Source organism: Schistocerca piceifrons, chromosome 1 (genome assembly GCF_021461385.2).
Source record: "Schistocerca piceifrons isolate TAMUIC-IGC-003096 chromosome 1, iqSchPice1.1, whole genome shotgun sequence".
NCBI classification, from domain to species: domain Eukaryota; kingdom Metazoa; phylum Arthropoda; class Insecta; order Orthoptera; family Acrididae; genus Schistocerca; species Schistocerca piceifrons.
This window is the reverse complement of record NC_060138.1, coordinates 1026815516-1026887604: the sequence shown is the minus strand read 5'-3', so window position 1 is coordinate 1026887604 and position 72089 is coordinate 1026815516.

The window sequence follows — 72089 nt, the reverse complement described above, 5'->3', positions numbered from 1 at the left end:
GAGTCAGGCGCTGTTTAGTGGGCGGCAGGATCTGGAGTCACGTGAAGTGATGCTCGGTAGAAAAAGTTCATGTGCTGCACCGGTATCTCGCTACAGTTTCAGTGTTATTGTGTTATTTTCTTGTAAACCGTGGCATAAAGGTTTACGCGGATGACAATGACATAGTGATAATATACGTCAGGTATTGAGCACACCGGCCGTAAATCGGTCACACGCAGGAGGGATCATGTTATTAACGATTCTGCTCCTAGTAAAGGCGTCGTTTTGGCAAGAAAGAGAGGCCAGAAGATTGTTGAAGTGTGCAATGTCCAGTTCAAACCCGTCTGTAATAATTAAATCTCGTAGACCTACCAATCTTCTATGTTTCGCGCGGTATTCCAAATAGCCCCCGAATTTTTCGTGGGATAAAGGCAGGAGGATTTCTGGGGCCAGTCGACGTGCGATACTGTCCTTAGTGCTGGTCACGTTATGTAAACAGCTCCGTGAACATGGTAGTTCTTATCCTGTAAAAAAAAAAAAAAAAAAAAAAAAAAAAAAAAAAAAAAAAAAAAAAAAAAAAAGAATCCACAGCAGACACCATTTTTTCCGAAGTGTTCCGGCAGTTTTTATTCCTGGCTTGGAAGGCTTGGAAGGCATGTCAACTCAGTAATAACGATGGCAGCTTGAACTAACAACAGCAAACGAACAGATGTGCATCGGGCACTCAGTTGTGAGTAGGCAGTGTTGAGTAGTAGGCGTGCGACCGCTGTGTGTCAAATTTGTTGTTTCGCGAATCACATAGGAGCAGGATCTTTATGTTAAAAATATTCTTATGTCTAGAGCGCCCTGAATGTTTCTTAGAACAGGAAAGAGTGAGCAACATTTGTCCCGCACACCTTGAATCCCGCACAAAGACAAAGACACGCGGACCCCTGCCACGACTGGATTGAAATGCATCACGCGGACTGTTCCTTTCTGGAAATAGAACATCTCCGGTGACGAAATTTGACGGTATCAACATAAACCCACCACAAGAAATTAACATGAAGGGTCAACGCTTTGTCGATATAACCGACATTCAAGTCAACGTGATTTGCCAATTGATCAACATCCCAAAGTAGGACTTTTCTGACACTTTCACATTAGTGTAATCAAATTACGATCTGACGTGGACAAAATTGCTTCACAAGCGACTCAAGTGGTATTCAGCTCAACAAAAATGATCGTTTAACATATCCAGAATCAGACAAAATCGGACCATGCGAAAACACCTAAGAATCAGATTCAAAGTGAAGGCAATTTTTCAAAATTATTTTATTTGATAGTAAAAAGTTAAATGTTTTGAATGTGTTATTTTAATGGATGAATGGCTGTAATATTTAAAGAATATTTTCCTGCTTCATGTAAAACTTACTAAAAATGGCTGCTGCTGGACAATACTGTAGCATTAAAAGAATAAAAAAGAACTCGAAGACGGTCAAGAGGAAGTCACTCTAACGCGGAAGGGTGCCGATGGCATAAACTCTGCCAGTGAACTCCTTGTAAGTAACGTCTTCGTGAATGCTGGAAACAGAGTGCATGTGTCATGCCAAAAACACGTATCGATAAGAAAATCATTGAAAAATGCAATAAACAAAAATCTACAGATAATATATGCATTCGAAAGAGAAGTGTCAGTTTTCTGAAGGACCATTTTCCAACCCAGTAGACTGCGTGTTTTGTGAAACTATTATGGATTCTTCTTCAAAATACTAACCGAAATCAGATCAAAAAGTACGAACGTCTGTCTTTGTTGAAATCATCAAAAACGCTGTGAGAAACGCTGCTATAAATGGTCTAATGTGGTACAGTTTATTTCAGATCTGCATGCTGCCGACTGCGTTTACACTACATTCGTAGTGGGAAAAATATTACTCAAATATTACTCCGAGAAGCAGAAACAAGAGAGACCAATGAAGAACAAGAAGTAAATTTTCTAAAGACGATGCTGAATCTAATAACGTGTACTTGTCGTAGATCTTATTTAAAAAATAGCAGAGCAGCTGGAAGAAAGTGCTTGCAAAGCAACGGATTGGAGGCACATGAAAAAAGAGCTTGAAGAACGTTATGGTGAAAATGTTGCAGTACCGGGTGAAAGTGGAAAAGCTGACATCGTAACGTTAAAAAAGGTAGGTAATGAAATTCTCAGATCTTACCATGTGCAATAAAAGGACTGTGATTCTGAATCACGAATGAAGAGCGATGTGAAAAAGCAAAGAATGTTGCATAGAACAGATGATCTCAGTAAGGTAAAGAGAAAGGATGTCATCGCTGATGTGCTTACGCTTGTTCTGTTCCAAAATATGTGAGGGGGAAGATTTCTCAACTAAAGTTGGTGCAATTGGACGGTACAGTTTGCAGGCTATACGCCCAAGAGTTTTAATATGGCCACTGCTGATAGGTGCAGTTGTTCAGATGCGTGACATATTCAGGCCACGGTATATTATTGACGTTCTGCATCATCGGGGTTTTTGTTCTTCCTACACAGAAGTCACGAAATCAGAAAGGATTGCTGCAATATCAAGCAGCAGTTTTCGGGAAGATGTGACAGACAATGATGCATTACTGTTAACAGCAGTGTTTATCACTTTCTTGTTCAGTCTCTTTGGGAAATGCAAAACCAGTGGATGTGAGAAAAATGTTGTAATTAAAAAAAAATTGTAGTGATTCAGATGCCTAACTTGCTTTTATTACCCTAAATATTACAAAAATCTTCAAACTAAGTAATCAATAGGTCGAAAGACAGACGAAGTTTTTAATTTGGTTTTTCGGTACTTTCCGTGGTCCAGTTTTGGCTGATTTTCTCTCTATATGTTGAAAAACAATACTACTTCAATTGATTGTGAATCGATTTGCCCAAGTTTATGACTACTCGATTTTCTTAATCTGAGTGGACTATGTGGTTGCATGAACGTTTTGCGCGTTGTTCTGTAGTTGTTGGGACTATACAAAGCATCTGACACTTTAAAAACACCATCTTAACTTTTCTCTGTTTTTTGTTAATCCAGTCTCTAAACTTTCTGGACTGACTCAGTTATTCATAATGGACTTGCAAAAGAACGGCCAACATTTTGCTATCGAAATTGTTCTGAATAGCCTGAATGTCAAGACAACATACACCCTTAAAACATCGCAGAACTCTTAGCGCTCTGATCTCCACCCTCTATGCACCGCTAGTGAAACGCCTCATTGTGTGGTCATTACACTAGACGTCTCAAATTATTAGGAAAGAGCCAACATTGTGACTCGTCGAATAACGCTCCATGCTTCCAGTCTGTTAGAGTCCAGCTTCTGTCGTTTTTGGCGCATTGACACCTGCATCTTTAGGTACCGCTGTCAACAATGGTATTTCGCAAAGTACCAGTCTTCAGACGTTCTTTGCATGTATTTCCCTTCGCAGTGTTCACTCGGAAACAGGTTTTCATAGGCCAGCATGCACTGACACAAGCAGTTCTTGTCGGATTTGGAATGCATTTTCGTTCACTAGGCATGGTAATCGGCGTAAGTCCCTGTCGGTTAGGTCCTTTAACACCGCTGAGTATACGCCGTGTTACATGACTGTGACAACATGTGCTAGCTTCCACAAGCTTCCAGAGCAGCCATTTACATAACAAGATAGGCTCTTGCGGAATGCTGTAGAAAATAAGTGGCTCCCCTTACTTTTTGTTATGCTATAGCATCACATGCGTAGCTATTGCGAAGGAATGAAAAGGAGGAAGATCACGATTTAACGCTCGACGAAGAGGAGGTAATTAGAGAGGAAACACGAGTTCGGTTTGGATAAGAATATGAAAGTGAATAGGCAGTATGCTCTCCAATGGAACCTTCGCGGCATTTACTTTAAACGATTTAGGGGAAATCCTTCCACCCCCACCCCAAATGCGAGACCAGGGCCTTCACTGTGCTACCTAGGACACTTGCATAATCAAAGTTTTACAGTTCATCTGAGAATTGAGAACAGGTTCGTAGTAGTCAGGTATTCTTCAGCAAAGATGACCGGCTTATAAAACATATTTGGGGTCCGGTACACGAGCACGTAAGATGTCGGGATGTCATTCACTCTGCAGTCTCTTGGGGATTTTTTTTACCCAGATTCCCTTGCCATGAGATATTACCGTTTCGTGGAGATAAAATGTTTATCCCTCACTGAAGACGACACACGAGACACATAGTCTTCTTTAAGTATCAAGATTTTATTCCCGAACTTTCCAAACAAACAATAATCTGTAGATTTTGCTGAAGGTATTGTAAATTCATGGTTCGTTTCTGAAACGATTCATCAGTGCTACATGCGGAACACCCTCTTATACTTTCAGCATCGGTTCATATACTCTAAGCCGTCTCTTCATCTTACCTTCACGAAGATGTCCAGTGTTCTAAAAATATGTGCATCACACCAAAATAAATTTATAAAATTTTATTCAAAAATCCAAAATTTGTACTAGAGCTTTGCTATTCGCGGAGGTTATAGAGACGTTCTTCCCGTTTGTATACAAATTTAATTCGACCTGCTTCCACAAGTCGCGTTGTCGTATGTAAGATCCCACGAACATAGATATTAGTATCCGACACCCAGGTCGATAGCAAACAGGAGTCGATTGTCGAGCGCTGCAGGAGGCAGTGAGATTAGTGTCGGGTGAAAGCAGTACTGGAAAGACGGGTAAAAATAAAAAATGGCGGTCGAGCTGACTACGGTGTCAATGGCGGATGTGCCGCTTGAGGAGTAACTTGTAAATTCACCGGAGTGTGGCAAATGAGCGCGTCCCCTTAGCGTCGTGGGGTTGACCGTCATCAATACCGATTCGCGAGTGATAAGTGCCGAATTACGTGTTTCGTGTCAACCGAGTCGGCCAGCAACAGCCATGGATTGCAGTGAGGATCGTTGTGAATGTTTACCATCATCACTGCGTGTGACGACGTACTTAAAATCGGCAACCAATAAAAGATATAACCGTAATTAAACGAGTAGGGCGAAGGTAGCAACTGCCTCAGGACGTGTGTGTTAATAGAAAATACATATCAGTTTGTATATCGCTACCTTTGTGGTCTTTAATAACAGAAAAACTTTCAATCATTAACTATTCCGTCTCAGAACAGCCGCAATCTGTTGAAATACCCCCGAAACCACAGCAGAAAAACCGACGGCTTTCATCCATGAAGCACACGGTCATATATTCATAATAATTAACTGTTTGGCGGCTTCGGTAAATCACACAAAACCCAATAAAGGATATAACGGGGGTGCTTCACGTAGCACTCTTTTAGATAGGCTACTGCACTTGAAGTTCGACTGAAACAACGTTCTGTTAGGAGTTCCTGTGTTGTGAAAACTAAATACTGAGAAATACTCACAAAATATTGAAACAGGTACAAGGGGATGACGCTGTTGATGTTAGTACAGTTAGTCGTTTGGTAATAAGATTAATTGGTAGAAGTGGACACGCCAGTATTCGGGGTCTTCAACGCAGCGGCAGACCGAGCGCTGCGCAGACACTAGTCAATGTGCAGCGAGCGTGTTCAAAATATAATTTTGACTGACAAACGCATAACGGTGAAAGAACTTTCAATCTAAGTGGGAGTACGAGAAGCGAGTGTGTGGAGCATATTAAGCTAGCTGAATTTGAAAAAGGTGTGTACGAGACAGGTTCTGAGAATGTTGATGGATGCCTTCATGGAAATGCTGATGGCAGTGTGTAGCGAACTTCTGGAACAGAACGAGAACTCTAGAGATGACTAACAAGTACTATGACGAAAGATGAAGCTTGGTTGCATCGCTTTGAAATGAAGACGATACGACAATTAATGGAATGTCATCATGCAAACTCTCGAAAGAACAAGAGATTCAAAACTGCGCATTCAGCAGGAAAAGTGATGGCTAGTGTGTTCTTCGATTCTGAAGCACTGCTTCTTGAACTCACCTACAATAACCAGTTTTGGCTAAACTAGGCTACTTCAGTTCTGGTTTGAAAGTGATGACTGCTTCAACCGGCCGGCAGATGGTGCGTATCGTCACGGTTCACAGTGAGCTCAGTTGTAACGACGCGTTCCAGCTCTAGCCGTTGGTAGCAATCGTAAACATAGTCGCAGACATAATGAAAAACTTTATGTCCAAAGTAATGAAAGCGTCCTCTTTATTGTAAATTAGACCACATCCAGTTACTGCAATTAAAATGATACCCTGCTTTTTCTTCATAAAATTACGAAAATGAAAAAGGCGCCTATCATAGCACAAAAAAGGCTAATATGTCCTGGTGAGAGTTTGGGATGTAAAAAGAAGGAACTAGCTTTCTGACTTACCTGTCAGCTTCAAAGACATTTTAAATGAAACGTCGTGACATATTCTTTGCGCCGGCCGGAGTGACCGAGCGGCTCTAGGCGCTGCAGTCTGGAACCGCGCGACCACTACGGTCGCAGATTCGAATCCTGCCTCGGGCATGGATGTGTGTGATGTCCTTAGGTTAGTTAGGTTTAAGTAGTTCTAAGTTCTAGGGAACTGATGACCTCAGAAGTTAAGTCCCATAGTCCTCAGAGCCATTTGAACCATTTTTACTTGTTGGTATTAGTGCCCACGTCCGATAATATAATGCTTCTGGTTTTTTGGCGCAGGATCAGGGACATTAGCACATTAACTGCAAGATCCAGGGGCAGCAACATTGGGCAAAGACTTTTGAAACGATACCTCACAGGCGACTTCCAATCAAATTGCATGCCTATGGACTATCGTCTCAGTTGTGTTACTGGTTTCCCGATTTCCTGTCAGGGATGTCACAGTTCGTAGAAACAGACGGAAAGTCATCGACTGAAACATAAGTAATATCTTGTCTTCCCCAAGGAAGTGTTACAGGCTCTCTACAGTTCCTGATTTACAATAACTATTTAGGAGACAATCTGAGTAGCTCTCTCAGATCGTTTACTGACGACGCTGACATTTACCGCCTCATAAAGTCATCAAATGAACAAAACAAATTGCAAAATGATTTAGACGAGATATCTTATTGTTGAAATCTGGCAACTGACTCTAAATAATGAAAATTGGGAAGTCATCCACATGAGTACTGAAAGGAACCCTCTAAATTTAGGTTACACGATAAATCACACAAATCTAAAGGCTGCAAATTCTACAAAATACTTAGGGATCAAAATTACGTATAACTTAAGCGGGAACGATCACACAGATAATGTTGTGGGAAAAGCAAACCAAGGACTGCGATTTATTGGCAGAACACTTAGAATATTCAACAGATCTACTAAAGAAACTGCCTGTACTAAGCTTGTGTGTCCTCTTCTGGAGCACTCTGTGTGGCGTGTGATCAGATAGGATTGACGGACGACAGCGAAAAACTTCAAAGAAGCGCAGCTAGTTTTGTACTATAGCAAAGTAGGGGAGAGAGTACACCGATATGGTGTTTTCCTTTGCAACAGGATCTTCTCATGAAATCTCACTCATCAACTTTCTCCGCAGAGAAGGAGAAGGCGGAATGATCATCGTAATAAAGAGAAATCAGAGCTAGCACAGAAGGACTGAAGTTTTCGTTTTACCCTCGCGCTGTTCGAAAATGCAACTGAAGAGAAACGGCTTGAAGGTAACCCTCTGACAGGAACTTATTTGTGAATTGCAGAACAATCATGTAGATGTAGATACAGATATATAAATATGATCATTGAGATGGGATGTACTTAATTCATGGAGGTGAAGAGGACTGCTGAAAAGAGGAAGCTGTGGTTCCAGACACAAGGCTTAGCCTTCTGAAAGAAGAAGACACTTCTCAACCAGGTGGGCTTGGATGAGAGATATGAGCACGTTATTCCACACTGTTTAACTCGGTGCCAGGCTTTATCAGTCATAGTAGCTGATGTGTGCTGGCGTGCCCGTCTCTCAGCAGCCCATAACGTGTCATAGATTATGAGAACATGTTGGCATGGCAAGATTCGAACATCCTCTTCATTGAGGTAGGTAAGAAAAGCACTGGCAACGTGCGGACTGATGTTACATTGTTGAGATAACGTCATGGAGATTTCGAAGATAGTGCACAGCCATCGGCTCTAACACGTCTTAAATGTAGCTCCTACTGTCCAAATTATCGGCTTTGTGAACCAGAGGCGATCGAGTTGGCACACCGTACCAACACACCATGTGCTGGGCTCATGTGACTTGTGGAACTCTCACAGTCAAAGTCTGCATTTTGACGACGATATGTAGTCATGTCAGATAGTCTTATATTCTGACAGAATATAACTCTTGCAGTGTTACTTGAAAATGGCCATAAGGCCGAAATTAAAATATTTTGACTGATGACCTCAGATGTTAAGTCCCATAATGCTCAGAGCCATTTGAGCCAATAAATATTTTATACAGTCAACGGCGACTATGATGTCTTTTAAGTAAAAAGAATGCGATCTGTAAAAGTTCGTTCTATTCAGAGAAACGAATACGTCAACCCCTATGCTGTACACAGAACTGAGTCTCTTCTGAAACGACGGAGTGGTGCCACTCCTGGATTCTGTGCCGACGGTGGGAACATCACTGTCTGTGGGCCTCCGTGTGGTGCCACGTGAAGGTAAGCCGCAGCCATGGTCGTCCTTCTGACATTCCGTGGTACTCCAGACGCCACCACACTGCCGGTGTGGATGTTTGGCTTCATGGAAACAAGTCCGTTTCATAACTTGAGTAAAGTGGTGTGGCTGTACGGTCCTGCACAGAGGCTAGTCCTGTGTGTTCGCTGAGACAGAGCGTGGTATTGAGTGACGCCCTCTTGGACACACACTCCATATTCTCTTGACAATCAAGGATCCAGACAAACACGCGAAAACATATCGTAGACTGATAAACGGCAATCTAGATGGACCAAGAGCCTGCCGCTGTCAAACTCCGACAGATGCTGCTAGATATTTTTTTTTCTTACGCTGGGTATAAGGGACAGTCAAATGAAAACCGAACGACCGCCGTAACGGGACCATGGAATGGTTCTATTCAAAAGTAATCACCACATGCGTGAAGACATTTACCCCACTGACTGTACCCACTCTTGCACTTCCTTATCCGACTGAAACCAACGTCCACCTATGTCTTTTTGCAGATCGCCAAAGATGTGAAAATGAGACAGTCGAAGATTCAGGCTGTACAGATGACGTTTCAGTGTTTCCCAACGAAATCGATGAAGCATAACTTTCGCCCGATTGGCAGTGTAGAGGCGCGCGTTATCGTGCAACAGGATGAATCCGTCCGACAGCAGTCAAAGGGGAAACACCAAAGCGATCAGTGCTAACATCTCACATCTCCGCCGAAAAAGAAATCCAAAGCTGTTCACGCAAGTTCGGGTAACGTCATGGTGACCTTTTTTTCGACTGTAGGGACCATCTGCTCGTTGAGTTCCTCGAACGTGGAACCGCAATCTATGCGCAGCGCTATGAAGACACATTGCAGAAACTGCCACGAGCCAGGAATTCGAAACGACCAGGAATGCTGTCGGACGGAATCAGCCTAACGTACGATAATGCGCTCCCCCATACTGCCAATCGGACGTACATTACGCCTCTGCGATTTGTTTTCGAAACACTGTAAAATCTCCCGTGCAACAACGATCTTTCAACGTGTGGTTTTCACATCTTTGGCGACCTGAAGAAAGACGTGCGTGGACATTGGTTTCAGTTGGACGAGGAAGTGCAATAGTGGATGAGGTTAATTCGTCAATGGCAACCACGTTCTACGAAACGGGAACTGATCGTCTAGTCTCCCACTGGGATAAATGTCTTAAAGCGTATTGTTATTACTTTTCAATGGAACCATTCCACAGTCCCGTTGTGACTGGTGTTCGGTTTTCATTTGACTGGCCCTTATATATAACACGATTTTCTCACAAACAACCAATATTCCAATGCGATATCTACCCGTAAATCAGGAGAGCGCTGCTTAACCTTCTCTTTTACGTTGAATGAAGGTGGATTTTTCCTGCAACCACATTGTGGCATCGATGTGCACCAACGTGCATCATACCTCATGAAATGACACTATAATTTTCCATGCTTCCACCGTAAAATGGCAGTGAGGCTGTGACAATAAGCAGTCTCTGATGTTCTACCAGCACAAGTAATGCTGTGGGCAATGATTTCTGCATTAAATAATAATGAGATTTTCAAGGCTTTTAACTTGTCCCTAACTTATTGGTGGGTTCCACGCTACACTGTGTCCTGCCTTTCCGTTGTTTCATTCCCTTTTCGTTGTTACAGTCCGCATTACTGATTGAAATCGGAGGTAACATCCAATTCCAGACACAAATGTAAGCGTTATATTCTCAAAGCTCTTAAAGTCAGCGTGTGCTCGGCTTTAGAAACTAAATCGTACAGCCCCCTATGATATGATACCGTCAGCCACAATGATGTCTCGTTTCTGGTCCACCCTAAGGCCACTTTACGGTGGATTGAGTGTTGCTAGAAGGGGAGTGCCCTACCATAATTTAGGCAGAAACGTGCAGGTATTCCCCAGGACCATTTTCATTGCCCTCGTGAACGATGGACAATAACTTACATTAGTGAATGACCACTAGGAAACAGAAAGGAGAAATAACTTTGTGAAATGGAATTCAATGTTTCGGCCCTCTTCTATGTCTTCATTTAGGAACTTTTCATAACACCGAACTTTCTTCAGATATTCCGTCAGAGTGATGGATAGATTTTACTTCCGAATGCATTGAACATTTCTCGAATTGCTCTCTTTATGTTTATTTCGGCTTTAATCGATTTTCTGAAATTTATTATCAAAAATTTACGTTCAGTTAAATCAGCAATGGAACACAGTTTGCTTTCTCAAGAATTTTATGACAGGACTATGGAACTAAAGTGTGACTATCATCTCCATTCCCATTTGGTGTTTCTCTTCAAATGTAGTTCCTCATCGTTTCTTTCCTAAATTTATACCAAGTCAGGTATCTCTTTAAATAATTTATTCTTTATCTCTCCCGTTAGCATTTCGATATAGTCCTTTCAGTTCGAAGTCAAAATTTTTGGATGTTTCATACACCAATTTAATTATAAACTACTCTCTTCAGGATCATATAGAAAACGTTTCCATCGTTTCCATTTTCGTGCATAACACTCATACGGTTAGAAACATTAAACTCACCTACCATTCCACAGTATTTCCATTGAAGAATTATTGCGAGTAGCAGTTTTCGAACGTAATATTCTTTACATCACATCATTCGTGCAATAGCCTTAAGAGTAGTTATACAGATGACGCTAACGAGAAGAGTAAGCGTTTGACGTCATGCGTCGTCATATACGCTCCTGGAAACATTAATGAAGTCTTAGACACGGAACCACACGGTGTGGTATGAATCGCCATTGAATCAAGCTGTGACGTCATGTGTACATAAACACTTAAGTGTTGATTAAGTGTGTGTGTGTGTGTGTGTATGTGTGTGTGTGTGTGTGTGTGTGTGTGTGTTTGTGTGTGTGAGCGAGCGAAACAGAGGGATGGACAGAGACAGAGAGAGATCGTAGGAGAAGAGGGGGCAGGTGTTTGAGGTACGGGACCAGTGAGTCAACTGAGATACGTCGGAGTTTTTTCATAGTTGAGTATTGACGACACCGCAGTGTAAGTTTGAACTATGGACATTGTCAAAGAGCACTTAACGCAGTAACGTTTCGAGTAATACGTGTACTTGGCGTGAACATGGTCCTGCAAGTAGCGTGAACAGTGTTCACTGCATTCGCATCAGCATTTGACTTACATAGTAAAGACTCTGACACTAAAAGTATAATACTAATCGTAATAACTCGCGGGTAACTCTCTTTTTACAGACACACACTATACATCGTTTAGCTCAATAAAAAAACCATACGTTTGTTTATCAACAATTCTTCTGATACCAGTCACGATTTTCTTGATTTACTTTTCACACGACTCGTTTCGGGAAATGATTCCCATCTTTTTTTGTATACAAAAAAACGCACTTGAAAATTTTCCTTTTATAATGGATCAAATCAAACATAAAAACTAATGTTCAGAAATTCTATTTTTGGAGCGGCAATAATAATATTCCAGATGCTCGTAGTATTACTAAGTAGCAGCAAAGTTTTCTCCTGTACCCTTGTTTTTCATAACTGGCTGTGGAGTCGCCTCAGCTAGTTACCTGACAGAGCGCCAGGCTGTTCCTCTTAATGTTGAGTACCAACACTCGTCCTAATTAACGGAGAGAAATCAAGCTAGAAAGATCACAAATAGGTGTAATGAACACCTTACGTAAGAAATACTTGCAGGGTCGGTTTTGTTTCATCAGTGTCCTTTTCTGTCTATAGGTATGTAACTTTAACCTTTTTCTTGTTAGCCACATTCCGTTAACTTCATTAACATCGCACCGCCAGTTTGTTTTCTGTTGAGAAAGAACGACATAACAGTAAGCCGAGGGTCGTAGCGTCGAGTCCCTATACGGAAACTTTTTTATTTCCAATCTTTAAGTCACTTAAAACAAACTGAAACAATGATTAGTATACTGCATTTACTAATTTTTTCATAAAGGGCATGAAAAGGAAATGCAAAAGAAAAGTTTCGAAGAAAGGATTGTACTTTCAGCGTCCACGAGGACTCCGCAAATAACTTTCCAAGAAGGAATTGTACTTAAAGAGTAAAAGACTTCGTATTCCTTTAGTTCCACTCTGAGCTTCGAGTAGCCTTAGGCTGCTGCACGCGAACCAAAGGTTCCCGATTCAGGTGGGGGCAACGACCGCTACAATTCACAACGATAGCTACGATTAACAAACTTAATCGTTTGCTAGCTCTGGACTGTTTTGGATAACTTTTATGAAAATTTTAATAAATATAATAGACTGAGCATTATTTAGGTCTATTCGCAGTATAAGTAACGTATAAACTGAAAATAAAAATAGGTTTCCACATATGGACACGGCCTAGCGATCCTCTGATTATCGTTCTGAACTCTGTCCGCTGCGCCAATCAATGTCTGAAAACTACGCTAACATTAACGTCTACTGCCTTGCCCGTCACGCGCCAGAAGTGCTCTTTTTCTTTTTAAACATTTTCCCATATTGATCTACCCACTCTGTCACTTTCATTTCTGGCCAAGCCGTGAATAATTCAATTTTATAATTTGGGCGAAATTTATGATGAAAGAGAGGCGGCTCGACGTCCTTATAACCAAGTCTCTGAGGACCCATACTGCAAATATGCTCCTGAAGACTAATAACATGTTACAAGTTTTCCACATGGCCGTGGTTGATGTGAAAGTAGGCTCCAGCACTTACGCCCATCGATGTCCGTACACATTTAGAAATTCCAGGCCTGTTCAGAATGCACTGAAAACTATCAACAATTAGTTCCCGGATTTCATCGACGTTATCAACAGAGTTGGAATACGTCAAAGCTTTTAAACACACACCTACACACACACACACACACACACACACACACACACACATATATATATATTTAAGTGTAGCAAAGGTCAACTGAGACGAGGAAGCTGCTTAGCATCTACTGACTATATTAGAACGAACCACTGAAAAATTCGCAAAAGAAGTAGAGAAACATGAAAATTAAGGGTTGGTGATGACACCCTGTTCTCTCTAAATTTTTCCAACGATTACGTCATTTTAGTCAAGGAGAAAGAGGATGTGTATTATATGTTCAGAAGGCTTTAAACGGAATATGAGCAGTGGGACATGAAAATAAACTTCACGAAGTCTGAATACTTGGTTCCTGGAGGCACAGGAAGAGATTTTCTTATGAGTGATGGATCTACAGTATAGTCGATCGTATAAATATATATGGACATTCATTTCTGACAAGGATGGAAGCAACAAGGAAGCAAAGCACATAACAGGAAAGGGAAAGGTGGCAATTTTGAATAAAAATACGCAAGAAATTCGAAAAGCAGAATAAACGAAATTATAGTTGAAAGCGTTGTTCTCTATGACGCTGAACTGTGGGGAGTCTCCAGGGTCAAAGAAAAGAAATGAAAGGCAATGGAGAAGAAGTTGTGAATTAACAGGGAGAGACAAACAAGGAAATGTAGTGCTGCGAATAAGAAGATCGGGCCTACATTTGAACGACGGAGTAACTTGTGCGATGCAGGACAGAGCCATGTAAGAAGAGGATTGGCAAAATAGAAGGAAATTTAAACCTGGATGCGAGAGACGCCGCATGGTATAGAAATCTCACAGAAAGAGACGTATCATATCATACGGTAGATTAATATGGGCGTGCATTTTTCGTTTTGCATTGTGTGAAGTAGGTAATCATACAAAATTAATTACCATCGGCTTAATCTACCTTTCAATACAGTCGAGAACAAACTGTTGGTTAACATATCGGGGAAGAATAATGAAATGGCGGATTCCTAATACATAGAACAACAATATTATGAAAAGGAAAGTTGCTACTCACCATATATCGGAGATTCAGAGTAGCAGATAGGCACAACACGTCTATCTTCGACTCAGAATCTCCGCTATATGGTGAGTAGAAACTTTCCTTTTCATAATATTGTTACATTCCATCATGGACATTCCATTGTTTCATTAATACGTAAACCAGTTTGTTAATGTCAGTCTCAAGCTAAACTTAGAATATTCCAGCAGCCGAGCGCTTTCTGGTACTATGTATTTCACCTACGGTTGGCTACCGCTATTACAACGAGTGAAAATGCTCAGTTTTACAGGTAATGAATTGATGTACGACCATAATGCAAGCATACCATGGAGAATGTTAGCCCCTAGGCCTTTGCCCCCCCACCCCACCCCCACCCCCACAGGAGACGTCGCGCAAATATCGTCCAACACTACCTCTCGCCTTGACAATGTGACCAATTCGTCGAGAAACAAGAGTCCACTAGTTCCTTCAGGTATTCATATCCAGCTGAAGCCGATTATTGATGATTACATCACGCAGAGCTACCAAATTGTGGGAATCGTGATTGGTACACTTCACCAACTGTTCCAAATAGACCCATACATTTTCTGTGGGATTAAGATCAGGTGTGGTGCTACGATAATATGCCTGAATGTTCATCGATCTGGAACGTATGCTTGAAGTTCTATTGACACGTCTGTTGTCTTCTTGGAAGAGGGGAGAATCCGCAGCAAACTAATCGTGAAGATGTTGAAGAAAAGGTAAGAGTTACACTGGTGGTTGAAATGAGTATTCTGGGTCATGTTCACTGTAATCTGAATGAGTGGGCCCACGTCACGATACGACAAACACGCCCACAACGCCACGTGAACACGTATGGTGTGAACTGCATTCTCAACACATTGCGGTTTCATCAGCGGATATTCAGTGCTCTCAACGTCGTTCTGCATATGAAAAGGAGGCTAAATAGTGATTCACCGGACCGCATTACACACCTCTGTCGTCAGCTTCTGCCTAGTTTCTGCATTGTTTGACCCGCTGAAGATGTGTAGCTTCATCTACTGGTAGGAGCAATGGACTATTCGAGCTACCCGACTTTAAACGTCCATTGAACGGAGTTTCCTCCCCAGTGTTTGCTCGGGTGGCAAGGACCTGTACTCAAAGACAGCAGCAATTCCCCTCGCGTTCGAAACAAAATGTATTTGACAAAGGTTGACCGGTCTCCGATCCCTCTGTGTTAGGATCTCATTACAGTCGATGTTCCTACGCCGTGTTACATGGTTTTGAATGGTGCACGCGTAGCAGACACCGTTTGACAGTCTGCGTGATGCACCAACAAACTGAGCATCTTATTTCAGAGTGTGGGGCATGGTAACGTACAAACACGATAGCTTCTTTCTACCACTTGGTTCAAATGGCTCTGAGCAGTATGGGACTTAACTTCTAAAGTCCTCAGTCCCCTAGAACTTAGAACTACTTAAACCTAACTAACCTAAGGACATCACACACATCCATGCCCGAGGCAGGATTCGAACCTGCGACTGTAGCGGTCGCGCGGTTCCAGACTGTAGCGCCTAGAACCTCTCGGCCACCCAGGCCGGCTTTCTGCCACTGTCACGACTGTACGTCGACCCATCTTACTGCTCTCTTTCTATTCAACATACCACTATATTGCCACTATGTATGTCAACAGTGGAAGGTCAGTTGACTGCATGGTACCAATTCTACAAGTTCTACAGCGCTACAAGTGGTGAGTGTGCTCCCTGACTACAGCGTTATTTATAAGTAACTCTGTTGTTTCATAAGACGATTCAGCGATAACAAGACATACGTACCGAAATAAGAGACGAATCAGTGGATAAAGAATCTCTGCAGGTTTCTATTTGTAATATACGTGTTTGGCGTAGACGCTCTAAGAGAAGAGCTAGGAGTGTCAAAACATCTTCCATCGAATTAGATCGAGCCTTTAATTTGCAACGTAATGAATATATACTGTTGAAAAAAGTGCAACACTCTCAGTAAATGTGTCCAATGGCATCAGTGTGTAATATATGTATACACAGGGCTTGTCGTGTTAGTGGTTAATTTGTTACGGTCATCGGCGATCAGGTGACGTTCAGGAGGCCTGTTCTGTACCGTCCGTTTTGGTTCTGCAGGCTGTAACTCTGCAGAGGTTTGAGGTTTCATTCTAGGATACTACCATGCCCAACTGAGGAGTAGGTATTCCTGTTGAACAGCTTATGCTGTTTAAACGAGGTTGAATTGTGCGCCAGCGGGAAGCTGGATTGATATCGGGGAATTGCGGCGCGCATGGGGGGCACGTGTACTGGTGGAATGTTGGTTTGTTGCTGTTTTCAACAGCGGACGTTCGACTATTCCCACAACCATACACCAGGTGCTGTACGTCCGCATAGTACAAACGAACGTCAATAAAGATGCAATGTGCGAGTTTGGGTGGCCGACCGAACGTTTTCCAGGGACGAAATCAGGAAGCACTGGGAACTGTCTGCTTGCAGTAGAATCACGTGCATCTAGCCAGGCTACCACCGACACCAAGATACCGCAAGCCATGGCTACTTTGAAAGAGTTGGCTGTAGCGAGACATGGTGCTTTGTTGTCGTCAATCAAGAGAGTTTGTTCTTTCTGTATGCCAGTAATAGACGTACATGCGTATGGCGTAGACCTGGTGATCTGCTGTTCCACAGAGAATTCACTCACGACACAGAGGTCTCATCCCAGGCTTCACGGTGTGGGGGCCATCAGCTACAAGTCGCTGTCACATTTGATGTTTCTGCACGATAAAATAACCAGTGACCGGTACAATGCACAGGCTGTTATTCTCGTGCTACTGCCATTTCCTCGACGTGCTTTTTCAGCATGACAATAGAAATCTATGTACATCTGCTGCGACGTGACGTGCTCTTCGTGGTGTACAACAACTGCTCTGGCCAGTAAGATCACCAGATCTGTCGCCAGTTGAACATGTAGGTTACTGGACATGCTTAAGATTGTTTGCACGCGAGAATGCACGCCACCGTTGCCATCAGGGAGAGGTACATTGTGTATAAGATACGACTCATTATTGTGACTTGCATGTTTCATTTGCTCTGAATATGGTACACCCACAAAGATGAAACTGTCACCTCAGTTGTTAACTAAATGATCTTGCGATTTTTTCCGACAGTGTATTTTCAAAGCGCGTTGTTGTCGCACCTTCTCAGACAATACTATTCAGTGACTTCAATGATCTGCATGCACGTATTGACATATGCCACGTAACAGACGCCGTACATACTGGGTACCTGTAGTGTGAATTAAAAACATGGGGAGCTGATCTACCCAACGATGTCTGTCTTCTGTATGTCTGTAGTGTTCTTGCAGTCTTCTGAAACCTTGGAGATACACTATGTGATCCAAAGTATCCGGACACCCTCAAAAACATACGTTTTTCATATTAGGTGTATTGTGCTGCCAACTACTGCCAGGTACTCCGTATCTGCGACCTCAGTAGTCATTAGACAACGTGAGAGAGCAGAATGGGGCGCTACTTCGAACGTGGTCAGGTGATTTGGTGTCACTTGTGCCTTACGTCTTACGCCTCTACAGAGATTGACACACTCCTACACACCGCTAGGTCCACTGTTTCCAATTGATAGTGAAGTGAAAACGTGAAGGGACACGTACAGCAGAAAAGCGTACAGGCCGACCTTGTCTGTTGACTGACAGAGACTGCCGACAGTTGAAGGCAGGCACCTATCCAACCATCACACGGGAATTCCAGACTGCATCAGGATACACTGCAGGTACTATGACAGTTAGGCGGGAGGTTAGAAAACTTGGATTTCATGGTCGTCGGCTACTCATAAGCCGCACATGACGCCGGTAAATGCCAAAAAACGCCTCGATTGGTGTAAGGAGCGTAGACATTGGATGATTGAACAGTGGAAAAACGGTATGTGGAGTGACGAATCACGGTACACAATGTGGAGATCCGATGGCAGGGCGTGGGTATGGCGAATACCCGGTGACCGTCATCTGCCAGCGTATGTAGTGCCAACAGTAAAATTTGGAGGCGTTGGTGTTATGGTGTGGTCGTGTTTTTCATGGAGGGGGCTTACACCCCTTGTTGTTTTGATTGGCTCTATCAGAGCACGGGTCTACATTGATGTTTCAAGCATCTTCTTGCTTCCCACTGTTGAAGAGCAATTCGGGGATGGCGACTGAATGATTCAACACGATCGAGCACCTGTCCACAACGCACAGCCAGTGGCGGAGTGGTTAAACGACAATGACATCCCTCTAATGGACTGGCCTGCATAGAGTCCTGACCTGAATCCAATAGAACACCTTTGGGATGTTTTGGAACACCGAATTCGTGCCAGGCCTCACCGAACGACGTTATACCTCTTCTCAGTGCAGCACTCCGTGAAGAATGGGCTGCCATTCCCCAAGAAACCTTCCAGCACCTCATTGAACGTATGCCTGCGAGAGTGGAAGCTGTCATCAAGACTAAGGGTAGGCCAACGCCATACTGAATTCCAGCATTAGCGATGGAGGGCGCCACGAACTTTTCAGCCAAGTGTCCGGGTACTTTTGATCACATAATATACTTGTCAACAACCCCGTATATCGTTTAGTGAGCCTATCACGTGACCGCAAAAATAAGTAAGGCTCTTGAAATAAGTCATGTCGGGCCAAAAACTGTTTGTCAGAGACTTGCAGCAGAGGTACTTTATTGTACGACTGAACTGAAATGTTCAGTTTGGGAAACTGACCTCACCTTTCTTGGGTCTCGATGCTGTAGTTTCATGCTGTGTAAATTTCACCACTTTGGTACGGCACGTACTGGCAAGAGCTTTTGAGCGTCCTTGCAGAGTGCATGCAGTTGGGCAGACAGAGCGGCGCTGAGTGGAGCGCCTGAGTCAGCGCGTCGCCTCCCTCAATTGCCCGTGGGCGACACATCCTCATTGCGGCGTTGTCGGCCACCGCGCGTCGCCGCTTTCTCACGACCGTGAGCTGGGGGGCGGCGCGCTGCCGCCGCGCGTCTCATCTGCAAGGGGGAAACCAACACGCACAACCAAGGTCGCAAAATATCTTTGGTACCACACTGTACACCAAAACTCCAACCTCCTGCTACATACGTGATAAACGATAAGAACGTCGAATAGAGCAATGAGTAAAACAAAGCGTTGCTCTCAGCTTTTACTGGGCGTCCACTATAGAGTATTTTGATAGCGTGGAAGCGAGTAGTGAGCACTACAGTTATTCTGACGTTCTAATGGAAGTCGAGGTAGCGCTAACAACGCACGACACAAGAGAAGAACTCGGCTGTACACAATATTACGGGACAAGCTGGCAGTTTCGGGAAACTGCGCTGTAAAGCTTCAATGAAATCTGAAGATATTTCACGTACAGTTATTATGATTTCTTAATTCAGGTAAGGCATTGTTTCCAAATATTTCTAGAATGACGACATATTTTTAAAATCGCAAATTATATCCAAAATTTTATTTTTAAAAAGGTGCCATTGTGTAATTATTATTGTTTACTTGAAAACTGATTGCACTTAGTACGAGCTACTACTATTTGCTGGATGAGTTAAAGGAAAGTCACTGCTCAAAGTCTCAAAAGTACAAATTTAAAAGATCCACACTGTTTCAGTTTACGATACTAAGTTTTGCATTTCCGGTACCAATTTTTGGAATACGAAACTGTAACAACCTCAAAAATTAACCTAGGATTCAGAACAATTTAAAATTGATTTTACTGTCGCGTTGTTACAGCATGTAAATAGTGTTAGGATTTCCTTTAACATCTTTGACATCATACTGTCACGATAAATCACATAAACAATGGAAGGGCATTACTCGCTGACAGTGTGTCACAAACTCCTTGATCTCATCCGGCAGTGACGTCAGTCAATGTCGCTAATGCCCAAGTCACACTGTATGTAAAGTTACAATTCATAGTCATCGGTACAATGGCGTTATCTAATTTATGCATGTTTAGTGTCATATAACAATGTTGGCAACCAGTTTGTACCTTGAATTAGGAAACATTTATATTGAGAGCGCGTGTGTTACACTCCACTGTCGTTTTTGGGGGCTAGGAGAAAGTCAAAACACGATAAAACGATGTGGCAATTTATTCTAATGATAACTGTTGTGCGAGCCGGAGTGGCCGGGCGGTTCTAGGCGCTACAGTGTGGAACCGAGCGAACGCTACGGTCTCATCCTGCCGCGGTCATGGATGTGTGGCATGTCCTTAGGTTCGTTAGGTCTAAGTAGTTCGCAGTTCTAGGGGACTGATGACCTCAGAAATTAAGTCCCATGGTGTTCAGAGCCATTTTTGACAACCGTTGTATGCTACATGGTCTAGATGGTCATGGGCTATAGTTAGGCATGCTCTTCACTCATCAGTACAGATATGAAAGAATAACAATTACTATAATCTGCAACCTTATTTTGACTTGAGTTTAACGTAGTTCTTTGCACTTGGTCCCGAACTTATAATATACTAACGTAAGTCAGAAAGACGCTGCGACATAAATTAATAAAGTTCCATTATAGATTCCTCAAGGATTAAGACACTGGTTACTCAAAAACAATGGCATTACTTTCAGCAACCTTTGTACAGATGTACCTCCTCCATCCACCCTACGATTGTATGACAAAACCTACTTGTGTGCAACAAGCATGCACCACACAATGTAATGGAGAAATAAGATAACACTGTTGAAGACCTCGGCTGTAAACAGTGGTAAGGCGCAGTCGATGAGAAATGGCATTATCGCATATGACACACTGTGCGAGCTGTGTTGTTGTTGTTGTGGTCTTCAGTCCTGAGACTGGTTTGATGCAGCTCTCCATGCTACTCTATCCTGTGCAAGCCTCTTCATCTCCCAGTACCTACTGCAGCCTACATCCTTCTGAATCTGCTTAGTGTATTCATCTCTTGGTCTCCCTCTACGATTTTTACCCTCCACGCTGCCCTCCAATACAAAATTGGTGATTCCTTGATGCCTCAGAACATGTCCTACCAACCGATCCCTTCTTCTGGTCAAGTTGTGCCACAAACTTCTCTTCTCCCCAATCCTATTCAATACTTCCTCATTAGTTATGTGATCTACCCATCTAATCTTCAGCATTCTTCTGTAGCACCACATTTCGAAAGTTTCTATTCTCTTCTTGTCCAAACTATTTATCGTCCATGTTTCACTTCCATACATGGCTACACTCCATACAAATACTTTCAGAAATGACTTCCTGACACTTGAATCTATACTCGATGTTAACAAATTTCTCTTCTTCAGAAACGCTTTCCTTGCCATTGCCAGTCTACATTTTATATCCTCTCTACTTCGACCATCATCAGTTATTTTGCTCCCCAAATAGCAAAACTCCTTTACTACTTTAAGTGTCTCATTTCCTAATCTGATTCCCTCAGCATTACCCGACTTAATTCGACTACATTCCATTATCCTCGTTTTGCTTTTGTTGATGTGCATCTTATATCTTCCTTTCAAGACACTATCCGTTCCGTTCAACTGCTCTTCCAAGTCCTTTGCTGTCTCTGACAGAATTACAATGTCATCGGCGGACCTCAAAGTTTTAATTTCTTCTCCATGGATTTTAATACCTACTCCGAATTTTTCTTTTGTTTCCTTTACTGCTTGCTCAATATACAGATTGAATAACATCGGGGAGAGGCTACGACCCTGTCTTACTCCTTTCCCAACCACTGCTTCCCTTTCATGTCCCTCGACTCTTATAACTGCCATCTGGTTTCTGTACTAATTGTAAATAGCCTTTCGCTCCCTATATTTTACCCTTGCCACCTTTAGAATTTGAAATAGAGTATTCCAGTCAACATTGTCAAAAGTTTTCTCTAAGTCTACAAATGCTAGAAACGTAGGTTTGCCTTTCCTTAATCTTTCTTCTAAGATAAGTCGTAAGGTCAGTATTGCCTCACGTGTTCCAGTGTTTCTACGGAATCCAAACTGATCTTTCCCGAGGTCGGCTTCTACTAGTTTTTCCATTCGTCTGTAAAGAATTCGTGTTAGTATTTTGCAGCTGTGGCTTATTCAACTGATTGTTCGGTAATTTTCACATCTGTCAACACCTGCTTTCTTTGGGATGGGAATTATTATATTGTTCTTGAAGTCTGAGGGTATTTCGCCTGTTTCATACATCTTGTTCACCAGATTGTAGAGTTGTGCTTTAGTCATATTAATTGATAGTTGCATGATACACACCAATAAATGGCACTGTATCTCTAATTTAAGCTTTTCACTAACGGCAAATTTGTCATGATGTGCCGTAATCTGGGCACTAGCAGTAATAACATGTACGGTGTTCTTGTTAGTAAAATAATTTGTGCAAATCCCAGGATGATGTGGATAACAATGACTCATTGTCAGATAAAGATACTGACCATGGTCCTGAACGCAACTGCGTTTCTAAAGCTGTTGCTGATCCGTTAAAGGTGAATAATTGTGGAAGTAAGTAAACAATACTGAGGTGTGAGAAGGGCAACATCTTAATATTGTTTACTTACTTCCATAATTATTCGTATTCTCACACCCGTAGACGAGATTCTGGATGCCTACGCAGCACACGCGCCCGTCAGGATCGTCGTACTGTAAGGGCAGCAGTGGCAGGTTGTACGGCTACCACAGCACAGATGAGAGAGCTTGTGACACCACACGTGTCAACACAAACTGTTCCGAATCGGTTATCAGTTGTGGCACTACGGGCTCGCTCGTCTCTAGCTCGTCTTCCACTCTCGCCGTATCATCGACGTGCACGACTCGACTGGTGTCGTCACAGCATCACTTGGAAGACGGAATGACGCGCCGTGGTCTTCAGCGACTGAAAGCAGATTCTGCCTGTACGCAAGAGATGGTCGTCTGCGGTCTTTGGTGCGATGAGCTAGAAGTCACGTCATCTTTGGTGTCTCCGGATGGGACGTTAACCAGCACTCAGTAATGTGCAGAATGTTGTTAGACCCATTATGTTACCGTTCTTGCAGCCGGAAGGCGAAGTGATGTTCCAACAGGATAATGATCGCCCACAGACTGCCCGTGAAACTCAACGTGCTCTGGAAGAAGTGCGGCAACTTCCGTGGACAAAAAGATCTCAGGACTTGTCTCTAATCGAGCACGTGTGCGATATGATGGGACGAGAAGTGATTCGTGCGTCTTGTCAGCTAACAACTCTAATAGAACTACGTGAACAGGTGGAGCAGGCATGGTATAACTTATCGCAGGATAGTATTCACCAATTGTACGATAGACAGGATGCCAATGTCGGCGCCTGCATTGCCGCCCGTGGAGCCTACACCACGTAGTACGTGGCTGTTTCAGCTAGTTCAGTAGGTATTTAAACCGCCTGTGCCATTGATCTGTAAGTGTAATCGTTTCATGTACTCCGTATGCACTGTTAAAGCAATAAATCTTGAATGAATTGGAAACCTCCAAAAAGGTGTTCTACTTTTTTCCGCTAGTGTATATGATTAAATTGTCACTACTGTTGAAGACACATTTAAATCCGACTGGAAAAAGGTTGCACTTCGTTACTTCAAAAGTTAAGACCAGTAAGCAAGAGAGAGGTGACAAATAGAAGTGAGGCAAAAATTTTCTCAACGTTAAACCATAGTCCTCGTTTTCATTTTTTAACGATACTGAGAGGTTTGTGCTCCTTCTCTCATAATAGACTAGCCGTCGATCGCAGCAGTTTATTTCCGTTAGTACCTCTTCAGACTCAATGTAATAGACAATTCTTCGATTCTGATGTTGCTGGAACACTTTTTGCGTTTCGAAATAGGGTTGTGAGGTCTGGAACGATTACTACCAGTTGTCAGACTTCTTTGATATCAGATAATAGCGAATGACTGCTATAGTATTCGGAATTTTCGTAACTGCTCAGGAAGTGTAGATAGGAAACATATTCGAATCATTTGCCTCACCCACTCTGGCTCTGTGTTCTAGAACTACAGACGTTCGAGTTATATAGCGTTTTATGGATTGGGTTACACTGATAAACATTACTGTTGGTGGTTACTTAAAACATGTTCGTAGTTTACAGGCCTGAAGAAAAGCACTAATTGACGATGACACGGATATATGGAAGTAGTTTCAGCCATCAAAAGGCTTTGTCATTAGCCGAGTAGGTAAACCTCAATTCCTATAATTTAGTCTGCAAACGCGGCTACTGTGAGAGTTTTAATACTAAACAATGGTGGAATGAGTGTTTATAAACACAATAACTCTCAAAATAATCAGAATATGTGGAAGTCTGTTTCTCAGTAAAGAAGTACCTGTTAGATGGATTTAGCAACATGTTTCAATGTTCGTAAATTTATCACACAGAGCTTCAGCGTGGAATGAAGCATAGAACTGAACGTCCAGTCAACATGAAGTCAGCACAGAGCGTGAACATGTTCTGGCTGGAAACCAAAGGGAAAAGGATCATTCCGGCATTAACTACGAGTACATCGACCTGTCGGAGATTGGAGACCTCTGCGAAATGGATGCTAATCGCTACGCCACATTACTTCAGACAATACTTCAGATGACGTCAAGCCACAAAGATGTTTGAGGAGGTAAAACGTTGTGCTAAATATTATTCCTGTAAGTATTTGTCAAGTTACAAATGCTATTAGCTATTTAAGAAACAGAATACGCATGGAATGTTAACATTTTGTAAGTAGAGAAGCTGGCCTTCTCAGGGAAAAGCTATTGTCAAAGAGTATAATAAATTATAAATGCATTATCGCTGGGCGTGCGAGCACGCCAAAAAAGTAGCGGTTCGGAGTCGCGATGAGACTTGTGTGTATTCGCCGGTGTGGCTATGCAGAAGTGCGGAGATAAAAAGTCTGTTTCCGAAGTGCGGAGCAGTGGAAATTGATATGGTTGTTTTGGCGGATGTTTAGTAGCGGCAAACTATGTTTATGGCATTCATTGGGCAAAGTACAAATGCAGCAAGAGTAATTCACATAACATCAAGAGTACTGTAGGCCCTTGTTATTGGCTATGGTATGGCAAGAAGATCAACCTGTGCTCTATTTTACCGCTAAATGAAGCCGCTCAACAAACCAACGGCATCATAAACTGAAGTAACATCTAGACGTTTATAACTGGAAGTGTAATAGACTGACCAGCGTAGTTGGAATTTTATTGCTTAAGTAACACTGTTTTGGTGCATATTGTCATGCAAATAATTTTCCTGAGTCGTTATCCAAGTAGTATCCATCCTCTTCCGAGATAATCAGAAAATGATGTGAACATTAATTTATTAGACAATTCTTCGATTCTGATGTTGCTGGAACACTTTTTGCGTTTCGAAATAGGGTTGTGGGGTCTGGGACGATTACTACCAGTTGTCAATGATGAAAAACCCAGACTTCTATTGATGGTACGAATGGAGCGGTCTAAAGTTATGGTGATTCTCGTGTACGACTGTGATGGTGTTATCCTGACGTACTACGTTCCTCCACGGCAGACCGTCAATGCACAGTATTACTGTTCGTTTTTGGAACACCACCTGAGACCAGCTTTGCGAAAGAAGCGGCGACGCTTTCTGCGCAACCCACCCATCATTTTGCAAGACTATGCCCGGTTCGATGGGACTGGGAAGTACTGTACCATCCACCATACTCCTCGGGCTTATGTCCCTGTGACTTTGATTTGATTCCGAAGATTAAGGAACCACTTCGTGGCATTCGCTTCAGAACTCTTCCAGAGATTCGACAGCCAGTAGACCGCTCCATTCGCACCATCAACAGGACAGGCTCTGCTAATGGTACACTACGCCTCCCACACCGCTGGCAACGGGTTCTGCACATCGCTGGTGACTACTTTGAAGGACAGTAACAGGTGCAAACATGTTACCCTTTGTACCGGTTGCGAATAAATAGTTGCCACTATTTAAGTTCCACCCCTCGTACTTTTCTACGATTTCTTACAATGCCACTTATATCACGAGAGCCACAGTTACAAAGAGTGCTCATAACGTTTTAATTATCATCTTGTAAAAAAAGTTACCGTAGGTGATCTTTTTCTTGTTTGCAGACACACGCCTGCAATGTTGGTCATATTGAAATACCCATGCCACAACGCCGTAGAACCTCGCAAGTGGAGAAAAAACAAAATAGTGCACCCACTGATAAAATGGATTACGCACGAAGGGGAGTGATAAACATTTAACCATCAAAATGGTGGATCCATACTCCACTTCCGAATTGCTTGGGCTTTTTTTTTTTTTTTTTTTGGGCTCCTACAGAGACACGTTAAGGCGGTGCGCCGTGACGATATCTGTGCCTGAGGGGCTACAGAACTGTATCTGTTAAGAAACAAAAAATTAATTATGTATCTTTTGTGTTTTCGAGATGGTAACCAAAATCTTATGACTATTTCGTATATACCTCATTACATCAAGGACTATGCCATTTGTTTTGGCTCCTCTAACGGTGTGTTGTGGTCATGTGTCACTGAGATTTCACTGTGCATCGCTTATTCAAGCGTCGTCTGTTGACTATGAAATGAACGACTATCTATTAAGAATGCAAGATGGAAGGCTGTTCTACTAACGTATATTTAACTTAACATCAAAACTGGTGATCACGAAATAGATGAAGTTAAGGAAATCTACTACGTAGGGAGCAAAGTACCGCAAGACGGACGGAGCAAGGAGAATACAAAATAGCACTGGCAAAAAGTGCATTCCTGGTCAAGAGAAGTCTGCTAGTATCAAACACAAAAATGGCTCTGAGCACTATGGGACTCAACTGCTGAGGTCATTACTCCCCTAGAACTTAGAAATAGTTAAACCTAACTAACCTAAGGACATCACAAACATCCATGCCCGAGACAGGATTCGAACCTGCGACCGTAGCGATCTTGCGGTTCCAGACTGCAGCGCCTTTAACCGCACGGCCACTTCGGCCGGCTATCAAACACAGGCCTTAATTTGAGATGAGATGCTATAAAAGAGTGTTCAAAATAACGTTAACTGGTGAGGTAAGGAATGAGGAGGTTCTCTGCAGAATCGGCGAGGCCGGCCGGGGTGGCCGAGCGGTTCTAGGCGCTACAGTCTGGAACCGCGCGAGCGCTACGGTCGCAGGTTCTAATCCTGCCTCGGGCATGGATGTGTATGATGTCCTTAGGTTAGTTAGGTTTAAGTAGTTCTAAGTTCTAGGGGACTGATGACCTTAGAAGTTAAGTCCCACAGTGCTCAGAGCCATTTATGAACCAGAGTCGGCGAGGAAAGGAATATATGAAAAACACTGACAAGAAGAAGGGACATTATGATAGAACATCCGTTAAGACATCAGGGTCCAACTTCCATGGTATTACAGGGAGCTGTAGAGGGTGGCAACTACCAGAAAAGAATTGAGGACGTGTTACTGTCAGATGAAAAGGTTGGCACACGAGAGGAATTTGTGGCACAAATACAGACCAATACTGATGAGCGAAAAAATATTTAATTGTCAAGTTAACGGTATGCCACAACTGTATGAGAGAGCCAGAGAGACTGAATCACATGCGTAGAAGTCAAGGGAGCGTGGAGCGGGAATGGCAGCTGTGCTGCTGTGAATGGAGCCCCATACTGATCTGCTCTCCACAATTTTAAGTCGAGGCGCGCCAGTTCGATTTACCTTCGCGCAATATCCTCTTTGCCTCGTATAAAGAGACTGGTCAATTCCTTGGTTGCGACAGAGGGTATGATGGAAAAGACAGGATGCTTCATAGGGCTCAGTTGGTGAATGGCCGACCAGAGAAACAAGGCTGGATTGCCTTCGTCGAGACGGCGCGCGTTCTGGTGCATTCCTAGTGATAGTTGTGCACTTGCTATGGACTTAAAATGACGAATGGATGGAGCACGCCTGTATCGCTGTAGTGGTTTGAAGCGCATTGTGGCGAGAGGGTTTGCTGACCTGGGGCACAGCGGACGGAAACTTCTACCAGACGTGTTGTTTGGAGCCATGGCTGTTGCGATACGGCAGTCGTGAACGTCAAATGGATGCGACTTGATTTGTCCGCTTGTGGCAGACACTTCCTTTGTTTAATGGTGAGCACTAATAAATTTCGTTTGGAAATTGTTATTCTTGTTGGGAAACTCACCAGCCTTACCGCTCCGTAAGGTTTAAAAGGAGGGAGTCCCGGAACGAGTTGAGTGTAGTTATCCGGGCTGTGATAAAAATTTTCCTGGTTCTTGTACTTGTGAAGCAATTAAAGTGTGCCGCGCGACGGCAAGTTCGGTGACTGAGGTTGTCACTGTGGTTAAATAATAACGTAATTACACTCCTGGAAATGGAAAAAAGAACACATTGACACCGGTGTGTCAGACCCACCATACTTGCTCCGGACACTGCGAGAGGGCTGTACAAGCAATGATCACACGCACGGCACAGCGGACACACCAGGAACCGAGGTGTTGGCCGTCGAATGGCGCTAGCTGCGCAGCATTTGTGCACCGCCGCCGTCAGTGTCAGCCAGTTTGCCGTGGCATACGGAGCTCCATCGCAGTCTTTAACACTGGTAGCATGCCGCGACAGCGTGGACGTGAACCGTATGTGCAGTTGACGGACTTTGAGCGAGGGCGTATAGTGGGCATGCGGGAGGCCGGGTGGACGTACCGCCAAATTGCTCAACACGTGGGGCGTGAGGTCTCCACAGTACATCGATGTTGTCGCCAGTGGTCGGCGGAAGGTGCACGTGCCCGTCGACCTGGGACCGGACCGCAGCGACGCACGGATGCACGCCAAGACCGTAGGATCCTACGCAGTGCCGTAGGGGACCGCACCGCCACTTCCCAGCAAATTAGGGACACTGTTGCTCCTGGGGTATCGGCGAGGACCATTCGCAACCGTCTCCATGAAGCTGGGCTACGGTCCCGCACACCGTTAGGCCGTCTTCCGCTCACGCCCCAACATCGTGCAGCCCGCCTCCAGTGGTGTCGCGACAGGCGTGAATGGAGGAACGAATGGAGACGTGTCGTCTTCAGCGATGAGAGTCGCTTCTGCCTTGGTGCCAATGATGGTCGTATGCGTGTTTGGCGCCGTGCAGGTGAGCGCCACAATCAGGACTGCATACGACCGAGGCACACAGGGCCAACACCCGGCATCATGGTGTGGGGAGCGATCTCCTACACTGGCCGTACACCACTGGTGATCGTCGACGGGACACTGAATAGTGCACGGTACATCCAAACCGTCATCGAACCCATCGTTCTACCATTCCTAGACCGGCAAGGGAACTTGCTGTTCCAACAGGACAATGCACGTCCGCATGTATCCCGTGCCACCCAACGTGCTCTAGAAGGTGTAAGTCAACTACCCTGGCCAGCAAGATCTCCGGATCTGTCCCCCATTGAGCATGTTTGGGACTGGATGAAGCGTCGTCTCACGCGGTCTGCACGTCCAGCACGAACGCTGGTCCAACTGAGGCGCCAGGTGGAAATGGCATGGCAAGCCGTTCCACAGGACTACATTCAGCATCTCTACGATCGTCTCCATGGGAGAATAGCAGCCTGCATTGCTGCGAAAGGTGGATATACACTGTACTAGTGCCGACATTGTGCATGCTCTGTTGCCTGTGTCTATGTGCCTGTGGTTCTGTCAGTGTGATCATGTGATGTATCTGACCCCAGGAATGTGTCAATAAAGTTTCCCCTTCCTGGGACAATGAATTCACGGTGTTCTTATTTCAATTTCCAGGAGTGTATGTGAGACACTGGTCGGAGCTGTTGATACATTTTAATGGCCATTTTGACTCGGTTCTTTAATAAGCACGATAGTTACTAAAGTTCAAGAAGTAAAATTTTGTTCATTCGTGGAAATCTGAGCGTTTTTTCTTAACTGTGTTCATTTGTTCTGAGCCCCTGCTTCTGTTTCTTTCGTGTGTTTCAGATTACTTAATAATTGTACCTTGAAATCCTATCGTTTCTACTGATGGCTGACGAGCGCCATTCATGTCATCATGTCATGGCTTACAGGCCCCTTCTTACCATTATGTGCAAGCCCTGTTGCAACTGGGCGTGATGCTTGACTTTGTTTGACTGTAATTCTTGAGACGACAATCAACCTTAATGATATGTAAAATTTAATAATTCCTTAAGTGTCTCAGGATGTAATTCATGTAATAGAATGCTGTGTTTTATTTGGTTCTTAACTAGGTTAGTGTCTTGCAAATTTACTTTGGTCCCTAGAAAATTTTCTCACTGTAGGAATTCTTTGGCTTGCACCCGCAGTAATTTTCTGGAGTTTAAAGTTAATTGAACGTTTCAAGGTGTAAAGGAGAAGTTGCTATTGAATTTCCTTCTGTAACGTTGCTTGTTTAAGTAAATTGCAGAAGTGATCAATTTAAGATGTAATTAAGATTCCGTTTATTCTCTGAGAAATTTTATCTGTAATAAATATGCTTTAAAGCATTATGCGATTATAAGGTAACTCCACCACCTAGCTCCTGCAGTTACAGTGGCTTCGATTGTATGTGTGGTGAGGCAGCAATTGATACTTAGCTAGGGAAAAGTGTTTAGATTGTGAATATTTTTCTGTTCGTAAATATTCAGATTGTAAATGGAGGCGTTAATGGTTCAGAGGTGAATGATGGGAATTTAATATTTAAATAAGTCGCAGCTACAGTGCGAATTGGCAACTAGAAGCATGCCTACAAAAGGAAGCAGGGTTGAATTGGGCCACAGGTGGCCTGGACCAGTGAATCGACCCTTAACAGTAACAACGGCCATTAATGGCGATTTAATTGATGCTTGATCTGTTTCTGAGAGGTTACTCTCCAATGCGCGGACGTATGTCGAATTACTGCAGTTTAGCATCCCCAATCGCAGTAAAGTTTTCCGGGATCAGGCTCAAGTGTCTCATCTGGTTTACGGAATATAATATTTATAAAAGGTTATTATGGATTTTAATTCAAAAGCATATCTGGAAAAATTGCAAGATTGTAGTGTTCACTTCTGACAGCAAACTAATTTACTAAGTTGAGGAGAAAGTATAGAAAGCAAGTGGGTTCACTTCCTCTGCAGAATAGTCATCGAGATGGGAGAAATTGTTTGGGAATGAATAGCAATGAGGGGTGGAAAATGTTCGGGAAACTCCCAGATCCATTGTATTCGATGACGAGAAAGACTTAAAATTTAGCCATTGATACTAATGATCAAATTATCCATGTTTTGAGGAAATCAATTAGCTAATCAGTATTATTGTAATGTGCAAGGCGAAATTGGCTAATCAATATTGTTATAGAGTGCAAGGGGAGAATACAACGCACCAATTTGGGCACTGTGTTTAGAATGGGTGGAGTCAGAGATAGTCACATTCTAGCAGGAAGACCGATCTGATATTTTGTTCGTTACCAGACCTTAGTTTTCGTGATTTAGGTAAAACTGTCAAAGAGTGAAACTATTAGTTCAATGACGAGAAATATATCAATACGCAGGTACAGGTAGGTCACTGAATGGATCTGGAGATCCCCAACCAGGGATAACAAGAAGCGGAAGCACTGAGCAACTTGTCCGATCACTTGGTGCAAGATCTTAGGCAGGCAAGAGACAGAGTCGGCAAAGCTGACTCGAGAATTATAGAACTCAGGCAAATAATGTGCACGGGCCATCGAAGGAAGCCAAGAAGATTAAAGCCGTATACCGTGTGTTTTTCAAAAATGGTTAAAATGGCTCTGAGCACTATGGGACTTAACTTCTAAGGTCATCAGTCCCCTAGAACTTAGAACTACTTAAACATAACTAACCCAAGGACATCACACACATCCATGCCCGAGGCAGGATTAGAACAAGCGACTGTAGCGGTCTCGCGGTTCCAGACTGTAGCGCCTAGAACCGCTCGGCCACCGCGGCCGGCCGTGTGTTTTTACCGTTTGTGTGTTCTTGTCTTAATCATGAATCACTTTGTTTGTTAATTGATTCTACGAGCAATGTGTCACTGTTAGATTTTAAATGGTGCAAAAGGTTGCAGTATGCGTGTAAATTTCACCACTTAACTAACGATACTGTGGTTTTCCGATATGTATGTGGTGAAAGGTTGTCCGTAGCTGGCAAGCTGAGAATTACGTTTGGCATCCAGGGTCTTACGTGGCTTATGGATTTTATCATCGTGAAGAGGTTGTCAACGCCGGGCTGGTTAGGGTGTGATTTTTTGAAGAAGAGAGGGTGCATCGAGTTTTTCATTTAGGTTTCAGCTTGGGAAAAGATTTAGATTGTGTAAGCATGGGTCATCTGGACAAATAAATAGTGCGAGAGGTTTTTCAAGGTTCGGCACCAAGAGTAGCAGCAAGTAGAGAGGTTGTTGAAAGTGTTGGACGATTTTCCTGATGTTCTGACGGTCAGGTTGGCATAACAAATAAGTTAGAATGTGAAATACAGCTGACTGATGACGCTCCTGCACGGCAGTCACCGTAGAGATTATCGAACCCCAAAATGCGGGAATTAAGAAAAATTATCAGCAGTTGGCCGAAGGAGGCTTCATGCCATTTTTCTTTTTTCCCTACGCGTCTCCGATTTTCCTGGGTAAGAAGCCCTGGAGGTGAGGTTTATCGATCTGTTGTACACTACCGTTTACTAAATAAAAAGATCGTAATTATATCGTTTCCCCTCACCTGAACTGTGTAATGGTTTCTATTGGTCCACTGGGGAGAAATATTTTACCATCCTGGATCTAAATTAGGCATTCCTTCAGGTGCCCCTGGCGGAGGCATGGAAGACGGTGGAACTTTCAATACGGAGTGGAACCTGTTCGAATGCAATCGAGATCCTTCCTAGTCGATGTGTTGTTTAGATTGTTGAATTCTGTCCTGGATGATTTCAGATGTAATTGTGTTTATAATTATGTGGACGACGTTGTTAGTTTCAGTTGTTGCTTTGACTAGCATCTGAATCATGGTCAACAAGTCTTGAAGTGTTTTCGTCACGCAGATTTGACTGTGAAGCCCGCGGAAGTGCATTTCGCTAGTAGGGAGGTATCCTACCTGGGCCGGATTATGCCAGCTGAGGTATCAAGATAGGTCCGGGAGCGTACCAAGACAATCCATTCTTTTCCGTCACCTAAGGATAAAAAGGCAATAGCACGGTTCATTGGTGTGGTTAATTTTTCAGGGTTCCACACCTGAATCGGTAAAAACGTAAGCCTTATACAATCATACTCTTTTTTCAGGCAATTTTCAGCAGTCGTTATGTGTTTCAAAATACTGATGAAACTGAACAGCATTAACCGGTTTCGGTAATAAAAAAACTCCGTCTGGGCAGGCCATGAAGGCCCAACAGTACTGACCGGCCGCTGTGTCATCCTCAGCCTAGAGGCGTCACTGGATGCGTATATGGTGGGGCATGTGGGCAGCACATCGCTCTCCCGACCGTATGTCAGTTTACGAGACCGGAGCCGCTACTTCTCAGTCGAGTACCTCCTCAGTTTGCCTCACGAGGGCTGAGTGCTACCCGCTTGCCAACAGCGCTAGGCAGACCGGATGGTCACCCACCCAAGTGCTAGCGCAGTCCGACAGCGCTTAACTTCGGTGATCTGACGGGAGCCGGAGTTACCACTGCGTCAAGGCCGTTGGCGGTTTCGGTCGTAAGATGATGGCTTACAGCCGATACCGGTAGTACTAATATAATCAGGTTAATGCAGTTCAGTGTCATGAATTTTTTGAAACTTATTCACTCACTTTGTTTTCCGTCCGTCAGTCTGTCCATCTGCCTGTCCTATTGTTCAAAACCCTTTTTCTCAGGAACGGGTGGACGTATTACATTGAAACTCATGTCATATATTAATACCTATGGTCCCTTGGCAGCGGAAAACATTGAGGCTTCTAAGACAATGCCATATAAGGATACGACCGTCTGTGACTTATTTCGATACTACCAAACTCACTCATGAAACCTATAGGATACTTCACCTTGCCTAAGGTCATTTAATTTTCCAAAAAATGTTTCACAGTGCAAGCAAAGGAATAAATTTGTAATTATATCAGACAAACAAAACAATTTTCTGCCATTTCTTATCTGAGTGTTTGTCCGTCTGTTAAGACCCCTTTTTCTCAAGAGTGAGTAGATATATCAAGTTGAAATTTATGACACATGCTAAGGTCTATGGCCTGGTATAGTAAATGTTACCTTCTATGTCAGTGCAGCCGAAACGTACTACCATTTATCTCACGTGCTTTGATATTCCCAAACTCACTCATCAAAATCTGTAGGGTACTCCTCTTTAACCTAGAACAATGAAATTTGATAAGAAGCAAGGTTTCATAGTAAAGTAAGGATAAAAATCCGAAAATTCTTAATCCCTAATTGTATCACAAGAAAAAATATTTCTTTTGGTATTTGTTATCCGATGTCAAACTTGAAATTAAAGTAATCTGTATTTCTACATTCACACTAAATGGTTCGCAGTGGTAAAAGTCAAACATCACGCAAGGAATGACTTTGTTGCTCCTATGACGCGTTTCGGAATTAAATTAGAATTATATTAATACCTTCAGCTGCCGACGGGCCTTGATATATATCAACGGGGACAGGTGAAAATGTGTTCCCCGACAGGGACTCGAGCCCGGGATCTCCTGCTTACAAGGCAGACGCTCTATCCATCTGAGCCACCGAAAGTACAGAGGATATTGTGACTGCGGGGACTAACCCGCGCACGCCTCCCGCGAGACCCACATTCTCACCTTGTATGTTCACACACTACATCCGTAGTGTCAACCCCAACACACTCATTACTCGTGGAAGACATTCCTACCAAGTCCCGCAAGAGTTCGGGTAATATGTGTGCATCCGCACAGAAGAAGAAGGTCATGGCCAGTATTGCCAGAACTATATCCTTATACGGATATGGTGTCTGCTCTTTCGGACATGTCCGAAAGAACAGACACCATATCCATGTAAGTATACGTTTCTGAGTTTGTTCGTTATCAGATATCCAGGAGCGATTACTGAAGGGAGACATGGATTTTCATGTTTAATGTGAAACAGACATTCGAGATTCGAGAATGATGTCGTGTGTCTTTCAGCACACTACATTTGTATAGAGCTGAGCGCGTAGTTTGTGTAATTTTTAATTAAGCTGAGAAACGTAGTTTAGGCTATTTTTAAGAAATGGCTTTTTCATATTAGGGTCAAAGTAAAAAAAGATACAATACAATTCGGTTTGTTTTGCTTGTTGCATGTCACGAACAAGACCAGAGGAGGCCAGCACCGTATACGTCCCTCGCGAGGTATCATATCTGAACAGCACCGGTCGCAAGAAACGTACCAGCTACGGCCAGACCACAGGAGAAGACGCCGCTGGATTTATCTACGTCGCTGATACTTAATTATTGCACATTGTTAAAGAAAACAGATATGTTTTATGGGCATGAAAAGTTTTGAGAATGTAAAGCAGTCTATCTACGTATATCTGCCCAGCTGCGAAGTTTGTGCTATCTGTTAACCGTGCTGAAATTATTACATTTGATAATGGCAAAAGGTTTTGTTATCTACTGTGAGTGTTGAGTTATGAAGAATATAATAAAACTAATTCACGAGATTTTTATTGTACATGGCGAGTAGAAAAGGAGTTTGAAGTTAAGAAAAAATTAAGACAAAAAGGTTGGAAGACTGTTAATAGACATCTCTGGAGAACTGATTGCACTTAAACTCACATCACTAGAGAAGTAATGTTACAGTGATTAAAGTAATTCTAATCCTCATACAAACTTACTTAACTATATTTACCAAGGCGCTATCTGTGTCTATAATCAGTAGTAATGTACGGAAGTGACGAAATTCAGCAACAACGGCAGCAGTATATGATCTAGGTCATAAAAACGCTAGGTCATAAAACCTCTGTACGTTTCTATAACTGCGAGGTTTTGACAACAAGAAATTTTCTCCTTCCATTGGCTTAATAACTCTATCACAGAAGACATACGATGGTGGACGAAGATATTGCCGCCATTTACGTACCAGGTGTGTGTCTGCGCTCGCATCCACCCAGAAGGAAGTGATCGGCAGTGTCTCCTGTCAGTCTGGACTGCTTGTCTCGTACAGTTTATGCTAACACTAACGACAACCGAGACGTGACTGAGCGTGGGAGTGAAAACACTGGACAAAACATGGCATCCACTAGTCCTTCATAGAATGCCGCTAAGTTTCCGCAACGAATATTTGGATGGTTCTTGTCGTAAATAGCTGACGCAACCATATGGCTGTGGCAGTCGCATCAGAGTAGCAAACCACATTACACTCAATGAGTGTGAAATCACGGAAGATACAGCACCACACTCAGGAAAACTAACTACTCCTCTGTATTATAATACCTACAGCGACTATGAAACATAGCGTTGCACACGCCGAAAATTCCAAGATGGCCGTAGCAGAAAATTTAAAAATACAAGACGGCGCCGTTGGGAAATTTAAAAAAATGTAATATGGCGGTATCGGGAAATTTAAAAACTCAAGATGGCGGAATTAGTCCACTTGTGTTTTTTGCTCTCTTCCCTCCCCCCTCCTCCACCCATTCTTCCCCACCCATCTCCACCAATCAGAGCCTATTATTTAACATGCCACTAAAATAGAACGTCCAATCACAACATAGAATGTTAGCGGCCATTAAAACGAAATGGCCAACTGCAATGTAGGCCTAGAGCCGTTATCTAGTCTATGACCAAAAGTACTCGTTATGTTTAAAAGAATTTATAAAAAATAGGTGTACCGTGGAGTATTTCAACGTCTAAAATAATAACCATCACCATCAGCAAAACACACACACACACACACATCTGACAAAGTTAATGCCTAAAACATGACTGTGGACTCACAAATTAAATGCCCTAATTCTATTTGCATGTCTAAATTGTTACAAAAGACATGTGGCTAAGGACAAACATGGTAAACAGGGAGCTGACATTTATTTTTTATGTCTGCACTTAGGTTACATCAGCATGGAGCTTCAGATTAAACATTTCCACATCTACACTGTGTTATGATGTTTGTTAAGCATCAGAAAGTTAATTCCACATGCAAAAATGCAGTGTTTCTATCGAGTGTCAAAATATTGCTTCCACACACACACACACACACACACACACACACACACACACACCAAAACTTACACCTGAAATGTGACTGTGAACTCGTAATGTTAAGTACGCCAGCGATATTTCCACATGTAAAACACTTCTGGCTAAAACAAAACGTGCTAAATTGGGAGCTGACATTTAATTTTTATACCTACAGTCGGCAAAAGACACAGCGGACCCTCAAATTATATACTTCCAGATCTCAAATTGTTCTACAAAACATACGATGCTCGTCGAGTATAAAAAGTGTGTGCAAAAACAGCCTGACTCCCTCATCAACACAATGTTAATGTCGATTTAATTTGTACATTTTGTATTTTTAAATACTCCACCAGCACCATCTTGCATTTGCACATATCTTGGATTTTTCGTCAACTGCAGCGCCAGCTAGTAAAGATTCACTTACACTGTGTGCCATATTCGCTGTACATAAACCACTCTCTTAGTTGGTGATATGTCATTGGTGATATGTCACCGACTGGCCTACACCAATCACACAGTGCGATGATTGGTTTTGTGATACATTATATGAGTCAAATGCGCTCAGCTATCAAAAATTTTGTGCAAAATGGGTACCAAAAATCTTGATAGAAAACCAAAAGCGTATGGTTGCTTCACTGACATTTCTGAATTCTTACGAGAAATGTGGCGACTTATTACTTGATCGAATCGTAACTGGAGACGCGACTGAGATTAGACATATGAACTACTAGAATAAAATGCAGTCTATGGAGAGGGAGCTCACAAATTCCCCCCCCCCCCCCAAAAAACAAGAAAATGCTTGAAAACTTTGCCTACAAGAAAGATTATGTCGACTGTATTTTTGGACAGCAAAGGTGTGCTTCTTGTCGATTTTCTTCGGTGTGATACACCTACATCTACACCTACATCTACATGACTACTCTGCAGTTCAGAATTAAGCGCCTGGCAGAGGGTCCATCGAATACCTTTAAGCTGTTTCTTTACTGATCCGCTCTCGAACAGCACGCGGGGAAAGCTAACATTTAAATCGTTCTGTGCGAGCTCTGAATTCTCTTCTTTTATTATGATGATCATTCCTCCCTATGTAGGTGGGCGCCAAAAAAACATTTTCACCCTCTGAGGAAAAAGTTGGTGATTGAAACTTCATGAGAAGTTCCTACTGCAACTAAAAACGCAGTTGTTTTGATAATTGCCACCCCAGTTTACGTCTCCTATCCGTGGTGCTCTCTCCCCAATTTAGCGATAGAACATAACGAGCTGCCCTACTTTGAACCTTTTCGATGTCCTCTGTCGATCCGCTCTCATGTGGATCCCACACCGCACAGCAATACTCCAGAAGAGAACATATTGTCAAAGTTCGGAAAACTTGAGAAGTGCAATTTACATTATACGTAGAGGAAAGTTGAGCTCAAAAGTAATTTTGTTCTTGCACAACAACACTTTAGCAACATGGAAAATCGCACTCGAGAAGTACTCGATGCTTTCACGTGGGAAGTGCTTCCTCATGCGCCTACAGTCCGGATCCTGCGCCCAGTGACTAGCATGTTTCCAACGATGAAAACTTGGCTCATAACGCAGCGCTTTGACGCTTTAACGACGACACGGAAGCGTGGGAGGGCTTGGCTAACTGTTTGAAGTCTCAAGCGGCAGAAATTTATTATAAGTACCTACATTTGTGGTGTTGAAAAGTTGTGTTTAATTGTTGTCAAATGCCAAAACGTAATGCACGTTTTGCATAACCCTCTTAGACGCTATTAGGGGAGAGAGTAAACATTAAAAATGATGAAATGTATTACTATTTACAATTTTTGCGTGAGTAGTACATTTTTAAATGCGTTCTTAATTATCGTGGGTCTGAGTGAAGGTCGTTTGAAGGACGTACGGATAAAGCCGCACTAAATGATTACTTACTATGCGATATTTACGCGAATGGGAAATATCAAATACCAAGAAATTTTTTTATATATATCTGGACGCTAACGAACGTGCATTTATTTTAGTAGATCCCGCGTTCTCTAAGAGACAGGAGCTTGCACTAGCACGGTGGATTTTTGCTGTGATTACTGTTACACCATTAAGACAGCTTGAAGTGTATAGTTGGTACTATGGATGGAAATTACGTCATTACTTAGAAGCTGACCGTACGTGCCTTTACTTACAGACAAAAAATGCCGGCTTTCATACATTCTTGAATAAGTTATCCGGTCAGAACCTGTTGCCAAGTGACGCATGCAAAAAACTTAACTAGTAATGACAGAAAGGGTGCCGCATGTTTTGTAAGAGCCTCAAGATTAGTAGTAATGAGACTTGTCATATTGCAAAACTTGATGTTAATTTTTTCAGTTGAATACAAGTTTTCCTTGAACTGCAAATGATATTCGTTTAAATGCTTCGAGAATTATTGTACATGAAACAGCAATTATCCTTAACAAGAAAAATTATTGAGCCTTAACTTCTTTCCGTTGTTTGATGGACTGTTGACTTATCGATAGCACATGATAATGACATTATTTCAACAATCATAACAATGACATGGAATCCAAACTGCTAGGAATGTGAACACACAAATAATTGTTATGTAGCTGTAGCGTATTTTTAAGTATTTATTATTACTCACTTTTCAGTGCGCTAAAGATCTGTACAACAATGGGGAAATCAGTGACCGAAGGTAAAACTCTACACCAAAAATCAATGAAACAGGGGACGGGTCGTAATTCTGAGGTACCTAAAATTACAATCTTTACACCGTCACAAGAAGTGTGAACAGAAAGATTCAAGAGCTGTTCGAAAATAAGGTTAATCTCTCACACTGATAAGTCAGTAACTGCAACATACACTGAAAACGATAAAGAAAAAATTCTTAGTTGCTGAGTGATCAGTAAATTTAGGGGTAGCCATATCCAACATTAAAGCCGTCAATGGGGGAAGGAATCAATAATTTTATAATTTAACTGGCGATCTGCCTCAGAGAAAATTATTAAGAATGAAACGCTATAGAAAATTATTTCTGTTACGAGAAGAGTAGAAAAGCTACACAGGAAGTCAAGTAAATTACTCGTGTATTACCTGTGAGGACACTTACTATAAGAAGTACTACTCGATAATCGAGGAAGACCGGCAAATGTTGCAAAGGGGAAACGAAATGAGTATAGTCTGTAGCCTGTGTAACTCACTACCAGCTTTTCCTCTCCTATTCCATTCACATAGTGAACGGGGAAAAATGCCGCAGTGATGACGCAGCAGAAAGGCAGACTGACTGCCGCATTGGTAGGCCAGTTACTACACATCCAATCCACGTGCCTGTTATGGCATTGAAAGAGGTGCTTTGGTAAAACAAGTACTCAGTATAGAAACTCGTCGTTTTTAGTCGGAGTTATTTTGGTCTGGCAGCCACCATCTATGAGGCGAGGGCTATACTAGTCAGCGAGATAACATGGTTCTACGAGCACTCACCATGAGACTTGGCGTCTAGTAACTGTGGGCTACTGCTAGCTGTAAGACCAATGCTTCGGACTTAACATCTTCCAACCAGTGGGCCACCTCCACTTCAGCTACGAGCCACAACCAGTCGTCTACCCTGGAGAACAACTGTTAGAGACCAGGTCAGTGCATCTATTCAACCCCTCGCACCGTTGCAGGCATAATAACGCTGCAAGCCTGCTCTACTGCAGGGGAGGGGAGACGCTGCAATGAGGGTTGTCCCCATCTACAAGAAATTAAGTGGATTTCTGCGCCTCATGCCAAGTGCTTTGACCTGCAGACCTGTGCTGCCACATACTCCACATGTCAGCATTCCTGCCAAGCCACTGACATCACAGCAGGCCCCGGACCCCCCGCCTCCCACTGCATCAGCGCATTCCCACTCTCTGCGTTCGGGAGGAAGACGGTTCAAACCCGCGTCCGACCACCCTGATTTAGGTTTACCGTGATTTCCCTAAATCGCTTCAGGCAAATGCCAGGGTAGTTTCTTTGGAAGGGACTTTCTTCCCCATCTTTCCCTTATCCGATGGGACCGACGACCTCGCTGTTTGGTTCCCTCCCCCGAATCAGTCTGCCAACCAAACAACCAAGCCTCCGCTGCCTTCAGCACACGTCCGGGAGGGCGTTGCTCCTGCACAGTGTCACTACAAACGTCATAGTTTCTACTTGTATAAAATGTATGACTAACAACAATGTTTCTCTGAGCAACCATTGTTCATCACCCTGACAACAATCCCCTGTCTCATCTCAACCGTGCCACTGTAGAAATCATCCACCATGGGTCATTACATTTTTGGTGACAGAAGTGGGCATGGTTGAACCAGCCACCACGAAGATGGACGTCTGTGGCTGGACCCAACATTTTGTCACAGCTACAGCAGTGCTGTGTCAGCGGTTTGGCAGGAATACTGGCGTGTCGAGTATGTGCAGCTATCTGTGCACAGCTCTGTAGGACGTGCCAAGTTGCACAGGGGAGGCGCAGAATTCCTAGTAGACGAGGACATCCCTTATTGTAGCATCTCGCCCTTCCCTCCATTAGCGCAGACGTGCAACATTGTTTCGCCTGCACAGGTATAAGGGGTTGAGTGTCTCAATGACCTGGTCTCAAACAGTTGTCCTCCAGGGCAGATGAATGGCTGTAGCTTGTAGCTGAAGTGAGCCTGGAGGTGGGCAACTGGTAGGAAGGCGCTAAGTCCAAAGCATTGGACTTAGACCTAGCACTAGCCCACAGGTAGTGGACGCCAACTCTCATATTGGCTACTCGCAGAAACGTGCTACCTCACTCACCAGCGTAGAACTCTTCTCGTAGATGGTGGCTGCCAGACTGAAATAACATTGACTGAAAAGAAGTATTTTTACTGGCTGAGTCTGTACTTGTTTCACCAAAGCACTGCTCTCAATGACTTAGACCACAATCAGTCCATGGCTTGGATGTGACCATCTGCTTTGTTTCTGTTCTCCTAGTTTCGTTTGCTGGGAAGCTGGAAACAAGGCGGGAATGACAATGAGATCTGAAAATAGCATTCGTGAAGACGAAGTAACTGGCTGATTTGTCACAATGTCATTGAAATTCTATGGAGCACAATTTTTAGCCAGTAAGGTGCATATAGTGAAACCTGATAGGTCAAAATGTACCACATGCTGAGTAAGTTTCAGTGAAGTGTAACACACATCATCGTTATGAATGTACTGTTGGGCAGTGTACCAAGCCAAGGGGGCACACTATTTGTGGTTTGAGTTGGTGGTACCAAGTCAAGGGGCATACGATTTGAGGTTTGAGTGAGTGTTTTGTAGCTGAAAGTATTTGGGCCGTTATTTTGTAATGCTGTTCTCGTTCTTAGTTTTACTTGGTTGTGCGTTATAGTTTAGTGGATGAACTTGCACAATGGGAGAATACGAGGTGCAGGATTTCCTTGACAGGACGCGATTTGGTCACTACTAAATCAAGTACGCAGCTGTCGGTAGGCAACGCAAAGATGCTTACGCAAATAGTGCCTATGAGGGAGGATAGGGCAATATACAGTTTGGACATTCTGCTGTCTGATTCAGCCGCCACAAGGCTGATTACCTTTTTTCTGACAAATCAGTTGAGAAAGTCTTGCCTTTCCTTGATGACATGGTAGTGGCGACTAGGATCGGGTTCTGCACCGATGACAAACTACTGTAAATGACTAAGTTAGTTTTGACAGGGGAAGTGAAAGCGTTTGGTAAATGTCGTGAAGATCTGAGGATCACACTGACATCTGATCTACTGCAACACTATAAGATGAGTCATGGTACAGATGTTTCCGTGAGCAATTGACTGGGACATTACAGAAATAGAATGACTCCGTGGAGAGTCTGATTGATACGATACGGAAGATTAATATCCTTACTTCTGAACTGAGGGAGAGTAATGAGGCGATCAAGATTATCCTCCAGGAAGCTAAAAATAGAGTAACAGACACCTTCCTGAGGGGTCCGCCGCGCGAAATGTCTAGGAGGGTTCGGGCAGATATCCAGAAAGACCTAAATGCTGACATCTGTATAGCTATTGTGCTGAAGGAAATAGATATAGTGACAGAGGTGTGCAATAGGCGAAGGAGTTTCTCTGCTGATGTAAGCTGTTCGAGTCCTCTGGGTGGCGTTCCCAGTAAAGTCCAATGTTACAAAGACTTATGCAGAGGCGGAGCGTGGTGTAATAGGAGTTGTAAGACCCACAGGGGCACATGTTTCAGTGACAAGTCTGGCCCTTGTGAGTAGAAAACAATTAAGTCCACCACGATATAGGTTGTGTGGGCTAGAGGATAATGATGTGAAGTCATTTGATTCAGTATTATTGAGTTATTGTGTTGGGATGGAACAATGTCGGGGGTATGTGGAAGTGGTACCTCATGCAGGTAAAAGTTACTGCGCAATCCTAGGGCTAGACTTCCTGTTCAAGCATCATACCAAAATTAATCTTTGGCAACGTCAGGTGGCACACAGGAGGACAACGTTCCAGCTCGGAGAATCTGTAGCCAGTGAAATGCTGTCACAAGCTTCGAGTATCAAGAGAAAGATAAACCAGTGAAACTGTAGACGAAATCATTAAGGATTAATTTGCTGACACGGCGCACCAACGCACCGGGATGTTGCTTTGGGTGAGGGTCGGGCAGAACTGCCAATTAATATGTTATGTGTGATAGAGTCACTAGAGGAGAATGATGTTTTGGGTGCAATAAGATGTTTTATACGGAGGAATATCATACGCATTGAAGAAACAGAGGGTGACAGATGTTCTGGATGAAGATTATTTGGAAAAGTCACGTGTGAACCATAATCGTACACAAACCGCCAATACAGCTGGATTTCTTGCAAAAGTAGAGCATTTGGAGGCAATATAGAGGGTAGCAATGGAGGAATTTCTTGCAAAGGTAGAGCATTTGAAGGCAATGTAGAGGGTAGCAATGGAGGAATTATTGCTGGAATTCGAGGTCCTATTTAATCTTCAGGGCCCATTACAAGCAGCGCCCGTAACACAACATATAATGCCGACACAGAGCATAGCACTTGTATAAAATTTTATCGCAAACTTCTGCATTTACAGCCAATTACGGACTTTAATAACAAAGAACTGACCGATGGCACAATAGAGGAGAGCACTAGCCTGTGGGGAGTAGCTATCGTTGATGTACCAAAAAACTCAGCGGATGGAACAAGGAAGTACAGATTTGTTGCGACTATGAGTATCTAAACAGTAAACCATTAACAGATGCGTACCTGGTACACAACATTATGAAAACCTTTAAAAACTTGGGGCAGTGCCAGTACACCATTACTATAGATTTAACAAGGGGTACATTCAGCTGGAGGTGGTTTCGGATGATCGCTCAAAGTCTGCATTTTCAAGGCCCTTAGGGCTAAAAATGGATGCTGTCTGGCTTGAAAAATGTACCAGCCACCTCTTGGTAGGTGTTGGATGGATCATTGGCTGTTTGAAAGAACAACAACGTATCGCGAGGTGTACCTTGACAATATAATTGTGTTTCCAAGGGATATGAAGGAATATATACAATGATTAAAAAGTCTTTAACACTTTACATTTCGCATACCTTGCGTTAAGTATGGAGACATGTAATTTTGCCCTGACAGAAATGAGTTATTTAGGACACGCGATTAATCGAGAGGAGTTACAGACGGGCCCCAGATTAAGATAGGTAGTGAGAGGTTTTACGACTCCTCAGATGGGTAAGAACCTGGAATCAGTCTTGGAGTTGGCGGACTAATATAGAAAATTCGTGGAGGATGTTTACAAATATTTCCCGGCTGCTTACGCGGTTACTGAAAAGGAGTATAAAATTCCTGTTAACACTGAAGTTTCAGACTGCATTTGAGAATCTGATAAAGGCTTCGATGTAAAGTCCAGTGTTGACCTCTCTGGATTGTGAAAAGGACTTAGTATGATTTCATGCTTTCAACCAGATTCTGGGTTACGTTTACAGTCAAGTAATATTGGGTGAGGAATATGCTGTGGCTTAGATCTCACGGCAGTGAAACAAACCTGAGAAGAATTACTCCACAATGGAGATGCTGATCCTGATGTACAGGGTTACGTATTTTAGGCGCTATATGTATGGCAATAAGTTCAAAGCAATAACTCATCATCCAGTATGAAACTAGTTGTTGGTATTGAAGGGCCCTTCAAGCAGACACATTAGGTGGGTATTGACATTAGCAAGTAAGTGAATCTCAGACCTTGCATGATTCATAAACCGAAGTGATTCATAAACCAAGCAAGAAGCATGGAAACGTGGACAGTCTCAGCAGGAAGGTTATGGTGGTGCGAGCACTAGACCACAGCCCTGTGGGGTGGCGTAAAATGCAAGTCGCTGAAGTGAGCTGCACGCTGTTTACAACATAACCGCAGTTCCTTGTGCATGACAGTTCGTTGCGTAGGTCAATTGAACGGGCGCCAAGCATAGTAGTACCTGGCGGACTGAAACAACCGAAGTAAGCAGATGATCACATGCTGTCTAGACACGGAGGTCACAGGCAGATGAGGGGGCAGAGAAGTACTGGTGAACGACAAGGTAAATGGAAATAGACCAACATATAAGAAAGTGCATTCAGAGTGCACAACGCATGGTTCTAAGCCATCAGCAAATGCCGCTACAGAGATTACCAGGGGCCACCAAATCTTTCGAGAGAATGGGAACAGATATTTCAGGATCTTTCTATGAGACCGTTTTGAATGAACGGTAGTGCAGGCCATGGTGAATAACTGGATGCTGAAATTCGGGGCCCTTGAGACGATAATCATGGACCAATGTACTAAATTCATGTTGTATTTGATGAAGCAGCTTTGTCACTTTTTGCTCCTACAGAAACTAAGAACTAGCCCATTGCACTCTCAAGCTGATGGTAGGACAGGAGACGTACACTGTACTACTGATAGGATGATCAGTTTCTGGTACATTTACTTACCATACGTAGTAACATCTGTGCACACCAGCATTGGGCTTTCACCATATGAGGCAGTGATGGAAAGAAGATATCTTTGTCATTTGATGTAGTCAAACTGAAAATCGGGAGTAACGGAGAGCCGTATGTAACTTCAGGAAACGCATACGAAGGGTGAGCACCAAATTCCTTGAAATAGTAAGGAAATGTATGGGGAAGATGCCAGAGTGTAGAACAGGGAAATGGGTGATGCTATCGGGTCTGTATACCCCAAAGGGCAAGAACGAAGAAGTTTATCACGCTGTACCTGTAGCAGGTGACCGAGATGAGTTCAGGAGTACACGTTAAGTTATAACTGCCGATAAGAACAATAGGTCATGCTAGACGCCTACGACCGTTCCGGGGCATTCCGGATTCATTGCTGCAGGTACTGGCACTGACCACTGAGAACAGAGTGGGAGAAAATAGGGAGAGTGGAGAGCACAAGGATCTGCGCCACTTGCACGTAATATACTGTATAGGTTAAGGTCGTGTATGTAAGAAAGGAGAATACAGAGCATTATTTTTTGTGATTCAACTCAGTTAATGCGTAAGGTTATTTAGGGCTGTAACATTAGTTATCACACTATTGTTGTGCTGCCGGAGAGATCAACTGGTAATCGTATCACTGTGTGATTTCACTGGAAAAGGGAATATGGGGAATAACCATTCCTGCTGGAATTTTTATTAATTTCTTATGTCAGAGATATTATCACCTTCAGAGAGTTTTGTCTTTTCAGTCAAGGAAGCGGATTGGGGGATGTCAGGTTTTTTGAAAGGGGGAAGGTTAATAGTTACAGCTTTCTTTTCTGAGGTTACTGAGTGTCAGAAATGGGAGTCAGGTGTACCATTATTCTGGAAGTGTTATACTACTTTACTGAGAGTGGGGTAGCAGCACTGTGGGACCAGCATTGGAAGATGGAGTGCTATTCACCAGATAAGACAATGTTATACTCATCAATCCCCAGTGAACGTTAAGGCTGACGTATGATATATGAGAAATGAGGAATGAGATGCAGAGGTTAAAAGAGACATTTTCGAAGTTACGTCGAGAAAAGTAAAAGAAAAGACTTCTTTTTTTCATGTAGGGTTCCAAAGTCGTATATTTGTTAAAAGGCATTTTAAAGGTACCCACCTCACTTCATGTCAGTAATTATACAGCTTATTGCATCTTGCACGACTGGCCAATTTCGCCATTACCGGTAATTTTCAAGTATAACTGCTGTCAATATATTGTAAAAGTATCCAATAATAAAACGAAGGACATAGCCGATCCGAGAACGACTATAAACCGTGCACACATCAAAATTAAATCTAGAATCATTTCTGTAACTTTAAGCTGTTTGTAACCCTTTCCTATGAAGTTGGGTGCTTTAATTAAATAAATTAATTTGGGCCTGTGATATTTGATAAAAGTAAATCATCGTTCATCAGATCAATGCTCAAGTTATGCATCTGGCTACTGAGTCAAACAATGATCTCAATGAATTTAGTTTATCATAAGTAATCAAATTTCACAAGAAACACATTGAACAATAACAGAAATCGATAAACTAATCTCTTCACAAATTTGGATCATCTGGCACGAAAATTCAGTAGTAGTGTGTATCTGAATAAATCACTTACAATCGTGGAGGACATAGAATGTTTGCCATAGGTTAGTACAAAGAGAAAATACTTCAGAAGGATATAGCGACACATCTGTTGCCGGATCTGAAAGCATGTTGAAACTTTAACTGTAGTCAAATCTCCGAAATGAAGAGTGGAATTACTGAACATTATAAAAACTTCGCCTCTCCCTACAGTTCAGGTCTCTTTTGCGGGTGGGTCTCGTCATTCTTGGAATCAGCAAGTGGCGACTGAAGTGGCTCAGCACCAGCAACTCGTCTCCGCTTGCGTCTAATAAGTTCAGCTCAGTCAGAAGAGTCTCTCCTCCCAAAGAAGCAGAAGTTTTGATGAAGCTGCACATGAAGACCTGGGAAAACACAAAAGTTAAGTGCTTCCTACAAGGAAAACATTAAGCTCTGTATATTCCAGTGTTGTGTAATTTTGATTGGCGGAATGTTGTCTTAGAGGACGCTGGACTGCATTCCTTACATATATTGCAGGTTAAACAACTAAATGATTTTTTAGTCTTGGGGTATTCCCTCTTATGATCTGGCCAATACAGTTGGACCTCTGTAAGCATAGTTGCACTCCGTACTATCACCCCTAGATTATTTGTATGAACCAATTGGAGCAGTCTTCACGTTTCTTTAAACATTCAGTTTGACGTTATCCTTTCATGTGTCTGTGTCTCAAGCACTACAAAGAAGTCTCGACTTTCTGTTCCTGTTCCACTGTCTAAGGTATCTCAACAGCCTGTTTCCCTCTGCAGTAGCACTTTGTCGGTGACTCTTGATGTTATGCAGCATGCTATCCGTGAACTAGGCTTGTGAAAGCAAACTCTGTTGTCCTGCTCGTCCCGGAGATGTACTCTACATTATCTGACTCCAGACACTCGGTGGCGGTATGGCTTCGTTTTGTCACGCTCGCTCAACGAAACTAAGCTCTGGCCAAGTTTACGTGCCTCAAATTTCGCTCGGCACAAGGAGGTGAGTGGACTCTGGGACTTTGTGGCCTACAGCACATCCCTCGCTCTCAGCAGCGTTCAACCCAGTCCCACACTGGGCTCTAATTCAGCTACGCATGCTTTCTAGCACAGGAAATCAATGTCTAAGTAGTTACATGTTGATATTCGCTAGTAATGATCTATATTTCACTGTCTGGTGGGATTAATTTATTCCGATTTAATCTGACTGTTTGTTATGGATTTTATGGGGACTAATTTATTCTGATAATTTGATTCTCTCTTACAGGTTTTACATTATTTGTAGGACAATTTGGTTAAAAAGGTTTGTAACATTACTGTGGTAATAGTCATCTTCACTGCTAATGCCACGTTATAGGACATAGGTCACTCACTGTATGTGCTCACTTTCGTTGTTGAGCACCTAGTCTTGTCTCTGTATATGCGAGAAACAATTACAGCAAAGAAACCGTGGCATCATTTAAGAAGATGATTTTTATTGCACTCACAAGTAAACATTCGAGCTTTAAGATTGATGCTTGCACGTTAAGTGCTCGCTTACTGTATGGCACGTCTGCTGGTTAATATTTGCGTAATTTTACGATCTACTGATATCTCAAGTCCTTAAAATGACCTGTAAGGTCGAAATTGGACAACCATACAAGATGTAATAAAGCGAATACTTGTCAATAACAGGCGATGTGGATACTTTTAAAATGTCTTTTAGTGAGTGTTTGGAGAAGTACAGAAGGCATACAGTGTTTTTTATAAGTCCTACAAGGAATTACGGGGTCAACTGGAAAGTCAATAGCTGAACCTAGGAACGCTGAGAAAGGGGAGAGCTACCTGCTGGTGGGAAGATACTGGAAACGATATTTGGGACTGCCGCAGACAACAATATCCAAGAACTAAATGGCAGAACACGCAGTTGTCAGACTTGAAGCAGGATGTGCTAAACAAGACGCATACATTGCGGGAGCTGATAAAAGTGGTAACGGAGTATTGGAGGACAGTGGTTGACATGGAAGACCAGGACATTTAGGTTATACAGACCCGACTGGGTTCGTTGAACATGAGGATGGCGTTCACGAGGCTTTTACAGTCCTAACCACTTGAAAATTAGGTGGACTGGTAATATAAGGAATGAAGAGATTCTACGCAGGATAGATGAGGAAAGGAGTATACGGAAAACACTGACAAAAGGAAGGGACAGGGTGGCAGGACATCTGTTAAGACATCAGAGAATGGCTCACATGGTGTTAGACAGAGCTGTAGAGGGTAAGAATTGTAGAGGGAGACAGAGATTGGAGTACATACAACAGATTATTGAGGACGTAGATAGTGAGTGCTATTCTGAGGAGAAGAGGTTGGCACAAGAGAGGAATTCGTGGCTGGCTGCATCAAACCGATCAGAAGACTGACGACTCAAAAATAAAATAAAAGTCTTGAAAATGTGGGGTATTGAGGACAAGCAAATGTAGTACTATCGTTGATCATATATACGACAAGAAAAGACCCCCTGCCAGTATCGTCACTCAGAATGCTTCCAAAAAGAAGCGAAACGCGTGCGGCAGTCGGACAAATAGCCTTCTATTTAGTCGCAAGGGCGGAAATGATACAGACTGCCTCAGGAGGAATAGTCAGTACCCAGAAATGTGACAGGAACCATCATTTGAAGCAAGTCTAGTAACCATAGGCTCTAAAATATACCTTAAGAGCTGTGAGAACTTTCTTCATCTTCGATATTGCGAAATAAATCTGTTCTACTGCAAGCACTTTTCCTTCCATGTTTTGAGTTGACATAATATGAACCAAAACACGAAAAAATTGTCTAGCAAACATGGGCCATGTTATACGTATACGTCGAGAACTATGAGCACTTGTTCAGAAGAAGAACTGTGTTTCACAGTAGCTCAGATGAGCAACTGCTCACTGCACTTAAGGCATGAACTTTGAAATCCATGCTTAGCGGTTACTTTTTTCTTTTTTTGTTCCATGCTACCACCTCTCAAAATATGGAAAGCAAAGAGCATGAAGTGGGAGAGATTTGTTTCACAGTATCGAGATGAAGAAGTGTTCATGGGTCTTAACATACGCATTTATGAGCCCATGTTTACTAGACACCGTTCCTGTCATATCCTTTACACTAATGAGGCACCAGTAATTAATTTGGCGTCTAAAAACGACAGAACATATATAAAATAATGAAATTTATTACTAGGGGGTAGGAAAAACTGAGACTATGGTTCTTTGGGCTTCTAGTTGCTGAGAAAAATTGAGACCATGGTTCCTTCTGTTTCAGAAGGCCATATTCGAGTGGGATCATATTCATCGAAGCATTACCATTATACTATACTGCCCGCGTGCTCTGGGGCTGTGGAGACTCGTGCTACAGCTCGGAGTTTAAAAAGTTTTATTTTCTGGGTCAACAAACAGATGGTCTCCAATACCATAAGTGGTCGTGGAACTCTCTCGCGGTCGACCTCAGAGGCTTCGGCACGCAAGCGTTGCCTCATTTAGCAAGAATAACAGTGGCCTTGTCAACACTTGACAAGCTGAATTACACACAAATGCTCGTTAGCTGTTCACTGTGTAGTCACCTGTATGATATGCAGTGCCGGCTACCTGTGGCTGTCAAGCTGTTTTCTTGTTTCAGGAATTTGAAGAATGCAATCTAGAAATGTTACCCACCATCCATAATAGTTAATGAATGGTTCTGGTGTCGATGTAGGAAGTAGTGAATTAGATTAACATCAGTGTCTTCAGAGTCAAGAAAAAAAAGCACCAGAATCGACGTGGGTATCTGAAGGAACAGCCTAGACGGCTACGGCTTCTTAGAAAGTCGGCGGCCAAGGATAACAGTTAAAAAAATCTCGCAAAAAGTTCTGAAACTTCGAGTTACAAGCACATAGTTTGATATATAAAAGCGGAATAAATATTTGTGGTGAAAGCAACCAGCAGTGGGAGGGCAATAGTGCTCATGCTAGTTTCCCCGGAGACATTCGTCACCTTGTTGTCTCTCATTGGGTGCCTGCTTTGGACTGGGAACACCAAGCATTCTGCTTTATGATAAGGGTTTGTTAAAATAGGTGTTGGACGAATTCTTCTATGGTGATGTTCACATAAAAACCCTGACATCTCTCGCCGGTGAACGGCACAGGAAGCTAATGTCAGGTCATTTTACATCTGTTTCTTTGCATACGATGTCTTACAGAGCGCATTCAGCAGTAAAAGGCCCCATCCAGCTGCTGTGTAATTTTATCTCAGTCGTTTTAGGAACGCCTCAGATAAATGTACAGCCCTACAAGCCACCTGACCTCAATACAATCGTACTGGAAAAAAGAACAAGATGTGCTCAGTTAGGCCCAAGCACCAGTCAAACTGTGAGTTGTAGACGGCGGCTGATTGGTTATGAATCAGACAGGCTCGCAAATGATTGCAGTCTGATGGAATTCATAACACGACGCGTTGATAAAGAGTGCGGCATCCTACTTGTTGTATATAATTCCATTGATCTTGAGTGCATACGTAGTTCACAGAATGTATTCGTACTGTATTAACTAAACACATTATAAAGCAACTCGTCGAAAACATTAGATTCGAGGCTGAGCTGTAGAATTCAGGATGAATGAATGGTGTGCGAAAAACTATAACTTCAGTAGCAACCCACTCATCTATTACAAACACCTAGAATAATACGACAAAGGAATTTAAAAATTTGGTTAGTTTTTGGTGCAAATGTACTGTAAGTCATCAGAGGTTGTCGAAGGAACCTACTTTATTGATGACGATAACATTCAAGCATTTATCGCTGTTCTTTGACAGTCCACAGTGCCTAATTATTTTCCGTCCTCACTTGATATTAATATAACGTATCTCTTTCCGATTAGAGTTAATGCGTCTGGTTTTTGGGCACCTCAGCTTCTCTACAGTTCTTACGAAATTCTTGTGTGGAACGTGAAGAGTGTATTGTCGTGTGACCCTGTGGAATATCTGATACCCTACTACTAGAAACGTTACTAGCTATGCTGTAATATAACTATTAGATACCAATCAAGCCTATCCCAGATGACTAAACAACAGCAACCTGGTCATGACTAAGAGGAAAATAGCTGAAGACATAGCAAAGTGTTAAGTGAATAGCTGAAGAACTGACGAGTGAGGGAAAGGCAGCGTGTCTGGGACGGGAGTAATATCAGCTGTACTGTAAATGAGGTTCTCCAAAACAGTAAGGAAATGTCGTAGGGTGAACGTCAAATTTCCTTCGTCACATGACTCACTCTCTTATACGTCAGTGAATTTATCCAGGGCACTTCGCAACCATTAAAGACAAAAGGGGACATGTAAGTAAGGACTAAGGTGTGAAGGAGTCTCAAAATGTACCTAGCCTGTGGAGTGAAATGTTTTTCTGTATGTAAACTGTTTAGTAACCATTGCAGTAAAAATCTCATTATAGAGCAATTTTGCCTCAGTGGTGTAATATTTTGTGTTACTTCCTCTTTTGGTGCCGAAGGCCATTAGGAACATCTCTCCACGCTTCATATGTTGATGTTCAAAGGTCCTTTTACTTGCAGCTGCAGTATCGTTTAAAGCTTACGCAGCTTACCCGCATACTATAGGCTACACTCTCCTAGTTAAAGACTTATACAACGTCGTACTATTTCCTACAGCTGTTTGAGAATTATTCGGACTAATATCGCACCTTCTTCCAACTAACAATTATTTTGTTGCTTCCACAGTCTTGCAGGAATTAGGAAGGCGTGCTGTTGAATATTTTATTATGTAGAATAAAAACTACTTATTCTTTTGTGTCTACTCAACTGTTTATTGTTTATAGAAAGCAGTAGAAAGTACACAAAAACCAATAAATATGCAGGGCGTTCAATAAGTAATGCAACACAACTTTTCTAGCCCAGTTTCGGTTAGAAAAACGTGAATTTGTTGTGCGACATCGTGAAAGTTCCGATATGTGACGTCGCTGTGCGTAGGCTTCAAAATGGCATCTATACAATAAAAAAAAGTTTTGCATCACCTCGGTTCCGAGAGTTCCGGAATCTGTACAGAAAATTGAGATAGAGATCAACATAAACATCATTTCCGTCCTTTTTATTGCTCATGAAAACCACACATTGCATGTTGTACCACCATACAGCGACACCTTCAGAGGTGGTGGTCCAGATTTCTGTACACACCGGTACCTCCAATACCCAGCAGCACGTCCTCTTGCATTGATGGACGCCTTTATTCGTCGTGGCATACCATCAACAAGTTCACCTAGGCACTGTTGGTCCACATTGTCCCACTCCTCAATGGAGATTCGGCGTAGATCCCCCAGACTGTGCCGCCCGTTGTGGCCGAGCGGTTCTAGGGGCTTCAATCCGGAATCGCGCTACTGCTAGGGTCGCAGGTTCGAATCCTACCTCTGACATGGATGTGTGTGATGTCCTTAGGTTAGTTAGGTTTAAGCAGTTCTAAGTTCTAGGGGGCTGATGACATCAACTGTTAAGTCCCATAGCGCTCAGAGCCATTTGAACCATTTAAACCTCAGGTTGGTGGGTCACATCGTCCAATACAGCCCTTTTCAATCAATCCCAGGCATGTTCGATAGGGTTCATGTCTGGAGAACATGCTGGCCTCTCTGGTCGTGGGATGTCGTTATCCTCAAGGAAGTCATTCACAATATGTGCACGATTGGAGCTCGAATTGTTGTCCATGAAGACGAATGCCTCGCTAATTTGTTGCCGATATGGTTGCACTATAGGTCGGAGGGCGGCATTCACGTGTCGTACAGCCGTTACGGCGCCTTCCATGGCCTCCATCGGCGTACGTCGGTCTCCCATAATGCCACCCTAAAACAGCAGGGAACCTCCACTTCGCTACACTAGCTTACCGCATTGCCTCCAAACACGTCTCCGACGCTTGGTTGAAAGGATGTGCGACAGTCATCGGTGAAGAGAATGTGATGCCAATCCTGAGCGGCCCATTCGGCATATTTTTGGGGCCATCTGTAGCGCGCTGCATGGTGTCGTGGTTGCAAAGATGGACCTCGCCATAAGCGTGGGGAGTGAAGTTACGCAACATGCAGTCTTTTGCGAACAGTTTGAGTCGAAACACGACGTCCTGTGGCTACACGAAAAGCATTTTCAACATTGTGGCGTTACTGTCAGGGTTCCTCCGAGCCATAATCCGTATGTAGCGCCTTGGGTGGCGTGACCGAGGCATGAAATCGACAGTTCCAGTCTGTATCACCTCCATGTCCAAACAACATCGCTTTGGTTCACTCCGAGACGCCTGGACACTTCCATTGTTGAGAGCCCTTCCTGGGACTAAGTAACAATACGGACGCGATCCAACCGCGGTACTGCCCTCCTAGGCATTGAACTACAGACAACACGAGCCGTGTACCTCCTTCCTGGTAGAATGACTGGAGCTGATCGGTTGTCGGACCACCTCCGTCTAATTGGCGCTACTCATGCATGGTTGTTTAGATCTTTAGTCTGGTTTAGTGACATCTTGTCGGATGATGTAATTTGCAGTAGTTCAGAGATGTGTGTGAATGAAAGAGAGAATGCATGCTGTGAGAATGAAAATGTTGGTGAAAGGGATCTGGTAACTTTAGAAAGGGGAAATAATATTTTGGGGGATAATCTGGATGTGTATGACCTGAATATGTGCAATGATAATGATGTTGTTGATAAAGTTGATAATGATGGTAATGGTATTGATGATGATGTTGAGGAAAGGTATTTCATTAGTTTAAATAGGGAGTTGGGTATACACATGGTTGAAAATGGATTAAATAGTGAGAATATTATAGAAATTCCCAGGGATGTTACCAGGATGAATAATTCTCACAACCTGGGTGTATGTAAAAGTGTGAATTTAGATGTTGCTGGTAAAGAATCTGACTACACAAATAACGATGACACATGTATAACTTCTTACCTAAGTGAAACTTTTATAGATACTAATGATACACACACATTTCTTATGAATATATGGCTGAACAGTGAAACTATTTCTTTTGACAAGAACTTTAGAAAGATGCTTATTAATGTATGTGAAACTGTATGTCCTGAGTGGTGGAAAAAGATGAGATATTTTATTTTTGAAAAGCTGAAGGATAAGTACTTCAATAGTATACAATGTGATTTGGATGAAAATCCTTGGCTATTTGAGATAATAGAGAGTACTAATGACAATTTTGTATCTTGTGCAAATTTTATAACTGTGACAAATAATACATATAATCGTATACCATATGATTCTGATAAATATAGGTTTGGGGAAAGTGAAAGTGATTTATTACATGAGGATACAGGTTCTGAGAAAAGTGATCAATTTTGCAGTCCTTATATAAAAGTTCAAATTGGGTCATGGATTGGTAAATGTTTAATTGATACAGGAAGTGATATCTCGGAAATATCTGAAAGGTTAAGCAAGAAATTGAAAGTGGGGAAAGATTATGTTGAACTGCCAGTTGTTGGGGTAAAGATAAAAGGTGCTACTGGGAAGTGCAGTAAATTGGTAAAAAGCCAGGCTTTAGTGACATTTTTAATTGAAGGCAAGTTGTTCACACATGAATGTTTTGTAATTCAGGAATTTAATGAGGATTTTCTTTTGGGTATGAATTGGATAGTAAAAGTAAATACAGCATTTGATTGGGTTGGAAGAAGACTTTTGATAGAAACTAGTGAAAGGGAATAGATTCAGACAAATTTTGTGAACACACTTGGTGATCAGAGTAATGGAAATTTTGACAGTATTAATTTACTAAAAGAAAATAGATTGGAGAATATTTAAATTCATAGATTTGATACTGATGAAGTTCAATTTGGGAATTTAGTAAATTTGAAAATTTCAGAAACACAAAATTTATCTGGGGAGCAAAAACAACAGTTAGAAAATCTGCTGTGGGAATACAGTGATGTTTTTAGTGACATACCTGGTAGGGTAAAGGGTTATCAGTGTGAGCTTCAGGTAAAACCTCATGAACCATTTTTCATAAAACCATACAGTATTGCAATATCAAAAAGACCTGCTGTTGAGAAAGAGCTGAAAAAGATGGAAGGATGCAATATAATAGAAAGGAGTATCAGTGCATATAATAATCCTCTAGTAGTAGTTTCGAAAAAAGATGGTGGAGTAAGATTGGTTTTGGACTCTAGACACTCAAACAAAATTTTGTTCAGACAGACAGACCATCCTGAAAATATTGATGAGTTACTCTATAAATTTACAGATACAAAATATATGTCAAGTTTGGATCTAACTTCGGGTTTTCATCAAGTACCACTTTCGGTTAATTCTAGAAAATATACTGCTTTCTTGTACAATGGTAAGAGTTACCAATATTGTGTTGTGCCATTTGGGTTAAATTCTTCTGTTTCCGAATTTATAAGAGCTTTGGATCATGTACTGGGGCAAGAACTTGCGTCTAGACTGATAATCTATGTAGATGACATTTTGGTTACAGGGAACAATTGGGAGGAACATTTTTTGATTTTGAAGTCAGTTTGTGAAAAACTTAGAAAAGGGGGGATGACATTGTAATTAGAGAAATGTAAATTTGCAGTTTCTGAATTAAAATTTTTGGGTCATGTTGTCACAGACAAGGGAATTTTGGCAGATCCAGAAAAAATTAAAGCAATTTCAGAAATTCCTATTCCTAAGACTAAAAAACAATTAAAGTCGTTCTTTGGGTTATGCGGTTATTACCGAAAACACATAAGTGATCAGAGTCTTAATGCACCATGTTTAAGTCAGTTACTTAAGAGAAACACTGTTTGGGTTTGGGATAAAAGTTGTCAGGAAGAGTTTGATAAAATTAAGCAAGAGTTGAGGAAGCAACACTTACTACACAGACCTGATTTTAATTTACCAATTTGTTTGAACACTGATAGCAGTAATTATGGGCTTGGAGCAGAGTTATTTCAAGAAAGAGTAGAGAATGGAGTTAAGATACATTGTACCATAGCATTTGCAAGCAGAATGTTGCTCAAGCATGAGAAAAATTATACAGTCACAGAGAAGGAACTTTTGGCAATTCATTGGGCTTTTACAAAATTTAGAATTTACCTTATTGGACATAAAACCATAGTATTTTCGGATCACAAAGCTTTGAGTTACTTACAAGAGTGCAAATTATACCACAGTAGATTGACCAGATGGGCAATTTTTCTGCAACAGTTTGACTTTGAAATCAAACACATAAAAGGTTCTGAGAATGTAGTAGCTGATTCACTTTCAAGGTTACCAATTGGGGGAGAAAAGGAGATTTTTGAACAAGAGGAGGAAAAGCAATTTAAAATTAGATACTTGAAAGGGGTGGAAAATGAGAAAACAATTAGAGCTATGTGTAACAAAATTAGAAAAAATCAAAATTTGGATCAGAGTTGGAAATTAATCAAAGAATGTTTAGGCAAGAACGGGTATGAGAAACTTGATAAATTTTACAAATTGCATAAGGGGATTTTATTTCGGAGAACAGATGTAGATTCTAATAATTGGAAACTGTGTTGGCCAGCGGCAGATGCTGAAAAGCTGATCATTTACATACATGAAAGCTTTGGTCATTGTGGGATACAGAAGTGCATTCAAAAGATACAAGAAAATGTTTATTTTTACAATATTGGAAAGAAGGTAAGAAAAGAATTGGCAACCTCTGACAAATGTCAGAGAGTTAAAGTGAGCAATCAAAGATGTGGTGGAGAGATGCAAAACATTATTCCGAAAAAACCTTTAGATCTTATCGCAGTGGACTTATATGGAATGTTACCAAAGAGTAAAGGTGGTCACTGTTACATATTTGTTATGGTAGACGTATTTTCAAAATTAATTAAACTATATCCAGTGAAAAAAGCTACTAGCCATGAAATTATAATAAAAATTGAAAGAGATTATTTCGCACAGGTGGGTAAACCAAAAGCTATATTATCAGATAATGGTTCACAGTTCACCTCAAAAATTTGGAAAAAGTTTATTGAAAGATCAAAATTGAAGCATATACTTATATCTGTTTATTCTCCGTCGACCAATCCTGCAGAAAGATATATGAGGGAAATTGGGAGACTTTGTAGAACCTATTGTAGCCATAAACATCCAACTTGGTTTGAGCACATTCGAAATTTTGAAGATATTATGAATAGCCTACAACATAGTTTCACAGGATTTTCACCTATTGAGATTATGTTTAATATTAGACCTCCAAATCTTATATCAGAACTTATTGAATTTCCTAAATGTACACCTTTAACTATGCAAGAGAGAGAAGATATTGTCAGGGAAACTATGAGGAAACAAGGGGAAAAGAGGAATAAAAGACATAACAATAGGGTAAGATTAACCACTTTTAAAATTGGGGATCTTGTTCTGGTCAAATCTCATGAAAAATCAAAAATGTTAACTTCAGAAATTAAGAAATTCTTTGATATCTATATTGGGCCTTTTGAAGTCATAGAAAATCCACACCCTAATGCTTATCGTTTGGTGTATCCTAAGTCAAAGAAATTATTTGGTCTTAGGAATGTTGTCTCTTTAAAACTGTATAAACAGAAATCATAATTTCAAAAATTTAAATAATCTATTATCATCTAAAACAAAAGTCCTCCACTGGAATATGCTTGTTAGAACAAAACTACCTGTACAACCAAGTAATTATATTTGCATGTATAAATTAATAATTTGAAGTCAGATGTTAATTGAAACTGATGAAAAAACACTGATGTAAGAAAGAATGAGAGAAAGATTTATTTTTACTTTTTTACAAAAAAAAGTCTCCCTAGTGAGCATTTCTGAATTTTTCTAATTTTGGAAGCTAAGTCTTCCCTGTGGGTGAAGGCATGCATGTGAGGACATGCATGCAAAGGTATAAGTTTCAAAACCAATTTTAGATAAAGCCTCATGATATATGAGCAGTTTATTGTTGTTTATACTGATGTTGTGGGGAGCAAAAGTACTCTTCACAAGAATGTGACTTGCAGTAATATTGTAGTAGAGAGGAAAGTGTACATAAATAATTGCAAAAAATTTAGATAATACTGATGTATCTTTAGCTGTACTAAAAGAAGAAAATCATAAAAAAAAACAAAAAAAACATGAGTAAAAAAAATGAAAAAGAAAATCATAAGCAAAAAAAAAAAACACTACACTATATATGTCCGGTATCATTTTTACTGTTACAATATGTAAGCATAATGAAATTAACATTAATATAAAAATGCTGTATGTTAGAATATTTCTCATGTATGTTTTATACCATGTATATTTGTCATGTTAAATAATTTCTTTACTTGAAATTTTTGTGTATGGGATTGATGGGGAAGTATCATTGCAACAACAGCCAGTAATAAGTCCACAGATTCAAAGAGTCCAAATTTGGAAGAGGTTATCAGACTGCATCATTAATGTACTAATTGTGTAATACAGATCCATCACTGAGTATGGTCGGGATTTTGTTGTATATGTCCATAACAACAAAAGCCCTGGGGAACAGTTGTAATGGATCTGGGAGATGTTATTTTTTTACCATATTTGTCGATACTGAATTGAAAATGTTTTCTTATATTTTTGTCAGAATTTATTATAATTTGTCTTATTATATGTTAATTTACTTCTGTTTTTGAGAGTAAAAGCATATTGATTACTATTAGAAAATGTATCGAAGAATAGCAAAGAAACTGATTGTGTAAAATATCTTTGACGTTGGAGTAGTCTTTGACTATAGTCAGTCCGAGTCGGAAGCTAACTCTTGGTGTGTGTTGACGGAAGAATGTGAAGGTCGCAGTCATAAATAATTTTGAATTATGTTAACTATTATTTTTGTATTATCTCAAAAGAAGAAACTACATTGGAAGAAACTGTATTTGAAACACCAAAATGAGAGAAACACGCTGAACCACGTCATTTTCTGCAGCCGACAACGATGCATTGTGGAATCATACTTAGACAACTGAAGCCAAGACTTATATTTGCTTGCAAACGTCTAATGGAAAAGGTACTGTCACGAAATATGGCAAATTTAAGTTTATAAAAAATAGTGACCATATTTTCAACTGGTGTAATAGCCGGGATGCCATATTTCACTATGTCCCGCGTGCCGATTGGCCACACACAGCTGTGATACCTGCAATGTGAAGCGTGTGGACACTCTCATTCGCGGTCATCGAAGGATCACATTCAAACACCTTGCTCCAAAACTGGACGTCTCCTTTCGTAGTGGTGACACACTCGTCCACCATTTGGGGTAGTCAAAGGTGTGTGCCTCTACTTAACCGAAGACCATAAACAGTAACAAAGGACCATTTATGCGGAATTGCTTGCACGTTACGAGGGAGGTTACTAAAAACCAAGATGTTGATCCCGACGTCGACCAGTAGAGTGGTACCACGCGGGCATACTGACCCTCCAAGTAAGGTGGAATAAGGCCGTCGCAGTGAGCGGACATTATGTTGAAAAACAGGGTTTTGTAGCCAAAAGAATAAGGAATAATATGGTGTATTGGAATCATGAATAAATCTAACCTGCTTTCGGAAAAAAGTGTTCCATTACTTATTTAACGGTCCTCGTACTAGTAAGTGGAGAAAAAAACAATAATAACTTATCTTAAGGGTCTATAATAGTAGAAATCATTACTCATAACTTCTTGCGGTTCTTCCAAAGGGCTTAGCTTCCAATGGAGTGGAACACACACCAGTTACTATCATCTTTCGACGTTATCAGCAATTTCTAACTGTTAGACTTGAACGTTTGGGTCTGTTGTAGCAGAGGAACACTGTAGGCGTTGAGGCACAGTTTCGAAAAGTTTTCTAATCGTTCAAGAGAGTGACAAAAACCATATAGCACACAGTTTCACGTATCACGTGATGGAGACACTCGTTAGTAAAGAGGGACATAAAACGTTTCGTACTACTGGAACGTCTGCATTATGCCCTAAGAGCTCAAAATAATTACACATATCCTTAAATTAGACTCGAGCAAGGAACATAATTTCCCTACAGAGTTTCAGACTACAGCACGCCATTACTGCTAAATGTATAACGACACCAAGCCAGCAGGGAGTTCCGTTATGTTAAATAGGTAATGACATCTGACCAACAGGGATCTCTCATTCGTTAACCTTACTGGTTTAGAAATATTGCTGGACATTCAATGAAAATCACTCAGCACTTGTAGTACGTCAATTTTCTGTTAACTTTATCGATATGACTTCTGAAGATCCGAGTATTGTAACCAGGCACTCTGGGATTTGAAACCAATTGTGGTCGATACTGAATAAGAGTGATTGGTGGTTGCAAAGGAAGAAGAATTGTTCATGTCCCACGAAATGTGGCATCCGTCCTTCCCAGGAATATTTACTACGATGAAAAAACTATTTGTCTCCTTAGAAAGATATACATTGAAAACGATTTCTTGAGAATTCCTTGGAAAACATTAACTGGAAGAATATTGAGTTGCTTCTTCCAAAAATATCTGCAGACACCACTTGCCTCACCGCACAGGTAATATGGGAAGACAAGGGAATATCGAACGGCAAATTGTCTTCGAAGAATCCTCGCACGAAGGAGGAACTCTATAAACGTTGGTCCACCTCGATAGCTGAATGGCGCCGGCACGGTAGCTCAGTGTGTTCGGTCAGAGGGTTAGCTGTCCTCTGTAATAAAAAAAAAGTGAGTTAATGGATCAACGATGAACTTGAACAAGCGTCATGGGACGTCCGCCCCGAACAAATACAACGAACATTACCGTACAAAATGAGAAATGAGATAAAATAAAATGATCAACGCGATGGAATGCCATGCCAAGGGGCCCGGGTTCGATGCCGGGCTGGGTAGGAGATTTTCTCCGCTCAGGGACTGGATGTTGTGTTATCGTCATTATCGTCATCATCTCATCTCCATCGACGCGCAAGTCGCCGAAGTGGCGTCACCTAAAAAGACTTGCACTAGGCAACCGGTCTACCCGACGGGAGGCCCTAGCAACACGACATTTTATTTTTTAATGATCTATGTCTGCGAAATTGTCCTAATATTTTCCTTTCGGTAACTGCAGTACATGCACATTTCTTTTTGCGTCGATCTGCCATCATCGCAGGTACTACGCAAGTCTTGGAGTTGTCTATATTGATAACAGAGGTCTCACAATTCTTTTGCACCTCTCTTTCTCTCTGCATCACTAACACTTACTTCCAGAACAGAGACGTGCACAAACTATCATGGAAACACCCACGTTCAGGCCATTGTCATCAGCTCGACTTCATCATAACCAGAAGAAGCGACCTACGTCATGCCCTTAATTCCCGCACATATCACAGTGCTTACTGTGATACTGGTCACTCTTTAGTTATGACCAAATCACGGTTCACACCAAAGAAGATTCACTCAGCTGAGAGCGTTTGTCGAAGAATGAAGAACAACACCAAAGCCATTCAAGATGATGCGCTCTACAAAAAGTTCAGTGAAGAAATTGAGATGAAACTGAATCCTGAGCAATTTGCACAGAGAGCCGAAAATGTGTGGCATCTAGCTAAAGAAAATATTATGCAGACAGCTATCGGAACATTTGGGATGCAGGGTAGGACTCAAAGTGACTGGTTTACTGAATGTGAAAGTGAGTTGCGTCCATATATAGACAAGAAATGTAATGCTCATATACAGATTATGAATAATCCTAAAGACCAACGAGCAATAGCTGAATACAAGGCCTGCAAAGCAGATCTGCAACGAGTTTCTCGCCATTGTGCAAATAGATATTGCACCAACCTTTGTAAAACTATTAAGATCTACCGAGACAAAGGAGATTAAAGTGGCATGTATCAAGGCATCAAAAAGGCCATTGGACCAACAAGCAGAAAGTTCGCTGCAATAAAAGATCTAAATGGAGACCCAATCAACAATAAAAACCAGCAGCTAGATAGATGGGTGCAGCACTATGCTAAACTATATTCAGAAGAGGTCAACATTTCTTCAGAAGATCTGGGTACTTTACCAACTTACCCAGTTATGTCTGAGCTTGATGATCCTCCCACTGTTGACGAATTAAAACTCGCACTTAAAAGTCTAAAGCTAGGCAAGAGTACAGGCCGTGATAACGTACCAGCAGAAGTCATCAAACTTGACTGCGTTTTGCCAATATTGTATCAAATCCTACTGCAGTGCTGGGAAGAAGGCACAGTACCTCAAAACATGCGAGATGCAAATATAGTAACAATCTATAAGGGAAAAGGCGACAGAGGTAATTGTAACAACTATAGAGGAATATCTCTCTTGAGCATTGCTGGAAAGGCGTATGCAAGGATAATACTGAAGAGACTGGAAACCTTGGCTGCTCGGATCTACCCTGAGTCACAGTGTGGATTTCGAACAGGCAGATCCACAAGTGACATGATATTCACCTTGCGCCAACTACAAGAGAAGTGCCGCTAATACAGAGTGCCATTATATGTGGCTTTTGTTGACCTCAACAAAGCCTTTGACACCGTCAGTAGGGAGGGACTCTACAGCATACTGGAAAATTTGGATGTCCCCCAACTTTGCTGTCTTTAGTAAGATCTTTTCATGACAATATGCGTGGCTCTGTAATCTTCGATGGCAGTACATCTAAACCATTCAGTATGAACTGTGGCGTAAGGCAAGGCTGTGTGTTGGCACCTACACTTTTTGGAATTTTCCTCTCGGGTCTGCTCCAAGTGGCTTTCGAGAATTGCAGTGTTGGAGTAGATCTGCATACTAGGAAAGGTGGAAGGCTTTTCAATGTCAGTCTTCTGAAGAGTAAGACAAAGCGCTACGAGATAGTCGCTCGTGAACTCCTGTATGTTGATGATGCTGCAATTGTTGCGAACTCCGCAGAAGAGCTGCAAGAGCTAGTATCAAGATTTAGTCACGCATGCCACCTATTCTCGATGAGTGTAAACAGCAGTAAGACCGTAATTATGGTTCAGGGTACTAACACAAAGCCGAATATCACACTAGATGGCACTACTCTGCAAGTCGTAGATAACTTCTGCTATCTTGGATCTATTATAGAATCAAACATGTCTGTTGACAAGGAACTTGATGCTCGCGTTGGAAGAGCTGCGACAACTTTTGGCAAACTCTCTACACGTGTTTGGAAAATCAACAAACTCTCTTTGACCACCAAAATTCTTGTATATCGAACTTGCGTCCTCAGCAACCTTTTGTATCCATCGGAAACATGGACTACCCATGCAAAACAAAAACGTCGCCTTAATGCTTTCCACATGCGGTGCCTGAGATCCATCCTCGGAGTAACGTGGAAGAACCGAGTGACCAACGAAGCAGTGCTATCTAAAACTAACTGCAACAGTATTTCAGCTATCTTGAAGCAGAGACGACTCCGCTGGCTGGGACACGTCCACCGTATGGATCCTGACAGATTACCACGTGAGGTGACGCTTGGAGAGATCTCTATAGCTAAAAGACCTGTAGGACGTCCTGTATTGAGGTTCAAGGACTCCTGTAAACGAGATATGGAGAGCTTTGGAATCGACACAAACAGATGGGAGGCACGGGCTAGCATGAGACCAGTGTGGAGCGATGATATATCATCTGGAATGTCGAAGCATGATGAAGGCTTGTTAGACAGATTAAGGCAGAAAAAGCTTCGCAATGCTACCACTGCTCCTGCCTCAGCAGCCAGATACACTTGTAACAATTGCGGCAAGAGATGCCGCGCTGCCATTGGCTTGACAAGCCATATGTAAAAATGCAACCCATAAACACACAGACTCTGCAACAATCATCTACCAAGATGTCATGGCCAATATATACACAATTCTTTGGCACAACGCCCCCGCTAATGGAAGTAAGGACCCAATGTACCTACGACGGAAGACCGTCTACCGATTCCTATGACTCTCCTGCAGTCGTGCATATTGTTCTTCCTGCATTCTGCCACAAGCCACGTGGAGTGGACGCGCTGTTACAGGCGCCATGTCACGGATTGCGCGGCCATTCCCGCCAGAGGTTGGAGTCCTCCCTCGGGCATGGGTATGTGTGTTGTTGTTAGCATACGTTAGTTTAAGTAGTGTGTAAGCGTAGGGACCGATGACCTCGGCAGTTTGGTCCCTTAGGAATTCACACACACATTACTCAGCCAGTCTTGATGAACTGGCAGCCACTTACCATTTCCTCACGGCTAACAGCCGTGTACCGCAAGTATGTAGAGGAACGGAAGGTTCCAAATGATCGGAAAAGAGCACAGGAGTTCCAGTTTGCAAGAAGGGTCGTCGAGCAGATGCGCAAAACTATAGACCTACATCTCTGACGTCGATCTGTTGGAGAATTTTAGAACATGTCTTTTGCTCGCGTATCATGTCATTCCTGGACACCCAGAATCTACTCTGTAGGAATCAACATGGATTCAGGGAACAGCGATCGTGTGAGACCCAACTCGCTTTATTTGTCCATGAGGCCCAGAAAATATTAGATACAGGCTCCCAGGTAGGTGCTATTCCCCTTGACTTGCGGAAGGCGTTCGATACAGTTCCGCACTGTGTGGCTGGATTGAAGAGTTTTTAGCAAACAGAACGCAGCATGTTGTTCTCGATGGAGAGACGTCTACAGACGTTAAGGTAACCTCTGGCGTGCCACGGGGGAGTGTTATGGGACCACTGCTTTTCACAATATATATAAATGACCTAGTAGATAGTGTCGGAAGTTCCATGCGGCTTTTCGCGGATGATGCTGTAGTATACAGAGAAGTTGCGGCATTAGAAAATTGCAGCGAAATGCAGGAAGATCTGCAGCGGATAGGCACTTGGTGCAGGGAGTGGCAACTGACCCTTAACATAGACAAATGTAATGTATTGCGAATACATAGAAAGAAGGATCCTTTATTGTATGATTATATTGTAGCGGAACAAACACTGGTAGCAGTTGACATCTTGGGTTGTCGGGTGTTCTGCCGGATATCAGCGTCGTACTTGCACGATATTTCGGTCACGTAGCTCGAGACCTTCGTCAGGTGCGACCTGAGACTGCTCCTCGAGTGGACCTGGTCCAGTATTTATGCCTATGGCCTTCCTCCTCCACCAACGGCTGCAGGCGCTTCCTCTGTGGTCCGCGCCCATTCCCTGTGACCTGCTGGAGCGTTGCTGCTCCGTTTTCCGTCCGCTGCGGTTCTAGGTGTTCCCTCTGCGGTCCGCGCCCACCAAACCCGCTCCTGGGGGTTTCATCTACGGTCTGGGGTACCAGGCGTTCCCCCTGCGGTCCGCGCCCGCTCACCACGACCTGTTGGAGCGTTGCCGCTCCGTTTTTCGTCTGCTGCGGCTCTGGATGTTCCCTCTGCGGTCCGCGCCCACCAGTCCCACTTCTGGGTGTTCCATCTTCGGTCTGGTGCTCCTGGAAGTCCGTCAGGGGCTCGTTTACCATCTCCATGTCTCTGGTTCTTCTGTTTGTGTAGTGTTGCAGCTGGCCCCGTTGCTCCTTTAACAATTCCAGAACCGGATCCCAGGCTCTGCTTAGCTGGTACCCTGTGTCACGTTTCATAAGATCGTCAGCCATTTTAATCTCAATCGATTCTCTTATAACACTGTCCCAAAATCTGGGTGTTTGTGCTAGAATCTTGGTATCCTCATACTTCATGGCATGATCTAGTTCTAGACAGTGTTCAGCAATGGCTGACTTAGTCACCTGTCTTAATCTAGTGTGCCTCTGATGTTCTTTGCACCTGATCTCCACCGTTCTTGTCGTCTGGCCAATTTAGGACATGCCACATTGACAAGGTATATTGTAAATCCCTGGTTTTCGTAACCCCAGGTCGTCTTTGACACTCCCCAGCAGTCCCCCGATCTTGTTGGATGGACAGAAAACACACTTGATATTGTGTTTACGCAGGATCCTACTGATTCTGGCAGAAATAGAGCCAGCATAGGGCAGATATGCCACCTTCCTTGCTTCATCTTGGTCTTCTTCAGGAACCTGTGGTATAGTGGCTGGTCGGAGTGCCCTCTCAATTTGTCTGTCCATGTATCCATTCTTGGAGAAAACTGTTTTGAGACGTTCTATCTCTATGGGTAGATTCTCTTGGTCTGAAAGGGTACGTGCTCTGTGGACCAAAGTCTTCAGAACCCCATTCTTCTGTGCAGCGTGGTGACAACTGCTGGCCTGCAGATATAACTGGTAGCAGTTACTTCTGTAAAATATCAGGGAGTATGCGTACGGAACGATTTGAAGTGGAATGATCATATAAAATTAATTGTTGGTAAGGTGGGTGCCGGGTTGAGATTCACTGGGAGAGTCCTTAGAAAATGTAGACAATCAACAAAACACTCGTTCGACCTGTACTTGAGTATTGCTCATCAGTGTGGGATTCGTACCAGTGACGGAGGAGGTAGAGAAGATCCAAAGAAGAGCAGCGCGTTTTGTCACAGGGTTATTTGGTAACCGTGATAGCGTTACGGAGATGTTAAGAAAATTCAAGTGGCAGACTCTGCGAGAGAGACGCTCTGCATCGTAGTGTAGCTTGCTGTCCAGGTTTCGAGAGGGTGCGTTTCTGGATGAGGTATCGAATATATTGTCTCCCCCTACTTATACCTCCCGAGGAGATCACGAATGTAAAATTAGAGAGATTCCAGCGCGCACGGAGGCTTTCCGGCAGTCGTTCTTCCCGCGAACCATACGCGACTGGAACAGGAAAGGGAGGTAATGACAGTGGCACGTCAAGTGCCCTCCGCCACACACCGTTGGGTGGCTTGCGGAGTATAAATGTAGATGTAGATGTCGATGTACTAGCGGAGAACTTCGACATTGGCGACTTTACTGCAGAGAGAGACAAGGCGTAACCCGTGTGGTCTATTTGCACTGCTAGTAGACGTCGTTAATGAAGAAAATCAAGAAGCCATTAACGAAATTTTTCACGAATTCACCGCAGTAACAGAAATGCGGAAGGCAGAAGGACAAGGCCCATCAAGGGATTCGGTTGTACTGTGAGTAGTATGGGACAGCGAAGGTAGAAGGAATTTTGTTGTCAGGAGCTACGTCACCACGAAATTACCAGGAGACAATATGGAATATTAGAAACAAACATTCTACAAAGTATTGTATCATAGGGGCGCTCTTTTAACGGTCGCATGCTTTCTGCGTGGCCTTGTTCCTTGAGTTAAACCATTCACTGTCCATTAACATGTACGTTCTCAGCTTCGGAAGAAAACTTGGCCGCATGAGAAATATCCGTAGAGAATTCACAAGGCAAGAAATGATAGCCGGTCGTTGTTATTGGATCAAGTCTCCTGGATGAGTTCTTCTTCTTTCTTGAAATTAAGAGGTACCGCTGCCAATATAAAGTCTCAACCAGTAATTGTGTGTGGGGTTTTCTAAGTCTAGGATGTCGCTTGCAATTTGCACAGGAAATGAAGAACGAGTCTAACGTATTTTGGAAGTAGCTCTTGAATTTACGAAACCTCCCACACTGCACGCATTTCGCTGCATCCCCATGACGTTAGAATTCCTGATGCTAGACGCCTGCCTATCGTGCTATCAGAAGTATCTATTCCCTGTCATAAACGATCGCACACAGTATCGCAGGTCAAATAATACTAGATCCACAACCAGCTGACAAAGTAACAATTCATGGAGAATTTGAAAGCTCAAAATTTTGCTTTGCCGGACAATTGTATTCATAATTTGTTAATGCTAAAAGCAGACACTAAGTATCCTTGTTCACCTGTGGCGTAATGATATCTATTCACTTACGATTAGCTATTAAACAACGGAACGATGTTTACTAGCGCTGAAAAATTAGTTTGAAGGTAGCACTATCAAAGGTTTTACACAGCCGACGGAGCAGTCTCTACAACACGAATACGGTAACCCTATAAACCATGTTGCTAATTACTGAAGCCACCCTTAGTTACGTGATCATCACATAAAGTGAGAGCGAAGTGTTGCACAGCAGAATAGTTCAGTTTGAGAAGTTCACCAACCAGGTATTCCGTCCGCAGCGGAGCCAGAATGTCAACAGCCGTGGCGTGTGTCGCAAGCGAGTATGCTTGGTGAGCTGGTCGGCAGAAAAGCAAGTCCAGCACGGTATTGCCTGATTGAGAGCAACTTAGCAGGAAGTGTGCGGCAGGGACAAAGCTTGGCGGTCTCGGAGTGCCTCCGTAACATTATGCGACAATCACGGGGCGCTTCGTAACTTCACTTACTGTGGTGTAGTCAAGATGCTTAACGTACCAAAACAAACCGTAGCAAAAACCCTTCCGCAACCGTAACACATACGCCAGATGGCAGGCCGTTATGCACTCGATTAGGAGGATCGATGACGTTCATTACGTTCGCATTCGATTTTCTGATTACTGTTTGGTAAAGGTTTATGCAAGATTGTTCCAGTTGTCCTGTAAATCTTCGCCACGCTGTTAGGCGAAGATGACTGCGTCTTCGTGAGCAGCCAAGAGTCATCTTCGAGACCGAAACGAGTACTGCCACTGATGAGCCACTAAGGATACTGCCACCATGATACCGAACTGGGGTACAGGACGCTCTAATGTCGCAGCCACAGATTCACTACCGGCTTGCTGAAGAGTGGGTGAGGCTCGGCGACCAGCACATCGTGACAGTGCAGCCACCTGATGGGCAGTGAACGGCAGGTCGATAGCGTCTGGCATTATGGCATCCGAGAACTCCAGAACGCGGCGTGGGATGGGAGAGGGGCGGCGGAAGGGACCGAGCACTCCCCGCTTCCTCTCAGAGATCCAGTCAGGGGACCACAGTAGCAGACGGACGTGGGGGTTGTAAAGAAACTGGTTCTCTACTTCTGAAAAAAAAAACCTTTGTTGAAACTATTCCCATCCCTTATTTGCACTACTATTGGTGATACGGTAAACTGCTTATCCTGTACCGTCTTTTCTAAACTCACTACTCTATTCTCAATCTTACAAGTACTCTCTTTAATATCTTCCACTTCTGTCCGAGTCTTTTGCCCATATTCACGGAAAATTCCTTTGCAATAATCTTTAATTTCCTCCATCCCTTTCATACATTCGGTAGCTTGGGCTTTAATGTTTTTATCCAAGCCTTCTACACTTTCCTTTACACTGTTTTCAAATTTCTCCTGCTTCTTATTTAACTCAAACTCTGTCTCTTTAAAAGTCTCTTTAACATCATCTTTAAACTTATCAAAATCTTTATTATCATCTGACTTAAAATCCAAAATTTTCTTTTCCAATCCGTCTTCCAATTCCTGTTTAAATCCCTTCAGACGTTGTTCAGACTTTTCACCTAGTCTTTTAATTTCTTCACCCATTTCTTTTCTAATAGCTTCTATCTTGCCACCCAGTCCCTTTTCCATTTCCTTCATATTCGTTAACAGCAATGCTAACATACTTTCTACTCCTCCCTTCTCATCTACTTCTCTTTTGACATCCGACTCTGATTTAATGGCTGTCCCCATGTCTACTTTTTCCATAACAAATTCCGTGTCTTTTTCCTCATTTTCTTTATCTTCCCACATCTGAAAGCCAGCTACTCTTCCTTCCTCTTTGATCGTCATATTGCCAACAAAATTAAATACAGCTAACCCAAGCGAAACACAAAATTACTCTGTCAAACTCGGAACTCGTACCCAAAGACTGCAAAAATTGGACGAGACAGCATTGAAACAATACTGTCCTGACGCTAAACGGCCGCCATCTGTAAAGAAACTGGTTCTCTACTTCTGAAAAAAAACCATTTTAAATAATAAAACTTGACCTATATAAGGAATCTGACTACCCCTCTTAGTCATGCCTAAAAAAAAAAAAAAAAAAAATTGGCATAGTCTTTGTCAGAACGTGCAGAATTTATGTGGGGCCAAGAAGGCATCAATTTCAATCTAAATATGGTATGCCGATGTTTACGTAATAAAAAAAAATTAAGTAATTCAGTACAATTATAATATAGATACGATAAATCACTTTAACCGAGCCAAAATGAACAATTAAAGTCGATATAATTCCAGTAAACCTGCAAAATGAAAAAAAAAAAGATATACACTCCTGGAAATTGAAATAAGAACACCGTGAATTCATTGTCCCAGGAGGGGGAAACTTTATTGACACATTCCTGGGGTCAGATACATCACATGATCACACTGACAGTACCACAGGCACATAGACACAGGCAACAGAGCATGCACAA